Source organism: Eucalyptus grandis, chromosome 5 (assembly GCF_016545825.1).
Source record: "Eucalyptus grandis isolate ANBG69807.140 chromosome 5, ASM1654582v1, whole genome shotgun sequence".
NCBI lineage: Eukaryota > Viridiplantae > Streptophyta > Magnoliopsida > Myrtales > Myrtaceae > Eucalyptus > Eucalyptus grandis.
The window spans coordinates 46,082,431-46,154,519 of record NC_052616.1 but is presented as its reverse complement, the minus strand read 5'-3'; the positions used below and the strand labels follow the sequence as shown (position 1 = coordinate 46,154,519).

Below are 72,089 nucleotides of genomic sequence, written 5' to 3'. Positions count from 1 at the left end.
TGTAGGTACATGTCTTTCTGGCCAATTTCATTTATGCAGGTTAATTGTTATGTTTCCCTGCAAGCCATGCAGTTAGTCATAGCTTAAAGTATCATATTTCAATATGATTATAGCAATATTAGTCTCTGAAGATAAAATGCATAGCGATTTGTTGCTTGTTTGGCAATCCAGTGCATTAGGCATCGAAACCATCTGCACAAAAGTCTGTCTCTACTTGTAGCAGGATTCATTTTATTTTGTTGGTCATACATATTATCAGAAAAGGAGATAATGGAGGAAAGAACGTAAGTCTTTTCATGTTGATTCGTGGCCTATGTGCAGGATTGATAGCATGAAATTTATTATGAAGCAAGGAGTTACAAGAACCACCTCTCAAACATGAATTTCTAATTATGGCCATCTCTCATTGTTTTATCTTGTTATCACCAAGAGAAACCTTAGCGCTTGATTGAATTATGCATTAATAAGGTCCAGTCAGTGCTATGCCTTATGTCCCTTAGCTCCACTTCAATCTGTACTTGTGCCCCTAAGGGGACTTTTTTCCTAAATTCCTGCTATGTCTCTGCTTTCAAAATCTGTACTGGGTGTCTGGCTACTATTTAAAGCAGTTGCTTCTTGTCTGAAGAAAAAACTGAAGGGTTCTTCTGGCTCTTAGATACAATTTGAATGAAATGAAATATCAGATGGTGGGGGGGGAGCTGAATGGGACGACTTGGGAAGGATGGGACAACTTAAAGAGGCCAACTTGAACGGGAAAAAAAGTACTTTCAAATGGAATAGGCCATTAATATAACATTGTTATATCTACCGCTGATAATGTTTCATATCCTTTTTACTAAGATAAAGAATGCTTGATGTAGTCAGTGGAATTTTTCTGTGGAAGTGCAACAATGTGAGCCCCAATCTTTTGAGAGATAGACTTACCTTTATTCTGAACAAGCTCTTCCCTGCCTGCACTTCCTTTTGACGAGGTTAAAGAAATGTAACTTGAGCCTCTGTTGTAATCTAAAATATGCATTTTCGTAGTAGTTGTTTGAACGACAGTTTAATATTTGTAGTGTACACTTTAAGAAAACAAAAACTATTGTCTATGTATAGTCAAGTTGGATGAATCCATATATCTTGACTTTGACTTATTCAACATAGTTTACAATGTTACTCTAATAAGTAGAGATGAAATTTGGCAAGAAGTTCCTTAACCAAAAAAAAAAAATTTGGCAAGAAGAACCTTACCAAAAAAAAAATTGGCAAGAAGAGCTTCGGATGATTTTCTTGGGAGCTTGGAATGAAATAATTTCAGAATAGTTTTTCCATGGACCAGGGAGTTATTGCATCCACAACCTGTCTCTAGTAATGGAATAGGAAATCAGGATGTGCCCTTTGTTAAATTGTTTTTTCAGCTTAAAGATTTTTCTTTTTAAGTTTGTTTAGCAATTTTTACAGCTTTAAAGTGCCAGTTAAAGAAAGCCACACATATGAAGAAATTCAAGCACGGTCGAATCAGGGGAAACATCAGATACTTGTATTGTGCTTTGTTTGAGCTGTTTTATTGTGTCACTCAAAAGTTTGAGCTAGCTTGTGGATGAATTCCAGTACAGAAACTTTAGAACTGGTTTCTTGATGAATTCTGATGGAATCTCAGTTTCGTAGTTTTCCAAGCTTTTAACTCTAGTTTTTGTCAATTAGATATTATGTTCAACTTGGAATATATTTTAGCTGATGCTAACTTAATCATCCTTCTGCATACTAGTTAGGGCTTTACGGACACTAAAGACTTCACTAGCACTCCCCCGTCGATTTGGGTGGAATGGTGACCCGTGTATCCCTCAACAACATCCATGGAGTGGAGCTGATTGCCAATTTAATCAGACGACAGGCAAATGGGTCATTGATGGACTGTAATGCTCTAATCATTTTTTCCCCTTTGCATGCGAAAATTACTCCTGCTGCAGCTGTACTTTAGTTTTTGCACAGTAATAATTGCATTTGATGTTCGAACAGTCTGACTTAGTTTCATAAAATGTCTATTAAAAAGCTTAGTGAGTCATGAATTTATTTAAATCTGTAAGTCGGAGAGGCTTTCGGTTAATACTCATAGTCCCTATGAATGGTGACAAGGACATCGTGTTCACAGTTATTCCCTTTGAACAGTAATGCTATATTTCAATTTATCTGAATCCCGTTAATGGATGTGCACAAAGAATCCATGTGGAATTCCAAACATTTTTAACTGATCAGCACTCAGATAGTGGCCTTGCTTTCATTTAAATGTGATGATGTGGCCATTGTCATGCCGGGGCTAAAAAAGCTTCAACCTTCAAATCTTATAACTTCTTGCTGACTGTTCAGCGAAGTCCACAAGTTTACTACAGGTTTCTTCGCTGCTGTCTGTGGATATGTTGCCTTCTTGTATCTTCCCTCTATCTTGGGATGAATCGTGTCCCCATCCTGGCTATAAATGTTCTCCTCAGTTCATACCTTCCCTTGCCAACCCTTTGATCTTCTCCAGGCCCCTCATTGTCCTCAGTCACTGTTACTGTAGCAAGAATTTTATGTCACTTTGGAAGTGGTGAACAGCTTCACTGTCTTGCCATTTCATATTCTGGCTGTTGACTATAGTAACTCAAAAAATGTGTTAGTGTAATCACATTCTCTTTATGATTCGCCTATCATATAGTGGGGTACTTTATCCCCTTCCATCTAATTGATTGCAAAATCATAGTCATTTCCATCTCCTTCAAAAACTGTCTTTGTAAATCCTGGACTAGGGTTTGCAGACAATCAAGTCATAAGCTTGACTTTGAGAAGGTTAATGGGACTCTCATGGGATCTAGCTCTCTGAAAATCGTCAGATACTTTATAAGCCAAAGTGCACAGCATTTAGGCTTTCTATAGGCGATGGAGAATGTTGAATTGGCATTTTCCTTGTTATGGTGAAAAGTGAGTATAAACTTCAACCTTTGAAAATGCTCATACATGCAATCCATCTGTTTTGAGGAAAAAAGGGACCACAAGTCAGTCTCCCTTCAGTTTACTATTTGATGGGCAGTGACACTCTGTGGGATACTAACGAAAAAAGATAAGTGAACGAGGGAGGATTTGGAGTATGATGAAGGATAATTTTTTAAGAGAATTGAGCCTTGTCCAACACATTATGCAAAAAAGAAAAAAAAATGGGATAAGTTCATCTATGCCAGAAGCATTTTAATTGTTTTTTCAGATATTTCAGAGGGCTTTCATGCTTCATTATGGTAAACTAATTTAAGGTTGGAAAACCCTATTTCTAGTTTCGTATTAATCAAATTTCAAGCAATTTGGAGTCTTCTAGGGGAAGTTCTGCCCCAATACCAACAGCTGGTCAGGAAATCCGAGAATGAGTCTTTTAGGATTTCTGTGTGTTTATTCAGTATTATGCATTGTATTCGTTTCTAGAGTCATTTGAGTCGGGTCATTAATCTTATTTGTATATTGTCTAGGGATTAGTGGTCTTTGCCTTGGTAAAATAAGGCTACTGTCTTGGAATTTGCCTATACTTGGAAGGTTGTTCCAAGCCGTGTCTATATAAACCCCTCTAAGGTCTTGATGAATTGTTGGAATCGAACTCTTGGATTAGAGTTTAACCTCTACTCTGCATCTCTCTGGTGAGCATCTAGTTTAGCTTATGGCCTGCCCCATATGGCATCCTTCAGTGCTGAGCATTTTCTCCTTGCACTAATGTTACATTCTAAATCTCCGACCCTTCCAGTATCAGAGTCACTTGGAAAGTTAGTGATTGTGGATATCAGCTCTAATTGTCTAATTATACACTTTCATGTAGTTAGATGATTTTTCTTCTACTGTACAGCAATGGCCATGAGATTAGTATAACCGTGATGCAATTGTTGATTCACCTCCTGCATTTTCAGTGGTCTTGACAACCAGGGTCTTAGGGGATTCTTGCCAAAAGAGATATCTAAACTGACTCATCTGCAAAGCATGTAAGTTTTGACAAACTGTCTTTAAGAGTTCCTTTTCAGCATATTCAGCAGCTAGATTGTGTTGTAAATAACTTAATTCTTTTCTTTTTGCGGTCATTTCTTTTTCTTTTCTTTCAATCAGAAACTTGAGCGGAAACAGCATTCGGGGGCATATACCATCCTCTCTAGGGACCATATCTGGCTTGCAAAGTCTGTAAGTAATAAGTGCTATCATGTTTGCCTTGTCTCTACTTCTGAATGTTCTTCTGAAGGACACAGACAATTCCAGAGTCCTTGTGTCCATTTCTTGTGCAACTAATTCTTCCCAAGCCATAGGCGCTTATCCTTATATTTGCTTTGCACCATTTTATTTATCCAAAATGAGAAAAAATGATACCTCTCGACCATTCAGTTGCTGTGCCACTTACAGATGTTAATTTTCAGGTTTACTACAATATCTGTGTCTCCTTAGATCTTTATGTATGCTCTTCTTTGGTGCTGCGATAAGTTTGCTTTGGTCCAAATTGGTCATTTTGCTTTTTAACCATGTGGGAAGATATAATGCTTATTTCTGCTAGTCAAGCTCATTACCCGCGATGCCAACCTTGTCCAGATAAGTTTTAAGAGACTGCAGATACAATTTTGAGTCTTTGAAAATGCTGAGAGCCCTAATTTCCTTCTTCTCTTTTATTTTATCTTTTCCTTGGGTATGTGTAGGGGTATTGGGGGCTTATCACATTGTAATACAACTTATATGCTGAGTCAAATATTTTTCAGACAAGGAAATTTGTTCTCCTTAAAATGAGCTCATTTGGTCCTTAACCACTTGATCAACGTCGAGAGTGTGACCAAGTGCGTCTAAGTGTTGTCAACCAAAGGAGCCACTGATATAATGTTTAGGACACCGCAATAAATAGATTAAGAAGGTGATGCTGCCTCGTCATGCTTTTTATCCTTGATGTTCTTGGGCCTCATGTAGCACTAACAAAATTTCTTATAGATTGATTGTGGATTTGGTGAATCCGTTAATTAATCAATTTGATAGAAAAAGAAGTTCAATCTGTCATCTTTTGATTGAAACTCCTCACAGTCGATGCTGAAATCACAGTTATTGAGTTTATTTGTTTAACTCTTGATGGAGAAACACCATCTTTGCTCCCGATCTATTGATTTGTAATCCATCCATGGTAGTGTATTATCCTAGTATGCTATAGTGTTTTATTGCAGTGATTCATATGCAAAACAGTAGTAATCACAGTTTGAAGACTCTTAGGAAGCCAAAGTTCCTGGAAAACTCTCAATATTTTATACTCAACAGCAATAGCAAGCCAAGCGCAGTGTACGAACAAATTTAACTAAGAATAGTTCAAAGTAATTCTTAAAAATACATTGTAATTGATATTATCTATTTGTGCATAATTGAACACTCTGTATGTGTGATTGCAAAGTCTCAAATAAAATGTTATTAGCCTTCTGAGGTTGAACAAATAGCAAAAATGCAGGTCCACTCAATTGATGTCACTTCAATAGCCCGAGATTTTTAAATGGCTATTTTGTGAAATGCATCAATGGACGTCCAACCGCCATTTCTTGATAGTGAAGTATATTGAGATTTAGTACATATGTTAAGGCCCAAAAAGAGGAAAGTCTAAATGATTGCCATGGGAGGACTGCTCTTCCAAAACAATACATTAGCTTGACCACTTTTTGCTAAACTCCCCGCTATTGAGTTTTCCAATATGACTATATTATTCAGAGGATATTGTCCACATTGCTAAAGACCCTGCCAGAATAGTTGGGAAATCAACATCCAACATCGTACTAAAATTTGAAAGAAAATATTTACAGGTCTTAGTTTGTTTATGCTCGTAGGTTTCTTTCCTTTCCTTTACATTTATCAGTTGTGTGAATAAAATATGAAAGAAGAAAAGACATTTATATGTTGTATAATCATGAGAGTGGCAAACACTGAGATTAATGTTTTTGTATATTCATGCTCCCACAACTGGAGACTATGATTTTCTGAAGTATGAAAGTATGTACTCGTGTTCTACTCTTTTGCCACATCCTCCACATGATTTGTGTTTCCATCTGGTTGCAGCTCGTCTTCCATGTCGTCTTGACCTCTATTTTCTTTCCGCCTCTCATCTTATGAGGTCTTGACTTCAGGAGTATTATCATGTTTCTATGTTAATGGTGGTACCCCTCCAAAGTGTTCTGCCTATAATCTTCTCATCCTCTCTATCCAAGAAAATAGTTAAAATATTCAAACTGTTGCATCTGTTGCCATGTCTAACTACTGGGTTTGTTAGTATGGCCTCTTCAATATATCCATTTGAAAGTTGATAATTTAAGCAGTAGAATGATTTATATTAGTTATTGAATGGTTTGGAAAAGCACGACAAACTCTTTTAGGCACACATGGCGTTACCAAGGAAGCTGAAATATGTGTTGGTGCCATCAAATTTACAATGAGATAATCAATTGCTAAGTTATGCACTGGAATTTGTCTTATGTAGTGGACTGTGTGACATCCATGCAATTCTTGTCTGGAAAGTTTACTGAGAAAGGGATGTAAAGAACAAAGGATCCTGTGACCTGATTAGTCTTTACAAATGATGACTTTGATGATGAGACACTTTAAAGTTCACAAATTGTAAAAGACATGCCTATGGAATTTTGTTCTATCCGGTAAAATGAAGGAACTAGTCAACAAAACACTCAAACTGGTCCTAATAGTAAAGATCCATGGTCTTGGACTATGAAGGCAGTAACACAATATGCAGAATAATGGATAACCGTTTTTTCACCCAAAATTGCTGGTGGATATATTTATTAAATTATTTCTCCTTGTTTGACAAGGTGTGGCTGTTTTGTATGAGTGATTTTCTCTGATGAATCACTTCAAAATTTGTGAATTTGACTTTTGGACTGTATTTCTAATCTATGGGCATATAGTCTCAAAGGTTCCTACTTCCCATTTCTTTTATGATGAGTGGTCTTTAGCCTTTTGTTTTAGGATCATAGTTATGTTTTGGGTGTAATGCTAAGAGATCCTGCTTCATTGCAGGGACCTCTCTTACAATTTTCTCAATGGATCAATTCCTGAGAGCCTGGGGCAGTTGACATCGTTAAGAAGACTGTAAGATCATTTAAACATTTGAACACTATGAATTCGAGGATACAACAAGACAAGGGTTTTAATTGACATCTGCATCTCACAGGAATCTCAATGGAAACAAATTATCTGGAACAGTCCCAGCAGCTTTAGGGGGGAGGCTTCTGCATAGGGCCAGTTTCAAGTATGTAATGAATGGCACTGCTCAGAGTTTGCAGGAGGTTTCAAATATCTCTTGCTTTTGTTAATCGCAATGTTATAACCTGTTTCGTGATGGATGCATGCAGCTTTACAGATAATGCTGGCCTTTGCGGTATACCTGGACTTCCTGCATGCGGGCCTCATCTTACAGCTGGTGGCAAGGTTGGAATTGCCGTGGGCGCCCTGCTGGCATTGTTTCTTCTTGTCATGTTGTTGATAATCTGTTGGAAAAGGCGGCAAAATATTATTCGTGCACAGCAGATTGCAGGTAACACCATTGCAAAGCCATATTAATCTAAGAACTGAACCCATTTCTATTCCAACTCAGCGTGTCATATGGCATAGTCTTTTCACATGGAAAGGAAATTTTGGGATGAAGAAGAAACTTTTTTAGTAGCTCCTCTTCATGATAGTGAGTTGAGTGGAAAACAGCAAAACATCACATTGACCTACCAATTTAGAAAGTTATCAACTCATAATTGCTAAATTTCTGTAATTTGCACAGCAAGAGAAGCTCCCTACGCGAAAGCAAGAACCCAGTTTACTCGCGACATCCAATTGTCCAGGCACAATAGCCTAGGCCAAGCCCGGCTTGCTGCTGAGAACGGGCCTAGCTTGCTCTCATGACACGACCAACATCTCTTATCAGGTTTTCCCCTTTCCCCTTTCCGGCTTCTTTCGAAATGCCTTACAAATGTCATAGAAAGATCGAATGTCTACGTCGCTGTTGATATCGTGTTGTAACGAACTGACTGTATATTATTACCGCTGTCTCTGTAACTTAACATACTTTCGAAAGCAGGGTTCCAAAGGTGTTCAGTAATTCAAGGGTTAAGTCATAAGGATTTGGCACAGTTCATTTAGGGTTTCCTTTAAGTTATTGCGTGTGACATGTATGCATGTAATACTAGAAACGAGATATAATTGAACTGCTTGCCAGACCTTGAAATCTAGCAGTACTTGCTGAAGGATTCTAGACCTGCATAGTCATGCTACTTTTAGTTATATTCTTGATTAGATACAGACCCGACGCCTAGATACAATTATTAGAAAAAAAAAAAAAATTTATTGTATCCAACATTTATGTCGTGATCCTCTAGCCAGAATATACCCAGATTAGTTCGGATTAGATTCCTCCTCGAGACCATCCTTGTCCGAAGGAGTGGAGAAGTCAAGGGAAGAGACCGGCGTCGACGGCGATCATCCGAATCTGAGGATAGTGACCATTACACCACGGTCGGTAGCCAGATTCGAGGACCATCGGCATGGTGGTGGTCTAGATGGTCACCACTCCGGTCAAAGGGTAGCAATCGCCATGTTGTGGTCGCCGTCTTGATCTCGCGATCGTGCTCTTCACAATCCTAAACATCTTTTTAGGGTTCTTCTAAAAAGGAGCTATCGAATGTTGCTTTCGAACCTTTTTCAATCGAGGCATGCTAAACACTTGATAGGATTGGTTACGTACTTTTCTCGAGTCATTTTCCAAGAAAAATATGACATTACAATAAATTTCGAGAATATTTCCTATCATATCCTCTCCTATATGCTCTACAAACACTGACAGGAATTTAAGAAGGATAGCTGAGGCTATGACAATCTCAACAGCTATATATCCACCAAAGATTGGTATTAATGGCGTCATAAACTTTCCTTTTATGTCGTGCTTTCAGCGCGCGTGAGCAATTCTCGGGGGGAAGGCTACTACCATGATTTTGGGGTTCGATTCTGTCGTGTTTTTTTTTTTTTTGGGATTTTATGGGTTTTTTTTTTCCTGCCATAACTGTAGCTTTTATTTCATTGCTTTCCGTGCTCTTTGCCCATTTCTCAGTATTTACTATGCTTGATGGCAACTGCACGAAATAATGCGATGGCCAGGCATTATTTGATGGCCCCCTGCCCATTTATGCGTCCGAGTAATTTTTTTTATCATATCTAATTGTAAATATAGTAATTTAATTTATTTTAAAGACGTTACTCTTTCGGACAATATATATATATATATATATAGCATATGAATTTCATAGACAAGCGATGTAAGACATTTTAACACCGCCTCTTATATGTAACGAAAACATGTATATCGAAGAAAAGTCGAGAATGACCCCTCAGGGGTTTATTTTTCGAGTTGCTTGTTTTCATTTAAGCTTCAAAACAATGATGAGTCTTTGACCTATTGCTCTTTGATTGGTGTAACTGAATCTTCCGAGGTTAAGATGCAATCGAATTGGTCGGATTAGGAAATTTCGCGCTTCAAACCCCAAACTTAATAATCGACCCATTGGCATTCCAAGTCCAAGTGGCAAATATCAGGAGTAGACTCAATCGAGCCGCCGGATCCGAGATCTGCTCGCCGGGACATTCATTCGACACGCTCGACATTCAAATTACATTTCCGAAACACAGACATAGGAATTGCTCTTAAAAAATTTGCAGGGGGGGCACCAATCATGCTCACAAATCAGACATTGCCCTAATAAAAGGGCGGGGGGGGTCCTCTATTTCCCCAGTTCTAGTCTCGAAGAAAGTCAAAAGAAGGAAAAATGAAAAAGAACCGAATAAAATATTCCTTCACGTGAACATCAACATTGGAGGAAAAGGAGGGGTCTGCCTGCCGTCCTCCCCCACCGTCTCACTTTCTCCTTTACACCCGCTCAGCTCATCCACCACCACACTCCACCAGAGAAAAGAAGTCAGAACCAATCTGTACCATCTCTCTCCCTTCATCTCTCCCTCCTCCTTTATTGAAAATGCCACAAAATGCCCCATACTAATCATGACGCATCTACCCCAAAGGACCCAGAAATCCCGAAAGCCAACATCCGGCGGAAAGAATCTAGGCTGACGAAGTTAGCCACCACACTCATACCGGCGGTTAAGTCACAAAGTAACGTCACCGGGATTCGAACTTGACACCTTTCGTGGGAGGCACAAAGCTCAAGCCAACTACGTCGCCGCAGTGGGTGGTTACCCCAAACTTCCTTTTATAATACCAAAAACTCCAAGTTTATACTCATATGGCATATTTACTTCAAAACTTTTTCTTTATGCGACATCAAAAATAGGGATTTTTTTTTTTTGTGTCATTTAGATTTTTTTATCTTGTACCCTTTATATCCTTTTTGCCTTTCTTTCTTGCTTTCTTCTTTCTTCCACTCGTGGACCACTTCTCTCTCTCTATCTCTGTTGCCTTTTTCTGGTTCTGATCAAACTCAGTCAAACACGCCAGCCTTTTAATTTTCCCTTGACCCCCAACGTCTCTGCAATGCGGCCAAGGGAGTATAGATCAATGCCTGTCTTTGCCTTTGTTTGCACACCTCAGTTCAGTTCCAGTCTGCAGATTGTTCTTTAATGTGCGCGTGAATGCAAGCATGCCAAGAATCTAAATTTGTGTTTCTTTCCTTTCCTTTTCTCTCTCTCTCTTGAGAAAAGACGGCTTATTTAGGAAGATGGATTCGAATGAATATGATAATGACGACATGATTGTGAAAGAGCTCGACACGTCGATGTATTCAATTGAACCCGCCTTCGTTTTAGAGTTTAATCCATCGAGACATGAGTTGATTAGGATACAGAACACTCCATGTCACACTACACGTCTCCGATGTGGGACATATTTAGCCAGTACCCTCATGCGTGTACTTTAACAAATCTCATGTGAATCGCTCATGTACTCCCTCAAATCCCAATACCTTTTTGTACTAATATTATCTCGACTCGAGAATCTTCACCTTGGCCCTAGCCACCGACATCTAGTCTTTGAAATTTATCCGATTGTCTTACCCCGGGCAAGCTTGGTGGAAGATCGAGCCACACCATCCGTCATCTCAAGCAAGGAGTTACTTACAGGATTTTCTTTCTTTGAGATATTTGCCAAAAACAAATCCACATTGAGAGAGGGCTGCCAATTTAACCCGGCTCCGATTTTACACATTGCAATAGTGTAGCATAAGCTCAGTACCTTCAATAGACAGGTCACCAAAAATGAGCTCAAATTCAAGCTTATTACACATCAAATTATACTTGCATTCACTAAAAACTTTGAACTAATGAATTATAGGTTAATTTGGATATATTGAATAGTCTACATTTAATCATATTCCTAACATGGCGTCTCATCCAATATCTTTTTCTTTTTTTTGGTCGGTCTCATCCAATATCAATCTCTTATACACCTTTATAAAATCGAATTTATATGTCTAAGATTATCCTGCCTAAATAAAAGAATTATCCCTTATCTACGAAGCTTCAATGCGTGACTAATAATTTAATATCGAATCGACCACACAGCTCCCGGGGAGCGTTTTGCATCCGTGACTTGTTTTCGAAACCCAGGCCGGACATCGAACCGTTTTGACTAATCGGTTCTCGAGCCAGCAAATGAATTTGAGTCAGGATTGATTGATGTGGTCGTATAATTCATTTAAGAAATCGTGGAAAATTGAAGGGGAAAAAGTTCAACGCAAATCCCAAAATTTTAGGAAACCCGGTATTCAATGGTGCTCTCATTTCCCAATAAAATATTATTATTGGTACAAGTCAAGGGTAGAAGGTTATCTAGATGTCAACATAGGTTTAGTATCTGTTAAATCGAATGTAACGTTGTACGGACATGTCATATTGAAAAAATCTCGAACGCGGCCATAATTTTGGGGTTAATCCAACGGAAAAATCTAGATTAAAACTCCTAATTGATGTACTTGTGATACATTTATTTTTATTAATTTTCATTAAATTTTCTTATTAAATTATTAAGTTTGAAGACACGTAATAGTTAATAGATATAACAATTTGAGGTTTTTCCCTTCATTTATCATACTAATTTAAGATTTTTCACGATATTAAATAAATTAATGAAAACCGACAAATAATAAATTTATCATAAATATATTAATATTAAGTTTTTTTTGTGGTCAAAATTTTAATTTAGGGTAAAGTTATCACGAACGTATTAATTTGAGATTTTTTGTGATAAAAAACTAATTTTTAATAAAAATGTCACATGTGTACCGATTTAGATTTTTTATAATCTTTACCTTAATGCATAAGAAGAATTGGATACCAATTGACTTACAAAAGAAAAAAAATACATAACAAGGAATAAATTTAGGTTTTAAGGTTTGGGTTCTAGATGAATCGAGTTCCATCCTCTCTTTCAATTTGCTTTACTTGCATGTAAAGGATGCTACTCCATGATTTGGAGTGTATTATTATTCAATCATTATAGGGAAGTGGACATTGGCCAGATTAATAATTACTTGGATCGTAAATTTTTCAATTTGGACATTACTCTTTAGATGAATAATGTAAAGGGTTAACAACAGAACAACCAACCTTCAAAAGGTTGCTCGAGCAATAAGCATTTTCGTCCACCTCACTCGAGGTCTAGATTCAAATGATCATACTCGCGAGCACTAACCCATATATTTTAGTAATTACTAGACGTGTGCCAAATGGAAATATCGTCATTACCCAATGAAAATTAGTTAGATGTCATATCCCGTCGATGGAGAGAAACTATTTGAACAAACCGAATTTTAATAGGATATACTGGGTTTGATCAAACTTTCACCAAAATAAGTTTGGTGTTCTGATCGAATCTGATAAATGTCATGTTATTGATTTAACTGGCTAGTTCAATAGTAATCTGAAAATATTTGTAAATTTTCATAAGGATCGACAAGGATGCTCGCCATTAAATCGAACCGAACCGCCAACACCTTTATTAAGCCATGTTGAAATAAATAAAAAAAAGGGTAAAAAAAAAAAAGAACAAGAACAAGAAAGCCAGTAATGAGTGATTAGAGGGAAAAGAGAAAAAAAAAAACTCAATTCAAGATGGAAAGGAAAGAAAAATGCAAAAACCAAAATAAGTGGGGGGAAAAACGAGAGAGAAAATAAAATAAAATAAGAAAGGGAGGCAGGAGTTGAAGCTGTCTCCTGCGGGCGAGACACCCGGCGTGGGGCCCGCTCCACCTGGGGGGGGAGGTAAACCTCTGCAGTCAATATTTCCCCATTTTCCCACGAAACTTTTTTATTTTCTCCATTAAAATAAATCATGAAAAAGGCAAAAAGCGATCTCCAGCCAATCCCAACTCGACACGCCTCTGTCCCACCACCTGCAATTTCAGTCCCTTCTTCCAGTCAGCAATCACCCCCGCCCACTCTCAGATTCCCCCCCACCCTTTTTTCTTTATTTTACTGATTCACTTTATTATTATTAAATTTAAAACATTTTGATTTTTTTTTTTGGTGGGTAAAAAATTTTGATTGAAAATATTCAAATTTGTGCTCTCTTATTGCCCCGTGGGGATTTTAAAAGACTTACCACATATCTTATTTCCTTTAGAGTTAATATCATAAAAAAACTAAACTAATACGTTCATGACAAGTTTATCCTACGTTAATTTTCGTTAATTGAACTAGTATCGTAAAAAACACAAACTTATGAAGTTATGATAAGTGAAAAGTAAAATCCTAAATCGATATATTTGTCAACCATCCACATAAAATCTAATTTAGCAACTTAATTATAAAATTTAACATAAATTAATGAAATGAAAATTTATTATCAGTGTATCAATTTGAGATTTATCAGTTTAGGGTTTTCGCTTTACTTTATTAAATTAAGTTAGCATTTTCGCCAAAAGAAAAACATAATTCCAAAATTACCCTCCTTGCATTTTTAAATAGCAAAAAAAAAAGACAATTGCCTAATATCAATGATAACGACGTAGATATTATAATATAAGAACGAGTTACAGTGTCCGATTTTATATAAAACTAAGCCGACAATCAATGCAATGAACGCGAGTCAATTAGAGCGTACAGAGACCGGTATAATTAAATCGACACGTAACGAACGGATTTTTAATCACGGATAATTTGATATCAGTAAATACATCTATATAATAGCCGAAAAGGAAATTATAATCAGCCCCAGATATTAATTATCGCGGCATCACCTGTCTCAACATGGTTATTTATTTTATTATTTTTATTAATAATATATATATTTTTTGGGGTTTTTGATGGAGAAAATATAAAGTTAAAAAAAAAGGAGGGTCTGGGAAAAGAGCTGGACGCCGCTCACCAGCGCCGTACAAACGCTGAAAGCGGGAGGAGGGAGGAGGGGTGGGGGGGAATAGGGCTGACGTCATCCCTCCTCTGCGCGGGGCGTGGAGCAGTCACATGACCTCCTCCGCCCTCACGTCTAATCAGGCGGCGGCTTCCACGTGCGCTGCTCTGTCCGCATCGCGGCCGTTCGTTTCCCGCGCCGTGCTGCTGCTGCTAGCTGCGTGGATCGGACGGCGGATCGGCGCGTTCGTGGCTTCGAAAATTGCAGTCCGACAGCAAAACGAGTAAAATAAAAAAGGGGCTGGGGGGGCAAAACAGAATTCACCTCTGATTACTCTGGTTTTTGGTACTACCGTTTTGAAACGTTCCACCAATTATTATTATTATTATTATTATTATTATTATTATTTTATCTTTGGCTAATTTTCATTTTGATTTCTCGATTTTTTCTTGAGAGCAAATTTATGTTTTGCAAAGAACGTCCCGCATCACAATTACTTTATAATGTAACCGACCAATCATCCTTCTCACTAAGGCTAAGTATGGTTCTAAAATAGGGAATTGACAACTAAAGACTGATTCTAAAAAATTAGAATCATAAACCACCACTTGATTTCATGAATTCACTTGAAAATTAGACCGTCGACCCGATCCAATTTCCGAGCGAGGTCCATAAAGCTAGTCTCGCCAAACTTCACGTGTTGGCATTATAATATGCAACAAAAAATTATATGACGGAATTACCGCATCAAAGATACTCTCAATTAGAGCTAATAAACCAATAATACTAATACGTGGGGAAGTGTGTAAGCAATAGAGCACACTAAAAAAAAAAAAACTTGTTATAAACGGACAAAAATAAGCTAGCTAATAGCCTAGAAATATAGGATTTTTTTATTTTTTAAAATTAAAAATTAAATATATATGTCTGGTCGAGCACAAGTGGGTGATTCCATACTTGAAACTGAAAATGGAATTAACGCCCACCTATTCCAATAAATTGGAACTAGGGTCTAAGAACCAATGATTCTTGGGCGATCTAATCCAACTCCTGGTGATTCTTTTGCATACCCTTATTTGTTACATATGGCGAGTCTTGTTGTGCTCAAAATCACGCGTATATGAATCTAGCTTTTGATTGGTTAGTCATATCGTATGCCATTGTCATGTAATATACTCATTGAGGTGGGGGCAGGGTGGGGCCAGCTTAGCTATAAGTAAGCGTAAGCAATATGAACCAACCCAACTAGAAACAACCTAGATTTGACGGACCGAATTGGCCAGTTGAATTCGGTTATCAAGAGTGCTAGTCTGAACCTCGATTCCTAATAATAAAATTGGTCTCTTGGCTATTCAGTTTTTGATTCCACTAGATTGCTCGAGAACTGAATCGAGCTGATCGCCAATCTCGATTGGACCGAATCGGGAACCGGTCGCCTGTCGCTATAGGTCGCCGGAGCAGTTAGCAAAGCGGAGCGCGGTGGAAATGGCGAGCGGAACGGGATTCCGGGGGGCATGCCTTTTGAGGATGTTTCGTGCGATGAAACGAGGCTGATTTGCCGTCCCCAGCCGACGATTACGGGTGTGCGGAACTGCACGTGGGCCCCACCCCCTCCCCCCCCTTTTATACGCCCCCACACTCTCCCCTTCCTTCTCTCCCCCACTATTTTTCTCCTCTTCTCCCTCCCACTTCCTCTCTCTCTCTCTCTCTCTCTCTCTCTCTACCCACCGATCGCTGCTGCAGTTCTCCCTCCACCCGCCGCCGCCGCCGCCGCCATGTCGCCGCCGTCGCCGTCGTCGGCGCCCCGGGAGGGCCACTACAGGGGCGTCCGGAAGAGGCCGTGGGGGCGCTACGCGGCGGAGATACGCGACCCCTGGAAGAAGACCCGGGTGTGGCTCGGCACCTTCGACACCCCGGAGGAGGCCGCCCTCGCCTACGACGGCGCCGCCCGCAGCCTCCGCGGCACCAAGGCCAAGACCAACTTCCCAGCTCCTCCCGCCCCGCCTCCCCCTCCGGCCTCCTCCGCCGCCGCCGCCGCCTCCGCCCTCTCCCTCGACCTCAACCTCCCCTCCGACCACTTCCCCACCACCACCCCCGGTGGCCCCCGCCTCGCCCCACCACCACCACCACCACCACCACCACCATCAACACCCCCACCCCCACCCCCACCCCCGCCGGTTCGTCTTCAACGATCTCCTCCCCACCGCGGTCCTGAGCTGCGGCGACGGCGTCAAGCGCGAGGTCACGGTGGTCGGCGGCGGCGGAGCTGGAGGCGTAGGAGTCCCGGTGATCGCGGCCGAAGGCCCCGTCGGAGCGTCGTTCCTGGGGATGCCCACGCGCGGACTGCCCATCGACCTGAACGAGCCGCCTCCCCTATGGCTGTGACGTCACTATCATGTCCCCCTTCCCCCTCCATTTTTCCTTACTCTCATCCTTCTGTAGAGAGCGAAAGAGACAGAGAGAGAGAGAGAGATAGAGAGAGGATGGGCCAAAAAAGAAAATTCGGATGAAATGAAGCCCGTTTCTGTAAATACAATGTTCTCTCTTTTTTTGGAGGTCTCTCTCTTCTCTTCCACGTGGAAAAACGATCGGCGATTTGATTTTTCTTCCTTACTCGTTCCGCTCCGCTACGCTTCGCTTTGCTTACTCAGCTGGAAATCATCTCGCCGCCCCGTCCGGGCGGCGGCCGGCCGGTCGATCGGCGACGCCGGCCGCCGCTCCCAGCAAGCGTGTGCGCTCTTTTTTATAAAATAAAAATTAACATTTAGAAAAAAAAATAATTTTCAGCGAATGGATAGATAGATAGATAGACGGACAGACAGATCTATGGATCCAGCTTCCATGTTTTCTATTTTTTTTTCCATTTTTTTATTATTATTTGTTCCGGCAGTTCGTGTGGTTGGATGTGGGCAGCGCGTGGGGGCCACGCTCGGGCGCAGCGCGTCGTCGCACGTTCCGCGTGATTTGATCTAAATTTCGATTTAATTCCTCGGCGTGACGTCATCGGGCCGGGGCCCGGGGGTGGGCGTGACGCGATGGGAGATAAAAGCGGCTTTAATCGATTTAATTTAATTTAATTCCATTTGTTGATTTAATTAATTAATTGAAAAGAAAAGACGGGGGAGGGGCGCGTTTTGTCAAGGAAATGGGGCGCCGCTGCTCGTGCTGCCGGCTCCGGGTCGCTGTCTCGCGCTCCGCTTTTTCCGCTTTGGAATCCCGGGGCACCGGTTTTCACGTTCGCCCCCTCGAATTTATTGCCACCCACCAAATTTTTTCATAAAAAAAAAAAAAAAAAATAAAAATTTATGAATTTATGAAAAATCTTTTCCAAGCAATCCACCGTCAAATTAAGACAGGACTGATCGCGAGTGACTTCTAATTTTATTTTGTTCAATTAGATCCGTGAACTTTTTTATTTGGTTGACTTGGTCATCGCGCCATCAGCCTCCTCTTCTTGTCCTATATTAACTTTCGAGCCTAAAAGCATATAGAAAATGATTGATGTGGCAATCCATGTCGTCACTAACTCAACACCACTTACGGGAAATCAAAAGAATGGCAGAAGAGACCGTCCTTCAATGACGGAGGTCTGATTGAATATTTGACAGAGGTTAATGGATTGTCGATGCCTCTATCCCAAAATGGTTTTGATGAGTTCAGTCGACAAGGATGATCTCACTGCTTTTAAAGAAAACCCATGAGAAATCAAGCCGAGCCGAGCCAAACCGAACCGAACCAGTCGGGCCACCCCAAATTCGACCCAGCAAGTCCTGATAAGATGGGGCCTTGGAAATCCCTAAATTGAGGGAAGATCGTCAATCTTTCTTCACTTTCTATGATCCTCTCTTCCTCCAACAACCTTTCCAAACTCTAATCACCAATTAAATAACAATAATAATTGCCTCCTCTTAATCACTTGAGACGTGTTCAAACTACCCGCCACAAGCAACAAAGGAGGATCTTGTCCTTTCGCATGACCCAATCTCAGTCCAGTCTAGGCCATCACCCAATCAAAAACTAAATAAATATTTAAAAAAATAAAATAATCTCGGAATATCCTCGCTAATTATTGATCAACGCCAGCCGGTCATGGTATGTTTGGACGGCAGTGGGAATGGAGAAAGGTGGGTCATTTTTTATTCCGTCAATTCCTTTCTTAATCTCTCGGAATATATTTATTAAAAAAATTAGGGGGGAAAACGCCCCTTTTTTTTTTCTTTTTTCTTTTTTTAACTTTTGGCGAGCAAGCAATTTAGTTAAAGAAAAGGACATTGATGGAGATTGTTAGCACAAACCCTATCAAGGCGTAGACGAGTTGTCACCTTTTGGGTCAACAAGCCTCCCTTTTGGGCCTTCAATAATGTGGGGTGGCCCCTCTTTTTTTTTTTTCCGTGGACGGCTCGCTTTTTCCACATTTTTTAAAATGTTGCCCAAAAGAATTATCAAATCTAGTGCCTTAATTTGTATTGAATCTGGTGTTTGTCCCCCAAAATATTCGATCCTCCCCGGGCATAAAAATATTCTCTTAACGAGTAAGGGCAAGAGTAAACTCACACCGGTCAATTCTCACGTATGATCCACCTCAACAATTTAACAGAAGAAAATTAACCAAGGTCAATTCAAGGTTTTAGTGAAAAAAAAATTAATTTTAGATAAATTTATCATAAATATATCAGTTTTTAATTTTTTTGAGGTTTTAACTCTATAAAACAAAGAGTCATCTTACTATTCTATTTCTTTCTCTCCACCATATTTTCTAGATTGGTTACATGGGAATTGATAATTTCATCTTATCCCTCTCTTTTTTTTGTTGAAATCTCTCGCTAAATGTTCGATTTAAAAATTTTGAATCTTTTCTACCTTAGAAGCGAAGTTACCAAAAAAAATATAAAATTGACTAACGCAAAATCAGCTATTACTTTATGGAGAGAGGGGGGGGGAAATTCTAGAACAGAACGGAATGGAACGCCGGATGAGCGGGGGTGGGGCCCACGGGATTATAATGCCGTGGTCCCATTTATCATTATTTAATTCCAATATCTCTTCGCTCAAAAAAAATAAAATCGAATATCTCGTTTTGATTTAATTATTTATCGAACTAATTTATTTAATGCCCTTGAAATATGTCGGAGCATTGTACCAAGCGATAATAATAATAATAATAATAATAATAATAATAATAATAATATGAAAAGAAAAGACGCTGCATACGCCGAATAATAAAATGTAAGAAAATAAATTAATAAATAAATAGAAGAGAAAGAGAGAGAAGTGCACACGTAGCCGTCCACTTTCCCGCGATCGCGTACGAGATTCTTCGCCCGCGTCAGCGGGAAGACCGAGAGACGATCAGGGTCGTCCATCAGAAGACGCGGTAGCGGCTGAAATCAGACGGCCGTCAATTCCCGCGGGGTCACCGCCCACCGTTGATTTTGACCCCGTCGCTCGCTTTCCCTTGGGGACCCCACCGCCCGCCCGCCCGCCCGCCCCCCCCCTCTCCTTTGACTCGTCCACCATGCTTTTACTTTCCACATCTAAAATGGATTTGGAAAGAGATTTTTTCCCTTTAAAAAATAAAATATTAATGTCACCAAAAAAATTTTAATAAAAAAATCACAAAAACTCTAAATTAGTATACTTGAAACAAATTACCTCAAAATTAATTTTTTAACCCTTAAAAATCTTAAATTTGTATACAAATGATAAATTTATTTCAAACTAATTTATGTAAAAAGTAAATATTTTAATAAAAAAAAATCACTTTTAGTATACTTTGTTTTTTTCCTTTCTTAAATTGTAATCTTTTTATTTCTAATTATGGAAATTTTTCGGCTTTGCAGTGATAAATTTAGTGATCACCAAAAATCCTAAATCAGTACATCCATAATAAAATTATTCCAAATTAATTTATTGATCGTAAAAAACTTTAAATCGGTCCACTTGTTATAATTTGCTAAATTGCAATTGGATGACATGTTGGAGGGTATATCGGTTTAGGATTTTACCCTTCATTTAGTGTTGCAATTTTATGATTTTTTGTCGCATTAATTTAATTTAATGAAAATCAACATGGGATGGATTTGTCATCTATATATTAATTTGGGGTTTTGTGTATTTTAAATGTATAATCGAATTTAGTGACGCGATGATTTTTTTCTCAGTGGTTTTTTTTTTTTTTTATGACGTGACAATGGCGTCCATGAGAGAGAGAGAGAGAGAGAGAGAGAGAGTGGGGGAGAAGCAAAGTGCAGCCAAAGCATCGTCGTCCTCTCCTTCTCTGGCCCTATAAAAAAACATCCGAATCCCGCCGCGAAAAGTCGCGATGGCACACGGCCCGCCGAGGCCCCCGCTGTCCACGTGGCGGGAGCGCAGCGGCGCACGGTTCCCCTCTCTCACCTTCTTCCGAAAACGACAAGAGGAGCAGACAAAGGAAGGAGGTAGGGCCCCACCTTTTTTCTTTTTTGGGGAATTTATTTTTTATTCGGTTTTTTTGGGAAGGGGGAAAATTACGTGTCCGTGTTTTGTGGGGCGTTAGACCGCCGTGACGCCTCTGCTGCCGACAGATTCGGTCGTGCGGGGGTGGGCCCCGCCCGGGGGCACGCGGACTCCGTCCTACCGGCGGTGGCCCAGCAGTCTCCTCCGACTCATCACGCGCCCACACGCGCCCACGCGCGCGCGTGGAGCCGCGCGAGGCTTCGGGGGCGGCCGTCCCTGTCGTCCCGCGTCGACATCATGGCCCATCATCCATCATCATCGTTCGGGATCATGGACGGAACTCATGCCGTCATGCATGGGCATGACATGGAATATGGCACCTCATGGGATGCCGGGTCGGTCGTCATCAATCGCCATCGTCCCGCGCGGCGGTCGCAACGCATCGCGGCCGTCCGTTTCGCGGGCGCCGCTGCCGGGTCTTCGACGGCGACGGATGCGATTCGGGGCCCACGGAAGTTTGACCCGCTCTTGACCTTTCCTAAAGCGCGCTCCATTCGTTGTTATTATTATTATTAAAAGCTATTCCTGTTATTATATATAATTTAGGATAGGGACTCTAATACAAAATTTGAGTAAATATCTGGGTTAATATATAAAATGAAAAGTTCTTTAGGTCTTGCTGATTTTCTACACTTGCCAAAAGGCGTGAGTTGTTGTGAGAATTATAAGTAAATTATCTATGTTTCGGTTTGCTCAAATATCGTCAACAATGACGATTTGACGATCGGCCGAAGAGTATTGATTAAAAAAACTGGACCTATGATTGTTGAAGTCATGCTGCAGTCTTTGTACCTAATTTACGGACGATTGAAGAAAGGGACAAGAACTCGGCTTATTGGTCTACCCTTCGAGTCCGCGTGATATGCCGATTACTTAGGACAGTTCGATTATATCCGCAATCCGTATAATGTCAAATAGCAAACAACTATTGAAAAGATACTGATATCTCTATGTCTCGCTTTGATATTCTATACTTGTCAATAGGCACGATCATTGTGAGAGTTACAAGTAAATTATCTATGTTACGGTTTGCTCAGATATTGTCAACAATGACGATTTGACGATTGGCCGAAGAGTATTGATTAAAAAAGCTGGACTGATGATTGTTGAAGTCACGCTGCAATCTTGTACTTGATTTATGGACAAATGAAAGAAAGGGACAAGAACTCGGCTTATTGGTCTAGCTTTTGAGTCCGTGTGATATGCCGATTTCTTGGGACAATTCGATTATATCCGCAATCCGTATAATGTCAAACGGTGAACAACTATTGAAAAGATATTGATATCTCTACGTCTCGCTTTGATATTCTATACTTGTCTAGAGGCATGATCGTTGTGAGAATCACGAGTAAATTATTTATGTTTTGGTTCGCTGGAAGATCATCAATAGCGACTGTTGATCAAATAGTATTGATCAAAAACACCAGACCCGATGATAGTCGAAGTCACGCTGCAGTCCTTATACTTGATTCACGGACAATTAAAAAGCCAAGAAAGGAACAAGAACTTAGTTTATGTGACAGGTGGATTACTTGGGAGAGTTAAATTAGAAATGCAAACCATATAATATCGAACGGTGGATAGCGATTGAAAAGATATTATCGGCATCGTCACAATATACTTGAAATACATAAAAAAAAAAAGCTAACTGGGAAAAACGTACGCCAATGGCAATTTGTACAAAATAAAGGTAGCATCTATCATCGAATCTTAAGTATCGTATAAATTGTATTATCAACGACCATTTTAGGGACACTCGATAAACATACTTTATAAGAAAATTTTCAATATTCAAAACATCAATTGCACGTATAATAAGAAAGTCACCGTATTTGGAAAATTATAAAAACATTGTTTATTATTTTATTTTAAACTCTATTTTTTTAGCTGCTTAAAAAGTGCTGTCGAGGCTCTTATTATCACCAAATTCTTCGTATAGAATAGATGAGTTTTTAACCCAACAATCGATAATACCTTAAAAATTTGCGTGTGCATATATTTACATTGACTAAAGAAAATTCCTTGCATGCACCTTCGATTCCGAGAAGAATAACATATTCGGAAATTCGTACGAATTTGAATCATAAAAATTCGCCAGGCAAGGTGTCCTGTCGTGGGTGTTCCGCACCCATTATTATAAGAAAATCATTAATTAATGATTTATATATCACGTCTGCAAAAAAAAAAAATCATTTTAATACACCAAATTGATATCGACTGTTCTGTCCAGCCGTTCGCATTTAATTTAATTATAAAAAAATTGGAGGGCACTAAATTAAAAAAAAAAATAGAATAGTTGGTCGGATCTTATCGATTATATGCGTGGAGAGACTGCCTCTGGAAGAGCGGCCGTGTTGCTTCTGACGTTTCCCAACTTTATTTTTATTTTTTTAATTTGTACGCCAAAAAAGGAGAATTTTTTTATTTATTTATCGATTTAACGAAAAATTAAATTAATAAAAAATAGGAAATTGCGGCTTCTCAATGATTAAGGGGGCGTTCACATTCCCGTCGCCTCCCATGGTCACGATCTCCCATCTAGAAAAAGGCAAAACGTACTCGATTCATAGTCAATCAATAGGGCCAAAAAAGAAGAAGGGGAACATGGGTAATTCAAAAGGTTATGTCTAGAAGATTTTGGCATGGGACCGAATATTTTTTATTAGGACCGGACCGTCGTACTCTAGTGAAAACGGAGCTTTAACTGACCGGTTGCCGTCTAAATAATTTGTTTGGGAAGAATATATTAATTGGAATGAGGATTTTCACAGATTCGATTCGGGAACTGGACAAAACCTCGATCAATTTCAGATTGGTTCGTACTTTAACCGCTTTGGTTCTACGATAAAAGGGTTCAAGAATCGACTTTGTTCGGTTCGATTCCCATTTGGGTCGAATCTACTTGAGTTGAACCGATTTTGAATCAATTTATAATCGACCTGGAACTCTCATATTTAAAACACTTTTCACCTTTTTTGGTCTCGTATTTGTTTTTATGATGGAAAATTCTTACATGATGAATACAAATAAATATGCTTAATTTTCACAAGAAAAATTTAAAACAAAACAAAGGGTCAGCTGGTTCTTGGGTCAACCCAAGAGTTGGCTAGTTCGGCTTCGAGTTGGCTCCAGGGTCGATCGATTCAGTTCTCAATCCGAAAAAGCAAGGAACCGACTCTAATATGATAGGTTTTAGATCTCTAGTTTGGAATCAATCACCCTTATAAAATTATGTGCGGTCTCAGAGACCACATCACTGAGACAATTTTTTTGTTCACTTTTTGGGTCTTGTATTTATTTTTTATGGAATATTCTTGCATCATATGTACAAATAAATATGCTCAATTCACAAGAAAAAGAAAAAAAAAAGGTAATCGATTCGTGAGTATATCCTTTTCAAGGTTGATTGATTCGGTTCTCGATTTCAAAAACAGGGAATATGGAGAGTTTTATATCTTTGGTCTAGAATCGATCGCATCTTTAAATTACCCGTGATCTTGAAGGTCATTTAACTTGAAATAAGGTTTGAAATCAATGTAGCATGAATGGGTAATGTTGTTAGAAATATGAGAAGAATTTGATGATTAATGGGAAAAAAGGAGAGTTTTTCTTTATGCCTATTTTAATTTTTTTTTTTAATTTAAATTTTAAAGCTTGAAAGAGTATTAGAAAGACTTGGAGTAAAAGGGTGGCGTGCAAACAGCGGGCGCAACCAAGTCCACCAAACCACCTAAAAGACATGGTTCTCCAAAGTCTACGCACCAATTACATGCGCCCTACCTAACTCCCAAAAAAAAATAAAATAATAATAATAATAATTAACAAATTCAACATGCAGATGGCAAAAAGAGAATTTTCCATTTCCAATTATATCAATAATAATTATTATTAAAATGAGAAAGCGAAATCTGCTCCACGGGTTCGCCGACCAAGGACCGGGGCCCCACCAAAAGCGGCCGCCGCGCTTCCCCACTTCCACTTCCTCCGCCGTGGGCCCCACTCTTGTCTCTTCCCTTTTGCGCCCCCCGCCCCCACACGCCTTGGAAAAAAAAAAACTAATAAATTAAAAAAAGCCGTCTTACTTCCCCCACCCCTTTTTATGGTAGAAAAATGTTTTTTTTTTCTCCTTGACGGCTAAGTCTTAGCAACTGCAACTGGCAAAATAGCCCCTTCATTTCGCATATAAGAAATTAGATTTAATAAGATCAAATTTAGAAATTGGTACCTGCACCTTAGGCATCCATTTTTTTTCACGGAAAAAAACGAGTGATTTAAAAAACATTTCGTGAAAGATATCAATTTATGATTTTTCGTGATATTTAGCCAATAAATTTCCATGTCACTATGTGTCATCTAGGTAAGCAAATTAAACTATAAAATTTGACAAAACCTGATTAAGGGTAAATTTGCCACCGATGTATCAGCTTAAAATTTTTTTGTTGTAAAAAGAGTTAGTTTGAAGTAAATTTATTATAAATATACCGATTTAGAGTTTTTGATAGTTAAAAGATTAATTTCGGATAAATTTGTTTTAACATGTACGAATTTAGGATTTTTAGTGGTGAGAAAATTAATTTTAATAAATTTATTACAGATTTTTCAGTTAGAAGCTACAAGTCAACTATATAACTTGATACCGTAAATTTTAACGTAAAAAGTGCAAGTCTTACGCAACCGAATGAAGATTAAAAAAAAAAAGTAGAAGAAGAAAATCCCGCACTCCCCCATTACGTTCACATTTCCAAGTATCCAATTCGTACATGAAACGTGGAGTTCTCCCGTGCAAACAAATATAATTTAGGTCCATATCTCAGCCTTTTAAGAAAAGATATATTTTTTTTAATACAAATTGAACATAAAAAAAAATAATTGCACGACTCATCCCGCAATGGACAAGTTGGTTCGCACCTTGATCCTCAGCCTAAGAAGAGTAGAGGTTTGAAACTTCTCGCCCCATTGCGTGACTTACCTACAATGCCACGAGAGGTGGGTCCTCGGCGCCGTCCCTAGGTTTGCGTTGCTAGCTGCCGACTGTACGACGATTCCCAGATCACAAAAAAAAAAAAAATTGCGCGTGCATACAAGCTGAGTCATCCATTAACCCAAAACCAATAATTGTTAATCTACATTTTCATGAAATGACTTGTTTTCGTTTCTTTTCGTACATATCCAAAACCTCTCAACTTCACGCATGTTAGGGGTGATCGGCTCTCGGATTAGTCTAATTCCTAGATTGAATAAGCCGAGAATAGAGCATCGACAATTTCCTTTCCTTTAATCTTTTTAAAAAAAGAAGGACAAAATAAACTATTTCCATCTAATTAGTATAGGCAATTTGTTCTGTCGGAAGAGGGAATTCGATCCCCAGCCAATTATGTTCCCATGTACACTCCAAAGCGTGCGCTCTGACAATAGTTTAACTTATTAAAAATTTGGAGGTTTGATCCGATTCAGTTCCCATGTAAATCTTTTCTCATTGAAATACCATATTGGTAGTTTCAAAAAAAAAAAAAAAAAAAAAAAAAAAACCTCTAAAGCCCGCATCTCCTGATTTGTGCTATTTGAGACCCAATTTTGAATCTCATAGTGCCTATACGTTAAGTGCATTTATGTTGATGAGATCATATGAGAATCTATGATAAACAAAATGATTAATATCATGAAAAACTCCAAATTGGTATATCTTTGACAAATTCATCTCAATTTATATATTTATGACAAATTTACCTTCTATTAGTATCCATTAAATTTTACTATTAAATTATTAAGTTGAATGACATATGACAGTTGATTGGTGTATCAATTTGAGATTTTACTCTCAATTTGTCATAGTTGTACCAATTTTGTAATTTTTTGTGATATTAATTCAATTTAATAGAGGGTATATTTGTCACAAGTTTGGGATAAATTTGTCATAAATATACTAGTTTGGGATTTTTTATAGTCATTTGGGGTGTAAATTTAGCTCATATATACTGGTTTGAAATTTTTCGTGGTAATAACCCTAAACAAAATCAATGATAATTTTTATACTTATGGATGACTGGAGTTGTTTTGTCCTTAATTTGAGACTAGAAATAGATAGATACCATGGAATATAAAACCGACATAAAAGAATCAAGATAAAAGGGCAAAATAGCACCTTAATTTTGCATATAAGAAACTAAATCTAATAAAATCAAATTTTGAAATCAGTATCTGCACCTTAGGCTTCATTTATTTCATGGAAAACGAATGTTTTAGAAAATATTGTGGTTAGTATACCATTTTGAAGTTTTTCGTGATATTTATCTTATGAATTTCCACATGAATTTGCCACACGATACCACATCAGTATGTGTCATCCAGGTTAGCAAATTAAATGGAAAAAATTTGACGAAAGCTAACGGAGGGAGGTTAAAGTTATTACAGGTGAATCGGTTTGAGATTTTTTATAGTAAAAAATTTAGTTAAAGGCAAATATATCATATACATATCGGTTTCGGGTTTTTGGTGAAAGAAGATTAGTTTTGGGTAAATTTGCCTCAACGTGTATTAGTTTAGAGTTTTTCATGGTTAAAATATTAGTTTTGATAAATTTATTGTAGATGTTTCAATCGGAAATTTTTCGTAGGATTAACAATTCAATAAGTCCACTGTCCAACGTGGTACTGTGAATTTTATCCTAAGAGGTACAGTCGTACGCAACCCAATGAAGATTAAAAAAGAAAAAAAAGGAAGAAGAAGAAAACCCCGCCCGCCTCCATTACGTCCACATTCCCAAGTTTACAATTCGTTCATGAAACGTGGAGTTCTCCCATGCATACAAATAAAGTTTAGGTCTACATCTGAGCCTTCTAAAGAAATAATTTCTTTTTTCTTTACAAATTGCACATAAAAAAATAATTGCGCGTGCATGGAAGCTGAGTCAATATGACAACCCAAGACCAATCAGTTTTCATCCATCGTTTTCATGAAACCACTCATTTTCGTTTTCTCCTCCTAGATAACCTCTCAACTCCACGCATGTTAGGGGTGATCGACTTCCGGATTGGTCCAATTCCCAGATTGAACGAGTCGGGTTTAGAGCTTTGACCATTTCCTTTCCTTTAAATTTGTCGATCCGGTTCTCGTGTACACCCCTGACGTGCGTGCTCCGGCGCTAGCTTAACATATTCCAAATTATGAGGTTTGGTTGCTTGTCAATTTGGGAAATCTATTCGAGACCCCCGCGTCATGTCTCACGTTGCCTGTACATTGAGTGCGTTCTTGTTTGATGAGATGAAACGAAATCAATGACGATTTTCGTTTAGGATGATCGAATTTGTCCTCTTCTCAATTGGAGATTGGACAGAGATAGATAGATACCACCGAATATAGAACCTACAAGAAAGAATCGAGATCCAAAAAAGCACCTCTTGACCCCGACCTTGTAATAATTTATGTCTAAATATTTTCATGAATGATGAAAATATTTTTGGTTGATTCGTTTTAGTGATGAGAGATTGTTTCCAAAATCAAACATTCTCTGGAAAACAAATAAACCCTAAGAGGTTCTTTGGTTTTAGTTGAATAATAAATATGTCGAGGTCAGTGAACGCATAAAGATTTTGGTTCTGGTCTGATGCTCAAAGATTATCTCGAGTAGGGGATCGAATCTGGTAACTCACGCTAATCTAGACTTAACCATCAATAATACACCTTCTTTGGATACAAATTTAAAAAAGAAAAAGAAAAAGCAGGGTACTCAACACTTTATGTCTGCACTATTAGACTATATTTTTGGCTTTGTTTATTTGGCAGAAAAATGAATGACATATAAAATGTTTTTTTTTTAAAAATGATCATTTATATCACTTAAAATAGTTAGTCGATCGAAAATATTTTCATTATCGACAATAATTTAGATCTAAATATTTTCAGGGAACGATAACAATTTTTTTTGGTTCACTCATATTCATAAGCGATAAAAAGTTATAAAGAATTCTTTATAGGAAGATGCTTTGTCAAACTATTCATTTTTTACGAAATAAATGAAGCATCTACCAATAGTGAATGTTAGCAGGACTTATAACTTGGAAAAAGAAAATTGGCAATGAATTTGCGTGGAGGTTCGTCGGCTGAGTACCATTTTATGTGAATCCAAATCCATCAAGCGATGCACCAAAAATCAAATGAAGGGAGAGCTATGAATCCAACGCAAAAAAACAAAAAAAATATTTACAAAGTAAAAGAGGAAATTCGCGACGTAGGTATTGAAGAACCCTAATACAAGGCCACATGACAGCCACCTTAGGCTCCGTTTGTTTCACGGAAAACAACTTCCAGGAAAACGTTTTCTAGATTTTTCAGTATTCGTTTCACGGAAAATGAATTAGTCAAAGAAAATGTTTTTCATCATTGGAAAAATAACCTTTAAAAGTGAGGAAAATATTTTCCACTTTTCCATAATTTCTTCCACCTTACTTCTTTTTTTGGAAAATGACTTTCTAGAAAATATTTTCTAGAAACGCCACGTTTTTCGCAAAACGAACGGAGCCTCAATCTTCTCGAGGGAAGCCCCTGGGGCCGGCATCGGACGGCACACTACTGTGGAGGAAAACCGGGCAGGCGACAAACCGGCAGAGGACAATGGCCATGTTCATGTCCATGGCAAGATTGTGAAGGACAATGGCTATGTTCATGTCCTTGGCAAGATTGTGAAGGACAATGGCTATGTTCATGTCCTTGGCCGTATCCATGCCCTTGACTAGCGGAGGACGATGGTCGTGTCTGCGCCCGTGACAGCCGTTACGGCAACTCCCCTATCGCACTAACATCTGTAGAATAAGGCTTAGATGGAAGAAGCATTGAAGATAGCCCCATAGAAAGTCTCAAGCAGTGATTAGATCTATCGAAATGGGTTGTAAATCAATTTTTTAACTCATCTTTGACGGACTGAGTTATTACATGAGTTGGTATTGCTCAGTAAATGAGTTGTAAACTGGTAAAGTAAAAAATAATATGAGTGTTGATTTAGTTTATAACTTATTTAGATCCATCCTACTTTGATAACTCTCTTTTAACTATCTCTCGTCCTCACTAAATTTAGCGCTTGCTCACTCACACCCTCACTTCGGTTTGAATATAAGTTTTTCTAAATTGGATTAAATATAAAAGTGTTTTAACAATATGGGTTACGTCATTTTTGATATAATCCACTCATTTGATGAGTTTACCAATAAAAAAAGGCACCGCCACCTTTGTCCTTTTATGAAAAGGAAGCGAGTGGTCCATGAGAAAAGTCCACATTGGTGTGCAACTCTTGTCAATATTCAAATGGAGTTGGCAAGAGATCTAAGTTGGTTCATGTATCAATAAATAGATGGTAGTTGTTATTGTCTCGTGCGCCTAGGAGAGCCAATAGAGGGAAAGCCAGAAAGAAAAGCAAAAGAGGGCTTAGAAAGAGAGTGGTTAGTCCGTGAGGTGTGAGAGTATTGTAATTGCGAAAGTGAGCTTTGTGTTATATTCGTACCACGGTTCTCCAAACTCAACAATTGGTATCAAAGTAGGCAGAGATTGAATGATTTCAAAGATGTCATTCAACACAATATTTTGCCTCGTTTTTCTTGCGAATGACATTATTTTGGGTTGTACAGTTAGACGAAAATAGTTAAATGACATCATTTTGTGCTTTTTATGCTAATTTAGACCTCCGATAAGTCACATCAGCTAAATATATTAATAAAAAGGTCACGTTATATTTTCAACCAAATCAATCGGAGCTGACACTGAAAAGATTGTTTTTAAAAAAAATTGATACTTAAGTGATCCGGCGAAAATTCTTAACACTAAAGTGATCACTTAGTATTCTTCTCCCATCTCTATTCACTTTCTCTCACCCTCTCTAAATTGGGCACTCGCTCACTCCGCTCCCTCATTTTAGTTTGGATATAAGTTTTCTTAAATTGGATTAAATATGAAAGTATTGACAACGTGGGTTGGGTAAAGATCACTAGATTTGTATTGCATGAAATTTTTTAGAACAGGTTAAAATTATCAACTTGGATCGGATCATTTTTTATCCAACCTGCTCGTTCGATGGATCTATTATTAAGAAAAGGAACCGCCGCCTTAGTTCTTCTATAAAAAGGGAGCTAGTGCTCCATGAGAAATGTCGACATTGGCGTGCAACTCTTGTCCATATTCAAATGAAGTCGGCAAATTATCTCAGTCGGTTCATGCATCTATCTGTAGCTTGTTGTCGTTGTTATCTTGTGCGCCTTGGAGAGCCAATAGAGGGAAAGCCAGAAGAAAAGCGATACAGGGCTTCAGAAAGGGAGTGGTTAGTCCTGAGGTGTGAGAGAATATTGTAATTGCGAAAGTTAGCATTGTGTCATATTGGCACCACGCTTCTCTGCAAACTCAACAATTGGCATTAGAGCAGGTGGAGATTGAGCGATTTGGATAACATTTTCTAAAAATGATCTCTTGTGTCATTTACTAAAATGAATGAACGAAAAATATCTTTATTGTCTACAAAAATATTTAGATAGAAATTGTTGTCGATAATGAAAATATTTATTCAGATTAATTATTTCGAGTAATACAGACAATTACTTTTAGGTAAATATTCTTCAAATAGATTATTTTCTGCGAAACAAATGAAGCTTAACAAGTTCGAACCACCCCTAAAAAAGACAAAAAGATGGAGCCATAGAAGTAGTAATTGTGAATTAAAGAAACTGAATTCACCCCTTAAATAACTATTATAACCTTTTGATAAATTAACAAGATGACGAGAGGAAGCTTTCACAAAATTCGAATTTTTGTGGAGCAGACATTAACGTCGCGAGAATTCTTAATTCATGAGTTGTCACCAGGGGCGGGGGAAGGGGTTACGTCATTGCATATGGAGACTAAAAGCAAGTGTTACATTCAAAGCCAATATTGTGTTGGGGGAGGGGGTGTTACGTCATTGCATAAGGAGACTAAAGCAAGTGTTACATTCAAAGCCAATGTTGAAGATTATAAACCGATTTATTATATTCCCAGATTATGAAACCAAAGATTCCAATATCTTGGCAGCCCTCCCAACGAAGCAAGGGCTGCACTATTATAAAATGAAAAAACCCAAATTGACAAGGAGGGATTTACATCACCCATACAAAGACTAAAGCGAGTATTAAGTTCAAAGACAATGTTAAAGATTAGAAACCGATTTATTATACTCCCAAAGCAAGTGTTACATTCAAAGCCAACGTTAAAGATTGTAAATTGATTTATCATTTCCCAAATTGTGAAACCAACAATTCCAATATCTTGGCAACTCTCCCAATGAAACAAGGGCTACAATATTATAAAGCGAAAAATTTTAAACTAATAAGGGGGGACTTACATCACTGCATACGGAGACTAAAGCAAGTGTTATATTCAAAGCCAATGTCAAAGATTATAAACCGATTTATTATACTCCCAAATTATGAAACCAAAGATTCCAGTATCTTGGCAACCTTCCCAACGAAGCAAGGGCTACGGTATTATAGAACGAAAAACCCTAAGCTGATAAGGGGGGATTTACATCACCGCATACGGAGACTAAATCAAGTGTTATATTCAAAGCCAATGTTGAAGATTATAAATTGATTTATTATACTCCCAAATTATGAAATCAAAGATTCCAGTATCTTGGTAGCCCTCCCAACGAAGCAAGGGTTGTGGTATTATAAAACGAAAAACCCCAAACTGATAAGCGGGGACTTACATCACTGCATACGGAGACTAAAGCAAGTGCTGGATTCAAAGCCAACGTTAAAGATTATTAACCGATTTATTACACTCCCAAAACAAGTGTTATAGTCAAAGCCAATATTAAAGATTGTAAACTGATTTATTATATTCCCAAATTGTGAAACCAACAATTCCAATATCTTGGAAGCCCTCCCAACGAAGCAAGGGCCGTGGTATTGTAAAACGAAAAAACCCAAACCAACAAGGAGGGACTTACATCATCGCCCATACGGATACTAAAGCAAGTGTTAAGTTCAAAGCCAATGTTAAAGATTATAAACCGATTTATTATACTCCCAAAGCAAGTGTTATATTCAAAGCCAATGTTAAAGAGTGTAAATCGTTTTATTATACTTCCAAATTGTGAAACCAACGATTCCAATATCTTGGCAGCCCTCCCAACAAAGCAAGGGTTACGGTATTATAAAACGAAAATCCCTAAACTGATAAGGGGGGGACTTACATCATTGCATATGGAGACTAAAGCAAGTATTCGATTCAAAGCCAATGTTGAAAATTATAAACCAATTTATTGTACTCTCAAATTGTGAAACCAACAATTCCGATATATTGGCAGCCCTCCCAACGAGGCAGGGGTTGCGGTATTTAAAAACAAAAAACCTAACACTGAGATATTTGTGATAAATTTACTTTTCACTAATTTTTGTTAAATTAAATTAACACTATGAAAAATATATGTCTGTGACAAACGAAGAGTAAAACCTTAACTAAACAATTCAATGGTAAAATTTATCGAAAACTAAAAAGGATAGGTAAATCTATCACGGGCATACCAGGTTCGGTAAATTAGTTTAGAAATAAATCTGGTCATAAGCCTATCAATTTGATATTATTCGTGATATTAATCTTTAAAAATACATATCCTAGGTGATCGGATTCCTTCACAAATCAAGTGTGCCTATGAAGATGAGGGTAACAAGAGAATTTACCATGAACATAATCATTTTGTTCCGGTCCTGAAATTCCAGATTAGACAAAAAGATACCACCGAATATAAAACCCACGTAAAGGATCGCGGCCCCCGGGCCCCACCACCACCCCCAAAAGAAAAAAAAAATCTGGACGGCGATGCGACACGTGCCGCCCTTCCAGGACGTCCCGCGACTTTTCGCGGTCAACGCGGGAAATTGACCGGTCCCCCACCCCACCCCCCACCTCTTGTCCCTTGAAATCCAAAAGGCCGCTCGCCGTCGATGTCGTGCCCCCACGCGCACGCGCTTTCGAGGGGCGCCTCACGCGCGTGCCTTTCCTTTTCCCCCACGTGATGGATTGGCGCCCAAGGTTCAATGATTGTTGTTATTTTTGGCAGATGATGTTAGTGGAGAGGAAAATTTGTAGTGATTGGAGAGGATAAGTTGTAGTGAAGATTTAGAAATTGCAATCAGGCTTTAAGGAGAGAGTTATATGGAATTCGAAAAGATTAGGGAAGTTTTTCCTGGTCTGGGGCGAGAAATTTCGCACGACGAGGTGCCCCGACGTGTGTAGGGAAAAAATAAAATAAAAGGAGTAGAGGAACGGTTAAATGGGTTAATAGGAGACCCCTATTTATTTTGAGAATGTTAGGGTGATTGAAATGGAATATAAGGCGAAAGAAAACTTGTTCGAGATTTACTACCTAATCCTTCTCAATAGACATTGGTGTCGGTTCATGTTCTTCTGACACGTGACGATCAATCAGTGGCTGCACTCCTATGGCTCAAGGGGAAGGGGACCATTCGCCATCGTTGTTGACTCCCTGTATTATGATTGCCACGCGGCATGATGTGATCTACTGAACGTTTTGTTTCTCTCGCTATGATAACCCTTCGTTTTACTCGTTTTGTGTGGACTTTCGGACTTGGTAACATCTAGACCTCAGTGACAAGACGAAAAAAGACATAATCTGGACTTTAGTGGAATTATTGATTTTGGACAGACTTTTCCAAGACATGCTCCCACCAGCTCGACGCTCCTCGCCTACTTCTCTTCACACCCTCTACACTTCGTCTTGTTTATGGGATTACTCCTTGGCAATGCTAACCAATCCGCAAGGCGAAGAGACCTCGTGATCGAACCTCCTTAACACTTATTTGACATTAGTTACGAGATATTGCTCCAAGCCATGACTAGTCCAAGTAAAGATGCTTACGGAGTAGGTGAGGATGGTTGATCCGGTCTCAAGGTGAGCTAGATGAGCCACGCGCCCATATCCTCAACCCAATACACTCTCTAGACAAGATAGACACTTAAATTAGGTTTCCGAACCCATCAAAGGACAATTTTGATCACCTACCTTAAATCGAAAAATCCGCTCGCCCCGCCTAGCTAACCAAATGGCACAACATAGTCACAAGATAGATAAGTATCAAGACCGCAAGCACGTTCACGTGAGGAATTCATCTCGAGAGTTCAAATCGACGTTGCCACATTCAGAGCATCCAATTCCAGCACGGCTCGTCAAATGTACCGTCGAACGTCCGGAGCAATTAATCGAGATCCCTCCACGATTATTACGTCACCTGCCCGTGCTTTTATGACGTCACGAATCACGTGTAATCCACGATCGAATGTGCCCCCACCCTTCCGCAATCACTACTCGCCAGCAGGCTGCGCGAATAATAGCCCCAGGCTAGCCAATCTGGACCACTGCCATATCTACATTCAATTTTTTGACCTTTTTGGTCCTTTGTGTAGGTCGAATTTTCACTGGAGGAAAGGGATTTTTATTTATTTTTTATTTATTTTTTTTGCGCTGCAAAGAGCATTGACGTTGGGTAGGTAAAATAATGGGAGGCATTCATAGAAACTAGGTGAAAGTTGCTAATTACTCTCTAGTCAAAGAACCCACATGAAAAATTAAATTCCCAATTCCCAATTTCCAAATTTAACAGGAGTGGGGAAAAGAGTACAGGTGGGGGAGGGTTTTTTTTTTTTTTTTTAAAATTTTTGAAGAAATGAGATCCGGCCTTGAAGAAATGATCGATTCTCTGGCCTTTGAAAGTACCGCCTGATCGATTCACTGAATGACTCGAAACAATATTCTTTTTTCCTTTGATAGAGTCTGGACAATCTAGAGTTTGAAAAACCGAAGTTGCAAGAACATTAATGCGATAGCAGCTTGCCCTTCTCAAATAGGAGATTGTGCGATTACAGAAAGTCAGTAACAATCCAATAACAATCCGATTAAATTGCATTTAATTAGGAAAGTTATGTGACCAATCTTATCCCATCCTCCCTCGAATTAATCCCCTTTCATAGTGATACCCTTTTTTGAATTAGCACAAATTTGTGCAGACAAACTTTAGATTAATCTAAAGATCGATAACTTGAGGTCTTGAATTCTAGATTCGACCCACAAAGTTTCACAAAGTATGGAGAGCTCGTCCCTAATAGGGGAAGGGCATCGTCGTCAATTCATATTTTCCATGTTTGGAAATGGATTAGGATTGTTGACACCCCTTTGGATGCTGATTAGGGAAGAGAAACAAGGCATGGGGTTGCGCAGATCTTGTCCTTAAACTTGGCCGGCGTTGGCCGGTGATGGCTCTCTAGCAAGATGCGGACCCATCGAACGTTGAAAACTCATGATCGACAAGGTGAAATCAAATTGAGCCATCGGATCGAACAAGAGAGGAAGTTGCAATGAAAATTGTTATTGCAATTAGAGTTACAGAACGACGATGAGATGATCCACCGTCGCAAAAAAAGCATATGTTGATATGATCTTCCTCTATTCACATCAAGATCGATCCGAGATCAACGACACCAAACAACAGATCAATCGAACCTTTTTTCCGATCTAATCTTTCGCCTAATTTCCTTCTCTCTATATTTTTTGGTTTTTTGCCTTCTTGTCTAATTTCTTCTAAAATTAAAATCGACAAAAAGCGAAACGATCGAGGCCTAGATTCTATCCCTCGAGGACCCGCCGCCCCCCCGCCGCCGCCGCCCCCCCGCCGCCCATCATCATCATCATCGTCGTCAGGCGGACTCCGGCGGCGGCGGCTCGTTGAGGTCGAGATCCAGCACCCTGGCGGCGGGCTTCTGGCCGCGGTCGCTCGCGTCCACGACGACGGAGCACGAGTCGGAGTCGCTCCGGGATCCGTCCGCCGCCCGCCGGTCGAAGATGATCCGCTGGTAGAGCTGGTTGTTCATCGCCCCCGCCCGCGCCGCCATCGCCTCCATGTAGAAGGGCCCGTACGGCCCGGCCGCCGCGACCTGGTGCGGGAACCGGAACCCGACAGCGCCGCCTGCTCCCGCTCCCGCGCCTGCGCCGCCGCCGCCGCCGCCGTGGTGGTAGGCGAGGTTGAGATCCAGCTGCGCGGAGAAGTCCACCATCGGCGCCGCAGCCGCCGCCGCCGCCGGGTCGTGGCCGGAGGACTCGACCGTGCTGCTCTGGCTGGGGCTGCGGCTGTTGCAGCCCTTGCCACCGCCGCCGGCTCTGGCTCCGGCTCCTCCTCCGGCGGCTCCGGCGAGGAGGAGGACGGGGCGCTCCGAGGGGAGGGGAAGTTGGTCTTGGCCTTGGAGCCGCGGAAGTCGCGGGCGGCGGAGTCGTAGGCGCGGGCGGCCTCCTCGGCGGTGTCGAAGGTGCCGAGCCACACCCGGCTCTTCTTCTTCGGGTCCCTGATCTCCGCCGCGTACCGCCCCCACGGCCTCTTCCTCACCCCCGGTAGTGCGCCTCCCTCACCGCCAGCCTGGCGCCGCCGCCCGAACCCGCCTTCTCCTTCATCGCCATAAATTCTAGAGAGAGAAGGGCAGAGAGAGAAGGGTAGAGAGAGAGTTTTTGGTGGTGGTGGTGGTGGTAATGGAGAGTTCTGACAAGGAGGGGAAGAAAGGGAGGAAGGAAGGCGGCGTTTTATAGCGGGGGGAAGGGGGAGGAGGTGGGGTCAACGAGGAATTTGACCGGGGCGGCTGCTTGCTGGGTGGTTACGTGGCACGACGACCGTGTGTCACCGATCGTGAGGGTATCGTTATCACCATCCGACGGCTCCTCCTGCTCCTCCTGCTCTCTCTCCTCCCGCCGCTAGTGGAACCCTGACGATCCCTTTCTATTTTATTTATCTTTTTTTTTTTTTTTTTTTAAAATTTTCGTTACGTTTGTTTGGTTTCTAGAGAGGGGCAGCTGCAGCGGCGATGGGATTGCGTGCGGGGGGCGTGGGATGCCCCGACCCTCCTCTTCCTCCACGCGCGCTCCCTCCTCGGTCGGCGCGCGTGCCCCGCACCGCCTCCAGATTTTCCTCGATCGCGGCTCGTTGTGGTCCTTGATTCTCGTGTTTCCTTTTTTTTTTTTTGTCGGATCCGACTGTCCGGAATTTTCCAGGAAAATGCCCCCGCGCCCTCTCTCAAATTGAGGAGAAAATCTTCCGATTTTTTGTTTTTTTTTTTTTTTAATACTTTTTCTTTCAACAAGCAAATACAACGAAAAACTCTAATCTATATTATCACTCCCACACAAAATGCCATAATTTTTTTTTGTCCATAATTTTTTTTTTGTCGAGAAAATACTCAAATTTATACATGTGTACTGAGGTTATATTTGTTATTCTAGCATAAGTTTGGACTTTTTGTGGTATGAAATTTTTTAGGTATTTGTGTCCTAATGAGTAAGTTTATGATGATTTATAACACACAAAAAAGCTCTTCGTACATTCAGATTTTTTTCACCCTTTTTAAAAATTTTATTACTAAATTTGAAACATCGGATACTCCATTTCCTCCTTAGTATGAGTTTATTCTGGTTTTTATCCTATTCATCTAACACGTTATTAACATGCCTAAATGAATTACTTCATGTTCTAAACCTAACATTCGAAGCTTCTGGAGTAGAGCATGTAAGTCCAATGTCCATATTTGGTGTCCACACCTGGTGAATTGAATATAACCGATCTGTCAGATCGGAATCTCTATTTCTGTCTAGATCCGTTTAACCAATTCTTTTTACAGAAATAAATTCTTTGATAGATATGAAACGGTATCACGAGAGGAAAGCAACTCGCAATTGACACGGCAGTGACGCGGATATTTGCACTGCTCTTGTGATAAGCATCTCAATCAATTTCTTTTGACCTCGAACTCTCCAAGATCTCTTTTCGTTTTGTTGTCAATATTGCGTGGTCGAGTAGAGCATGTAAGTCCAATTTCCATACTTAGTGTTCGCGCTTGATGAGTTGAATATAACTGATTTATCAAGTCGGAATCTCAGTTTCTGTCTAAATTCGTTTAACCAATCCTTTTCACAGAAATATATTCTTTGATAGATATGAAACGACATCATGAGTAAAGCGCAACTCGCAATCAACACGACAATGACCCCGATGTGCACACTATTCTTGTGACATTTCATCCGGATCAATTTTTTTTGACCTCCAATTTTCCAAGACCACCTTTTTGTTTTGTCGTCAATATCTGCGGGGTCGATATTCCGCACGTGTAACACGTTGCGTGATCTCCGCACAAAAACACGATCTCCTCCCAAAACCCGCCTTTCCAATCAATTTACTCAGGTGGGGCCCCGGCGCGTGGGGGAGCGGAGCGCGTGGCTGAGCATTTGGCGGGCGAGGTGGAGGTGGTGGTGGGGAGGAGAACCGGCAACAGGATATTGCCGGTGGAATCGCGCGTGGGGTGCGGCGTACACGTAACCGAGCGCATCGCGGGGAGCCGGCTCTGCTTTTCGGCTCTTCCTTTCTCTCGGGGCCACTTATTTATTTATTTATTTTTTTTTTTTATTCTTTTTTCTTTTTTAATTCGATGCGCCGAGCTCTCATTTTCACGCGCTTTGTAAGCGGATGCCGTGGGGACAAGAGCCTGCCTGTCCCTCACCGCGTGCGATTACCGCACGTGCCCGAGAGGGAATTCGAGGATATGACCGTATTGCCCTTCCTAACCCCCGCCCCCGGGGGGGCGGGGACCGCTCCGTCCCCGCTGCGGTCGGAGCGGCCCCCCCCTCCCGGGAGGAGACAGAGAACAGGTCTGACATTAAGCTTGGGATGGGATGGGGTGTGCCCACATAGCTCGAAGGCATGTCTCGACGGACTGGATAAGGGCATAGAGCCAATCAAGTTGTTGTTCGATTGGACTCGAGTGGGCGCTCGTGGAATTCATGTTGACATAATTTTTACGGGCGGTGCTAGGGAGTGTTATCGGTTCGGTTCATTCATTGATCACCTCTATTTGTGATCCTGCCCGTATGTTGTTTCTACAGTTGTTATTACTTTTCTTCATATAGGCATATTTTCAAAGTTTTGTGATATGTAGTGTTAGTATATTATATATACAAAATATTTTAATTCATTGGAAGTGCGAGATTTTGTGGGATTATCATCAACTGTTCCAAAAGTTTAAGTTATCAGATTAATGTGTGATTTATTATTTAAATATTTTCGCCACTCCTTCTAACACTTAGTTTGGTTTTTTTTTTGCTTAGTTATAAGTGTGAAAATTTTAATAGGTAGGCAAGTGAAGTTTGAAAAGATTCAAATTCAAAACCTTCATCTTTGATATAATGTAAGATTTTGTGAGGCCACTATCAACTTTATTATTATAGGGAGATTACCTAGAATCAATTTTTATATACGTAATTTCAATATTTTATAGGGAGATAACCTAGAATCAAATTTTTTTTTTCATATACATATATTCTCGTGGCGAAATGAGGCATAAGTTTGAGGAACAAAGTGAGGCCAGTAGGGACTCAGCTGCAAGTCTCCCCTCCTCACCATCCCTTATTTTGATATCCCTCGAAAGACCTCGATAACTCGTTACGTGCATGCATATATTTATTGTATCGAGTATATAATCCAAATAACTTTATCGAGAATTTTTTTTTTCTTGGCATGTGTGAATACATTGTTTTGGCCCTTTTTCACATCAATTATGTTAGTAGTCTATGTACAATGGATCCCCATGTATATTCTCAGTCTCTTATAAAATGGTTCGCATTTTAATGTGTTTACCATAAACAAATGTAATCCACCCGATAATTTTAATCCTTAGGATGACGTCATACTCCAAAAGTATCTCAAGAAAAATGTATAAAGGAATGAAAGCGACATAGATTTGTTACTGATGTAGAAAAAATTGCAGTATTTTTATATAAAATATACGTATAATATATGCACATGATTTCAATGAAACTTCCATCTCTTAGATATTTTTGATGAACTTACGCAGTAAATAAATTAAAGACGTATAAAAAACACGCGGTACTGTACTTTGGTGAAATTATCTGAATTTTTAACCTGTCTTATATCTTTTCATCAGCCAATTAATTATGGAATATGTAAATTCTCACATATAGGTGAAATATGTAATTACATAACATCACATTCATGCAATTAAATATACCATTCTTTTGATTTATCTTCGGATGTCATAAACACACATATGTAAGAGATGGTAAGTAACTTATAAAAATATTAGAATTAAAAAGGCATATTTTCATACAAAAATTTTCCAATAGTAATATATGCCGTAGACCTAAGATATTTATAATATTGTTTTCAGATTCTATAAAAACACCATTTGATTTATTTTAAGGAAAATGAAGCAAATGTCCCTAAACTTTAGTTCAATATGCAATGTGGTCCCTTAAGTATAACCCAATGCTTAATGTAGTATATGAACTTTTGATTTACTTAATGTGGTTTTGAACTTTTGGTACATATTTAATATTGTCTATAAAATTTATGAAAATATTCAATGTTGTCCCTTAATTTGAATTAATGGAAGGACAACATTAAACATTTTAGTATAGTTGAATATGTATCAAAATAAAAAAAAATCACATTGCACATTTAGTCAAAATTTAAAACTATTTGTATCATTTTCTCCTTTTCTTTTATGTACTTTTAAAGAAAATAGCCGTCCATATCCTAAACTGTATGATTGTCATCTGCATTAACCGACTGAGTTGGAGACGGCTGACCCCGTCCCAAATCCATCCTAAAAACTCTCGATTGTGTCCAAACTCGATGGACGGTTTTGATACGATATATCAAACCAAATTCACAAAGGCAATCGAGCATCGATCGAGTGCCCCACATCCCACCATAGATATTTATTAAGCAAATTATAGAGTAGACTTCTGACCAAAAAAATAAAAATATATAAATGAAAGAATCGACAACTTTAAATTTCCGACCATAACCATATTTTCAAAGCCATTGTATATCTTCAAGAAGAAAATCTGCACAGTTGCAAAGCACATGAGATCAATTTGAAGTCAAACAATCATTAAAATTAAAGACCTAGGGATCCTAAAATTAGAAGCTTCGATTGAAGGGGTAGCTGTTTGCAGGGAAAAGAAATGCCAGAAACAACTGATCTTTGCTTTTAGGCTTACAAAATTACATGAGTAAATCTTAAGTTTTCGGGAAAATAATAAGGGGTAGTTTTGTATGGCGTATCGAGCTTGGGTTCCGACTATCCGACAAGTACACCAAAGTCGTTGCAAATAAATTGGTTTTTTAAATGGAATTCCGGACCCGTCAGCTGTCACACAACCTGATTGTCAATACCCATCTTAGATCTATTAGGCTCCGGGCAGGACGAGAACCTGCTTAATGCCAAGCATGCTTCCTGGAATCATCATACGGATTACACTAAAGTCCCCTACTTTTCATTGATTTATCACTTTGAGTCTCAAGAACTTTAAAATTGGTGTTGAAATATCTTCGGCAATTTATCTTGTTGGAGCACTTGGCATTTTGGGGGATCGATTCAATGTCTCCTGAAATTGAGAATTTGTTTGCAAGTTCATTCATAAGCAAGCACAATCCCATGTTGTTCTGTCCGAATCTCTTCCAATCAACATGTGTCAAGGGCGGCTCGCACCTTTGACATCACTCCTGATCAAACTTAATCGAACTTCTACGATGCTCATACGGCGAACATTCTCAGTCACTCGGGATCGAGCTCAACCATCCGGAAGCAGGGAAGCTTTGGATCTCTGGAAGGACTCAATTCAAACCCTAGTTTAGCTATGGTCCCCACGATCTTGATCGCTCCGTCCATCGCAGTCCTCTGTTCTGGCGTGTCGCAGGTGCGAACGGTGATGCCAAGAACGGCTGCTCTGCTACGCGGCCTGATGAGAAGTCAAAGGACGCGAAACAGCACGAGAGTCACGGACTCTCTCGCTCCTCTCTCTCTCTCTCTCTCTCTCTCTGCGTGTGTTGACCTTGACCTTCAACGTCGCCACGTTCAACTTTTCCCTACCTCTCTTTCTTCTTTTTCCCCTTTTCCCTTTTGGTTGGACTCGGTTTGGAACGTCGGACTGACGAAACTTCAGACGGGGACACGGGCTTCGAGAGGATGGTACCAGTAGAGCCGTCTTTCGTGGAAACCCTAGAATGAATTCTTGCGTATGCTTTGACCGGTGGGAAGATCTTGCAGCAAAATGGACTTTCTCGGTACCGTCTTTGCTTTTGTCTTGTTTGATCTTCTAGGGATATGGTGCTAAGCCCGACTTAGAAGTGGGTCTCCAGTTGGTTTTCTACTAGTCTGGTTGGTCAGGAAGCATGGCAAGAAGAGCAGCTTTCCTTTCGGGCAAAAAAGAAAGTATCTGCCTACATATGTACGCATAGTACGAGTTTGGGGAAAAGTGTCAAAAAAAAAAAAGTCCTAAACCTTTTGTTTTTATGCCGATTTAGTCCTAATCATTTTTATGTTGTGTTGAAATTAGCTGACTGGACGCCGGCCGACTGATGTGGGCGATCGGCGCGTGTGCACAACTTTTAATAATATTTTAATATTTTTGAATTTATTATTTATTTTTATTTTTATTTTTTTCTTCTCCTCTTTTTCCTCCCGCCAACTCGGCGCGAGGTCGCCCTCGGGGCCATTGGTGAGGTCGACCTTGACCTCGCTGGCCGTTGCCTCTGGCCGGTCGCCGAGGTCTAGCGATCGGCTGGAGGAAGAAGATGAGAAGAAAAAAAAAAAAAAAAGAAAAAAAAATCAAAAATTCAAAAAAATTAAAATATTATTAAAAATTGTTAACGTCAGGCGTCAATTAGGCCACGTCAACCAATCGACATCTAGTTAGTAAAATCCAGCTAAAATTGGTTGGAAATGACTGAATTGGTACAACGTAAAATGTTTAGGACTAAATCAACACTAAAAAAAAAGGTTTATGACTAAATTAGCATAAAGACAAAAAGTTTAGGACTTTTTTAGCACTTTTCCCTACAAGTTTATAATAACTCCATATATATTCCTTTCTCCTTTATTTATAAGGTTAAGTAAAGATGTACATGGAAGTACCCTGTGAGATAGAGAATCTATATATCTCCACTCAATGTGTGTAGAGATGCTCTTATATAAATCCTCGTGATATCTTGACATGGGTGAAATAACATAATTACGAAGTCCCGAATTTTAACATGTGACAGGAGATTAGAAAGAAAAGCATAGCCTGATAGAACCGTAGAGGCAACATGCATCTTTGAGTAATACATAAAGTTGACTGTCAAGATATTGACACTGTTAGTTCCCTTGAGAAAATCTAAATTTACTTAAGAAAGTAAGCGATTGTTAGGTATTGCTCGAACACAATGTCTTATTGATACAAATTGGTCATCAAATGTCAAGCATGACAAAGTTTCTTGGTTTCTTTAAAATGGTAGTACTGTGTGCAATTTAATTGATTTAGGTGTGTGAGAAGGTCTCGTTCTAAAAAGAACTTTAAAAATCTCTCTAAGAGGGCAATCTTAAAAATCACCGTTAGATTTGGATAGGTTCCAAACGAAACATATGCTGAATTTTGAACCATCTCTTCCCTTCTGAAAGGACTAAGTAGACATATTTACATATTCTTTTGTGGGATGGGCTTCAAAGGTCGAGCCACCTGAAAGCCTTAAAATACCTTACAAGTAGTCTTATAAATTGGTTAAACTGAGTCTTTTGGTCCGTGCAAGTGGCATGGACACAGATCATTTTACACAATTTTTGGAATCTTACGGGATGACCTCCATTATCTCAGCTGACTACATCGACCACAAGGATGTGGATAATATATACCAAACTTTCAACTTGCTTCTTCTGTTTATCCGTAAAATATCTTCACCTCATAATTCCGATATATAAAATCTATCAAGAAAGTGTTAAGATTCAGACTCTATTTGTCACACCGAACTTGTTACATTTTGAAAATTATTTTTTAGCAAGTAATTTTGTTTAGGAAGATGACAATATTTTCTAGTGTTTAGCAGAAATATGAAAAAGAAGTAGAAAAGGTTTTTCGTTGTTTGGAAATGAAAATTTGATGTGATTTTCCTAAATAGACATACACCACTCGAGCACTAGTAACTTGTGCACTAACAATCGTGGAATTAGTGCTCGGCATTGTGCACTGAGGTTTAGGTTTGGCCTTGATCGATCTTGACTCGGGTGTTGGGGACCTAGGGTTGGGCATTTGGGTCTTGAACATGAGCAAGGGTATCATCTCAAGTCAATAGAAGTCGGGCCCAAGAACACGATGTCTGTCCTTGGCTTCCTGAGGCCTCAATTGACATAATTAAAATATTTATGATTAAATTGATAATAATGTACTAAGTTTAGGACTTTTTTGACAATATTCCATGTTTCTTAGTTTAATACTGTCTACTTTGTTATTTTCTAGTCTTTGTCCCTTTATGAATAGGACGTGAGGATGAACATTTCCAAGGGAACTATTTTGGAGTGGGTAAGTTTATCTGAAAGTTGGAATCTACCCAACCAAGGTCGACTCTCGGTTTGTAGAACTGGAAACAATTAAGAACCGATCCTGTAGACCTAGAACTTCTCAAATGTTTTTTCTATCTCCTCTCTCTCACTCACACTCAACAATGAATTTTCTTTATCTTCATCTCTTCGCTCATCGCAAAACTCAGTAACATTGAACTTTCATTAATTAAACATGCCAAAACATGTTTTTGCTTCTGCTTCTACAGTCGCTGGAAGCTCAAATTCATGCCACTAGGACAGATTCAACCGGACATCACTCGTGAGATCGTACCTGAACCCGATCACCGACACTGCCTTCTCGTTGGCCGATTGCGGGTCCATTCCCCAAACCATCAAAACCCAAAAAGGAAAGAAAGCTCTTCTTCCCTTTAGTAAAGGGTCTCTAACGTCAGCTCAACAAAGTATTCCTCTTCAATTCATCTTTCCAAGTTTCTCAGAAGAAACCTTCAAAAAATAATTAAAGAAGAAGAAGAAGAAGAAGAAGAAGAAGAAGAAGAAGAAGAAGAAGAAGAAGAAGAAGAAGAAGAAGAAGAAGAAGAAGATCCTCATTTTATAATTCCAATGACAGCGACTCCTTTGGAATCTCAGACCATTTCCACTGATTATTTGACAGAGACGGGAAGTTCTAACGTTTTACTGTTTCCCTTCTGGTGATTTACACGAACGAAATGAGAATGACCGCAGGAGCAGGGCGGCGGCTCACGGTGAGAAGTTTGCCTTTTTGGTTCCTTGGCATGTTCGGTCAACGGCAAGCGTCCCGCGATCCGGTTCATGCGATGCGAAAGTTCATTGAGAAGGGCCAAGAAAATAAAATAGAGATCGACTGCCAGGTGGTTTTGGCCCGATTGGGACAGATCTTAGCTGCTATTTGAACAACATTTGATTGGCTATTTGAGGGAGATTAGATGATGTGCTTATTATTAAATCTGGTTGACTTACGCTTAATCTCGAATCCCACTTTGCAAATCCGTGCATATCAATTGTAAATCTTGCAGACGCGAAATTTGAGCATGCTCCTAACCTAATTTGATAAATGTCGAAAGATTTAAGGGCTTGTTCAATCGAATTGAATAATAAGTGTTGAAAACTTAGGTACCGAACATTACATGCTGAAGGCCTAAGTAGTAATGAAAATGGATGAAAATTGGGTAATAAAAAGTTTCTGATAATGGATGAAAATTGAATAATCATTTTTCACTGGTTTCTTCCAAACATAAATGGTGACATTATCGGAAGTTTCAACCATATGATTAGCAAGATTTTAATTTCGATTGAATATTTTATTGCTTAACCAAGTAAGCACTTGTTTAGTGATTTTTGCCTTAAAACAATGAATTAACTAGATGTAGTTAGATGCTATCACATGCGCTTAATAACGTTAAGTGTTGAAAAGTTTAATTCTTGACATAGTTACCTATCACATCCTAATTTTAATTGATTATTAGCTTTAAGAGTTATTAAAGGAAACTAATTCCGGAATTCTGAACTCGAACTAGCGAGTAACATCAAACCCCATACAAAAAAGGGGTCTAGAAATACCTTGTATCACTAATCGGAAGTACATCATGCAACAGAACATACCTTATTTTAAACGGATTAAATGCACCTATTGCAACGTTGTGAGAGAGATCGAGTGGAAATAATTTTCTTCATGAGAAAAGGGTCTTCTCTTTTAAAGAAGTAACCCTCAAAGTAATTGCATTAGCAGTTATTTTCTTTGAATCGTGGGCTATGGGCCCTTTCGAATTATTTAAATTGCGCTTGCACATAGGAGCCCTAACGTAGTTTCCGAGCCCTCGGCAACAGAACCGAATCTAGAGGCTAGGGCCAAGTCTGTCGGAATCTATACGAGGAAGAGGTCAAGTCTAAAAAGGCCAAGCCTTGAACCTTGGTGCTTGAGCCCAACCTCTTGGACCTAGGCTTGAGCACTAGCACCCATGCCTAAGTCCATAAAGGCTGAGCCTAGGACATCATACCTTTATCTGACTCCACATTGTCCCAACCCAAGTCCACGGAGGCTAGGCCCAAAACCCAGATACCCATGCCTAAATCTCCATCATTGGCGCCTGGGTCCATTAACGCTATGTGACATCCAAAATTTTCATACTTCTCCATACGGACATTGGTAATTGTCACATGATTCTCTTTGTCTTTGATAATCATAATTTATTAGCCACTTTTCAATAGTTTAATTGCCACATTTCTTAGTTTATCACCTAGTTTCTTATCTACAAATGACATCATTCCTTACATCACTTCTTTTAAATCTATCCCATTAGTGCTCTATAAGCTTGCAAGCCAAGAGTCCTTATTCATTTTCCACACCTTCCTCATTTTCAACCATAAGTTTAACCTATAATTTACATCATGCATGACCTCACCCTTTTACTTAAATAATTACAGATTAAATAATGATTCTTAGTTAACTAAAAGGTATTATTTTAATATCATGAGATACATGAGTCAAGGTCTTCTCTATCTCTCGTTAATGCTTGAAATGATTACAACACAAATAATGTTTCCTCATGCACTTTACTTGACAAGTTCTCAAAATATCTACTTTAAAACCATAGAGTTAAGCCATTTGTGACCTTCTAAATTGAAAACTCTCATTCAATCTCAACCTAGTGTTTGTAACCCAATGTTATCATTACCTTTAACCTTGGTTAAAAGATCTTATCGTTTCATAACTAATGAAGATCTTCTAGGTACGTTCTCCTTGGTCATGTGCTTTCATTCCTAAGTACTTGAAGTCATCACTAGTTTATTTAACCTTGGAACAAATCTTTATCCTTTTTATATCTTGTAAAGTTCTCTAGTACATCTCCCTTCTTTGGTGGCAAGAGCTACTTCAATTATTCAAGATAACTTCAACTTCTTCTTAGAAGGGGGGAAAAAGGAGCTCCATGTCTCTTTCCTTTCCCTTCATCTCACCCTCATTTAGAAAAATAAATGACTCACTTTAGTATTTCTAAAGTTTCTAATTTCACCGTTTCAAGTGTGTACAAGGTGGTTAAATCTTTGAGTTGTCCAAGTTTTATTTAGGACAAGTGAAAACTATGAGGACTAAGTTCGATTGATGTACTTAGTACTTTTGATTTGGTTTGTTGATGTTTGTTAGCTTAGTTTAAATTTGATCTTAAGTGCAAATAGGTTCCAAGACTGGCATATAGAGTTATGGTGAATCCTTGCCTAAATTGAAAATTTTAATACATGTCTAGAAGGTGTTTGAAAGAAAACCCAAATGGTTTTGTTGCACCTTAGATGAGAAAGAATGGGAAAATGGTAAACTAGGCATAAAAAGGGGTATCTTAGTAATTTTTTACATGGTTAGGGACAATTTTGAAATTCACAAAAATGAGAGTGTGCTGTTAATAGGGTTATTTTGTGGGGTTAAACGTTAATTAGTGAGTTATTAGTGAGGGACAAATATGCAAAAACTGAAAGTTCTGAGGGGTTGTTTACAGCATGAGGAAGTTTATTTTTATAGGTGGTTAAGTTCTTTCGAGAGATGATTTCTTAATCTAGACAATACGTGGAACTATGCAAAATTGGTCCTAACTATGTAATTAATTTGGAAGTAGGCTATTTGGGTAATTTTATAAAATATATGGCATGTCCATAGTGTAAACAAAATATCGTATATTTTGGATGACAAATAAGTGACCCTCCTCTCCTTTGTTTTTTTTTTTTTTTTCTATTAAAACTAGCTGGCAAGGGCTAGCGACCTCACCTACCCACCCTAGGAGACATTAACTAAGAAAACATTAAATTAGAAAACCACTCAAATGAAGAAACCAATTTGAATGATGAAACCTACTCACTTTAGGAAACAATCCTCCGGCCATTGACTTAGCTGAATGAGCCTCGGTTTCTTAACTATTAGAATCTTCATCTTGGACGACTTCTCCTCGTTAGACCCATTGGATCATATTGTGGCCGGAATTTCCCTTTACTTGCATAAACATCAAATGGGCTTAGTTGATAAATGAAGCTTGAGTTGGACTTGGGAGTTGTTTGTCTTTAAAGTAAGTTCCAAGCTTTGGTGAATTTCCGATCTCACATGCTCTCGCATCATACTCCCAAAGTCAATGGAGACTTGACCTCTAATTTGATTGAGCTTGGCACCCGAAACGTCATAATCACCACCAACATTGTTATGTTATTGTTCTCATACAAATTTAGAATGCTAATTATATTTATTAAATATAAAATTGTCCAAAAGCCTATTGCATAGCTCAATTAGTTTTAAATTTTTAAATTTTGTCAATTAAGTACTAAACAGCATTTTAGTTGAGTCAATCCAATTAAATTTGGTTGGAAATTACTGACGTAAATGCCGGTTATCCTATATGACTATGCGGCACGACCAATATTAATATGGATAAGTTTTAATAATATTTAATTCTTTCCATTTTTATTTTTAATTAATTAATTTATCTACTTTTAACCTTAGGTTGACAAAGTCGTTGGCTGGACATTGCCCTTTGGCTAGCGAGGGTTGTTGCCCTCACTTGTGGCTAGTAAGGGTTGGTCAACAACCTCACTAGCCTAGAGTTAGGAAAAAAAAAAAAAAAAGAAAAGAAAATTCAAAAAAATATTGAAATATTATTAAAAAATGTCTATATTGGTGTTAGCCCGTGCCACGTAGGACGTCTGGTGTTCACATTAGTGATTTTTGGCCAAAATTGTTGGATGAACTTAATAAGTAAAACGTGAAAATGTTTAGAACTTAATTGGCAAAATTAAAAGGTTTGGAGTTGAATTGGCAAAAGTGTAATATGTTTAAAACTTTTTGAACAATTTTTCATATATTATTCAAGGGTTCCACTTCTAACAGCCCAAAAACATATTCCATGGCATCTATAAACAAAAATATGTTCCCCGCCGGTGACAAGGGTGATTAAATTCTTCTATAATCCGTTTAAAATTCCCTAAGACATAATTCCGAGCTTATTTTAAAGAAGCTCAACCTCTTTGGCCAAAAAAAAGGGGACTCCCAACCTTCAATGACTGAAATACTTTGAAGTTTAGAAGAAAATGATCTTACACGTTTGCGGCTGAAACTGAGTCAAGTACGGCTGAAATTGAGTCAAGCTACTTGCGTGAAACTTTCTCTCGGATCAGCGATTCCTCACGATCCAACTTAAACGACCTTGATTGGCTCTTCGCGCGCAAGACCATTTCAAAAGGAGGAAGCTTTGGATATTTGGAAGGACCACAGCTCAATCTGCCAAATGACAATCCATATTCAAACCTCAGCTTGGCGAATCCACACGCTCTATTACACTGCTATTGAAATTACAGATGGGCCTCGAGCCCGTTCGATTCGATCTGGCGTGTGGCAGGTGTGAACGGAACGCCGTGAATGGCTGCGCCCGCACGCGGCCTGGTGCAGTCAGGGGACGCGAAACAGCACGAGAGTCACGGGACTCTCTCCTTCTCTCTCTCTGCGTGTGTTGACCAATTTACCTTTGGGATCATCGTATTCAACGATTCCTTCTCTCTCTCTGCGTGTTTTGACCCTTTGCTTGGACTCGGTTTGGAACGTCAGACTAACGGAATTTCAGAAGGGGACGAGGGTTTCAAGAGCATGGTATGATTAGAGCCTTCCTTCGTGGAAACCCTAGAATGATTCTTGCGTATTCTTTGACTGGCGGTAAATCCTGCAGCTAAATGGGCTTTGGGCCCGTTTGGTTCAGCTTTGAGGAAATACCCTTGAGAGAATGCAAATACCTTTGAGGTAAATGGGTTTTTCAAAATGTTACATCGTTTGGAAATTGTAATTTCAAATAGCATTCAAAGATAACATTTCGGATTTGTCTGTACAATCTTAGCTTTTGTCTTTTTTGATCTTTAGGGACCTCAGGTTGGTCTTGAAGCATAGCAAGAGCAGCTTTCTTTTCATGTTTTCGATAATTACGACATGTGTGAGACGTTAAAATTGTCACATATTATAGCGATTAGTGGTATGCTAAAAAATTATGAACGCTTTATTATGAGCCAAAAAAGAAAAGGATAAAATAAAATGGTAAATATATATGTATATACATCAAGGTCCATTTGGTTCACTAAAAACTTCTTGTTGCTTGGAAAATATTTTCATAAGATTCAATTTTAGAGAAACAATTTTTGTTTTTGTTTTTGTGTGTTTGTTGGTGCTGAAAACAAATTAGAAAATTTGATTTTATGGTGTTTGATAATACGTGCATTCACTAAAGGTATCTTGGATCGTTAAAAATGCAATGTGATAACTGACAAAGCAGAATCAACATCTTCTTTCTTTATTCTGGAATTCATTAAAATAACAAAAATTACAGATACATTGGGAAAGAATTAGGAAATCGTATTTGTAAATACTGAATATGATTTTTTTTTTTTTTGGAAATGGAGAAGAACATGAACATTAATGACGTATATTGAGGAGATCGTAGACAAGATTTATAAAAAAAAAATGGAAAAAAGGTAACAAATTGATGAAGAATGAACATAGACATAAATAGGCCGATCATTTTTGTTAAATTAATATTTCGAGTTTGAATTCGAATATCGATTTGTTAAATCGAATTTTGTTAAGGAAAATTTTTCTAAGAAGATTATAAATCGGTTGACGAAGTCTTTCTTTTTATTGGACTTTCTTTCGTACGTGCAAAATAAGCAAGGAAACAAAACAAGGAAGTTAACTTATTACTACAAGACAATATAAGAAATAAAATAAAAGATTAAGTAAGGATTTCTTTCTTCCGCAGAATCCTTGATCACGTTGAAGGCTAAAGTTGGTGGGCCCAGGTCAAATTGTTGACCTTGGGCGCGCGCACACGTATAAAAAGCGGAAAAGAAGAGGAGTCGGAGAAACCCTACAAGAGAAAAACCTAAAAAAGGAGCCGTGCGTCCACACGTCCAGATGCTGCCCAAGCCTTGAAGAGATAGAGAACGTGAAGCTACAGGTACGTGGAGAAGAGATAGATATACTCAGTTCTTGTTTTGGCGTTCACGTGAAGCTATAAGTACGTGGAGAAGAGATAGATACTCAGTTCTAGTTTTGGCGTAAGCTTGAATGCACAGTAATTTTGTGCCATGAGTTTATGTTCAAGTGGATTATTTATTTATAACACTTTAAATTTGAGATTAAATCTAGATGTGAGAAACACTCGAGTGTGTGAGTGATTGTAAACTTTGAATCTCCAATTATAGTAAATTATTTACTACTGGCTCTTCCCATGAACGTAGGTATCGATACTCGGACAAAACCATGTAAAATTCTAATGTCCTTATTATTTCTCGTTTATTTCTCTTGTGATTTTGTGTTGATGTAAATTATAAGATCCTATCGTTTTCGCGTATTATAATCCAACACTTCTCACTTAGATGCACAATAAAAACACGGGGAAATAATTTCCTTTTTGTTCAAAGGAGAATTTGTTTTTCCCAATCTAAACTTGTTGCTTTAAGTCTATATAAAACATTTTTATTGCTTTAAGTCTATATAAAACATTTTCATTGATTGACTTATTTTCCATGAACCATGAACCAAATTGTGGAAAGCCCAAAAATAATTTTCGAAAAATGGTTTTTCATCAAACAAATTGACCCATAATACAAATTTGTAATAATTCCAGGCGATCCTCTCTCCTCTACATGGTTAAGATAAGTTAAAATATCCATGGAAATGCCCCATGTGATAGAGAATTAGATGTGGCAAAATGGGTCTTAGACCCATATATGATCCATTTAAATCATAAATGGGTAATATATGGGTCACTTATTTTTTGAAGAAATTAATTAAATGGGTTTAACAATTAAAAAATTAAGATAGGTGGGTCTTAAATGGGTTGGATTTAGAACTCATTTTCAACCAAAACCTCACAATTTCTCTCTTTCTCCTTTAACTTTACAATATATATTCATTTAAATCAAAATTATAATTATTTATTTTATTATTATTATTATTATTATTATTATTTTATTATTTTATTTTTTCTTTTTTTTTCTCTTTCTTCTTCCTCCTTCCGGTGGTTGGCACGATGATGGCTAGCATTGGCCATGCGAGCCTCGAGCTCACCGAATCTGGCAAGGCAGAGGCCTTTTTGACATCTAGCAAAGCTCAAGCCTCGCCGATGTTGGGTGAGGGCAGAGGCTTGAGCCTTACCAATCTAGCGAGCCTTGAGCTCCCCAATGTTGGTGAGCCGGGCGAGCTCGAGGCTCGCTTGTAGCCGATCGCCATTTGTCGTCGTGCTCGGCAGCTAGGGGTGTGCAAAAGAATCAAGACCCGCCCGACCGCTCGGAATCGGATTGGAATCGCTCGGAACCGGTGGTTCTTGAGAGAGTCGGTCCGATTCTCGATTCTAATTTATGAGAACTAGTGGGTACCGGTTCAATTTCCGATTCCATGGGCAAATCTGCTCACCCGCCCACCTGGACCGGGACAAATTATATTAAAATAAGATATTAATTTTTAATATTAAAAAAATGATTACAAATTCACAAACCCAAATCAAATAATTAAAAAAATTAATTAAAGTGGGAAAAAAGTCCAAAGTGCACCAAATGGAGAGGTGCCGATCTCTAGTCAAACCAAATGGAGAGACACTGAAGCTAAAAAGTCAAAAGTGGACCTTGACAAAACGTCAAGCAATTGGTGGGCAAAAGCAAGCACGTGAAGAAGCAGGGCTGTAAGAGGAGAAGAAGAATAGGTCAAGCGGTAAAGAACCAGCAATTTTGGTTGAAAACTAAAGTTGTTTTCTATCAAGATCGAAGCTTTTGAGAAAATGATATTATTATTATTATTATTGCGAGACCGATTCCATGGATCCACATAGGAATTGGACTAGATCGGCGGTCCGATTCCTAGGTGGATTCATGCAACTAACGGGTGGATCTCAATTTTAATTTTTCGGAATCGATCCTTAGCGGGCGGTTCCTGGTTCTAGGTTGAGAACCGCTTGCTCGGATCATACACATCTCTACTGGTGGCCGGCAAAGAAGAATAAGAACAAAAAAGAAAAAAAAAAAAAAAAAAAGAAAAAGAAAATTAAAAAAAAAAAAATTAAAAAATTAAAAATTATAGGTCCATTAAATTTGTGTTGTATAAAACTTTTTAGCAATACCATTTTTAATATCGGGTCTTAGGTTTAGTTAAATTTTTTGATCATTAGCAATAAATTTTGGTCATAAATGGATTAAATGGGTTGATTTGAGTCAGACCATTTATGATTCGACCCAAATCGACCCGTTTAACGGGTTTATAGAGAATTCGTATCCCGTTTATTGTATTTAGAGATTTTCTGAGAAAATTATCAAAAAAGTTTTATGTATTTTTGTTAATTCTATTATAAGCCATTAATTGAGTCAATCGCCAATTTTGACCAGATATTGCTGACGTGAACATTAGCCATCTTACGTGGCATGATCAACTTTGACATGGATATTTTTAAAAATATTTTGAAAATTTTATGATTTTTATATATTTTTTCTTTAGTTTTTGAAGTGAGGATTAGTGATCCTTGTCGGTATTGGGTGAGGGCACCATCGCCCTTACTAGCTCTAAGCTTGGGCTTGGCCCTTGCCAACCAAAGTGAGGGCATCATAGCTCTCGTTGGCCATAGTGAGGGCATAGCGAGGGCCGCGATGCTCTTGTTCAGAGTTTGGTGAGGGTTGTTGGCTCTTACTTAAAAAATAATAAAAACTTAAGAAAAGGAGAGAAAGGAAAAAAAAAAAACCATAAAAAACAAGTCTCATCCATCGTTAACTGTCCAGCATTATGAAATTTTTCAGTTTATTTTAAAATGTTAATACCATGTGCAACTAATTGATAGGGGTGTATGTCAACTTCCAAGATAACTTTAGAAATCTCTTTAAAAAGGCTGCAGCTGGTGGGATTGGGAGGTGTATATTTTAGCTGAAAATATATACCTCAACAGCTGAAAATCCTCCAACACTCTAGAAGCTACATCAACCATGACGGTGTTGATTGTATACGCTCCAAGACGTATATATTTTACCAAGTCATTTATCTGTTCTAATCGTTTATCTCTTTTATATGTGAGTTAATACCATGAAAATTTCAAATGGGTATACTTATGATAAGTTTACCTTAAATTAACTTTTTGACCACAAAAATTCATAAACTGGTATACAAATGACAAATTTACCATTTGTTAGTTTCGGTAATATTTCACTGTCAAATTGTTGAGGTGAATGACACGTGGAATTTGACAAATATACTGATTTAGGATTTTCTAGTTTATATTTATTTGTGGTATCTATTTAATTTAATGAAAATTAACTGATGATAAATTTGTTATAGACGTATCAATTTGAGATTTTTGGTAGTCAAAAAATCAGTTTAGGGTAAATTTGTCACAAATGTATTAGTTTGGGCTTTTTTTGGCATTAACCTTTATATCTTCAACATCTTTTGTGTCATACTTTAGACATATTAAATCCGCAAAGAAAGTTGTAAAATTAAATATATTCAAGAAAAAATCAAAACCTTTTTGTCTACATAACTTTAACAAAGAAATTCTCTTCCATTTCTTAAAATATTTGGTTCTCTAAATAATCAAATTCTATATTTCTTTAACCACTCTTAAAGCTAAAAATCAAGTAAAAATTAGGATGTGCTTGATAACCATGCTAAAAATTAAACTTTTGAGTGGGTTTAGTTCAAATTTGCAATTAGGCTTTGCTTATAATGCAAATGCTGAAGGCCAAAACCTTTTGGGAAAATGCAAATTGTGTTTGGTAAAAAAATTTTGCAAAGGAACTTTAGGTTCAAGTAGTAGTTGGCAAAAAACTTTTGCAATGGGCTTTGATGTATTTTTTTCATTAAAGAAGAACTCAAACCCTTGGCCAGAGGCCATTGATCGAGGTCACATGATTTTCACTTGCACTTTGTTGGCCACTCACTAGCCTTTCACTAGCCAGATTTGGCCTTGCCGACTGCCCTTGCAAGAAAAAGATGAATAGTTACAAGGAAGGTGCAAAACTGGAAAGCTAAATAATTGGTGAGAGTACTTGCGGAAGGAAATATTATTTTAATCATAATTTTAGCATTTTGCAAATTTTACTTTAGAAGTTTGGGTGGGAATAGTATTGGGTTTTAGTATTCCCTAAATTAGCATTTGCCAAAAGTTATTTCAAAATGCTTGTCAAATACTTCAACATTTCCCTAAAGAGCTTTGGTCCAAAGCCTCTTTGGTAAGTTGAACTAAACGCCTTGCATTTGACAATTTCTACAACATCTACTTAAGTGATTGTTTTAAGTAAAAAACTACCGCATTCGATTTATAAGGAAGTGACTAATTAATTGGCTAAGTAATAGAATATTCAATTGAAATCAAAATTTTGCCAATTATATTATCGAAACTTCCGATGATGCTCTCCATTTCATGTTGGGAAGAAACCAATAAACGTTTATTAATTAATTTTCATCTATTATCACAAACATTTTATTTTCCTATTCACTCCTTAAGGCCTTCAGCAAGTAATGCTCAGTACTTATATTTACCACACGTATTTTTCAGCTCAACCAAACAAGCCCTTAGTATTTTAACATTAATAAATTGAGTTATGAGTATGCTCAATTTTGTGTTTGCATGATTTACGATGATATATTGACAATTATCAAATAATATGCACAAACAGCAGGCCAAATTCGAGCTTAAGCCTAAGTTAACCGGATTTAATAATAACCAAATAGCGATCTAAGTCCATTTTTGACCGTGAAGAGCTAGGAGTAGTGATCGTGTTTGGATTGCTCAAACTCGAAACCTTTTCCAAGTTGCATAAACTGAAGAAAGAAAAGTCTTGAACAGTACAGAATCTAGAAGCTCATCTTCCTTATCCATTAGGATGAAGACTAGCTCTTGTCTTGGCGGCAACCAATCACTTATTTTTTTTTTCTTCTTTTTCTTTTTGGTAAGCAATAAGTTAGGTGCAAAAAACACCCGGAGTCATCGATGAGACGGAACTTACAGGCTTGAGGACAAAGGCGACGTGCATGTAGAGGCTCGAGGCGCGTCGAAAGGCGTGGTCCAGGCGGCTGCCTCATCTTCTGGGAAAACCCAAATCATATGCGTATCATTCCCGTTCCACAAACGAGTGAGTTTCGTCTCCCCGATAACTTTGCCCTCCTGCCTAATTTTTCTCTTGTCAAAAAAGAGGAAAAGGGAAAGGGAGAGAGAGAGAGAGAGAGAGAGGGAAAAGGTATGTGTGGACAAAGGAAGAAAACATGGAAAGAGAGATGAAAGGTATATACGGACAAGGGGAAGAAACCACTGATAGAGATAGAGATAAGAGATAGAAAAGGTAGGAGAGGTCTTCGAAGAGAGAATATTTTCCTATCCAAATTGTCTAATTAGAAAACGCGTGAGTAACCGAAAGCACAAGGAAAAATGACGAAAAGTGATTAATGGGGAAAATTAATAAGATTGACAAAATTATGACGACGATTAGACTAATAAACAATTGCCGTGTGAAAATTAATAAGATGACAAAATTATGACGATGATTAGACTAATAAACAATCGCCACGTATCGAGTTAGCAGCCAATTAGTTGTTGCTCTGATGGCAAGTAAACTCTATCCTACCATCTTAGCCTAAGGTCACTTTAATTAAAGCAAACTTGATCCTCATAGCCAAAAAAAAAAAAAAAAGAGAAAAGAAACCATAAGAAAAAGGCACTCATCATCCCAAGTTATGCTTAATACATATGTTTACTCTAAATTCTTAATCCCAAATTTGTATATCTAAAATATTTTCCTTTCATTAAGATTTTCTCAATGAATATCGTTATAAATCTATCTACATGGATGTTGAAATGCAAATGGTGTGACATGGCATTTATGTGACTTAAGTGAAATCTAAACGATTAAAAATTCATCTGATAAAATCTTGATAGATGGTAAATATACTGTATATATACAAAAATTTAAGGTAAGTGAGTTATAATACGGATTTTTTGGTCATTTTTATCAAAAAAAAGTAATTGCAAATAGTCTCTCTTGCGGGCAAGCTGTTCTTTGTCATTGGCCTTTAACGAACTCTTGTCGACCAAACGTGCCACGGAAACAAAAGAGGCAAACTTTTCACCGCGGCCCGCCACGTGGCGGCGGAAAGACGACAGCCGCCAGCCGCCTACGTGGTCTTGTCCGAACTTTATCATCATTTTTTATTATTATTTTATTATGATTATCCTCGTTTCGTCGTTAAAAAATCACCCGTGGGCAAAAAAGAACACGTTAAAGCCTTCGCCGTGGTTGAACAGCAGCAGCAATTGGAAAATGTCAAACCGATTGGAACTTAATAAATCTTTGGAGTATGAACTACTCTTACATCTGTCCCCTCCTTCCTGAGGACCTTTGAACTAAGAAAATTCGAGGAACTTCGGCGTTTCTTGGTTGTCGGGTCCTTCTGGGAAAGTCTTGAAAAAGCTGTGGATTGAATCTTCCCCCACGGGCGTAGCATAGATCACACGCTACGGAAGACTCTTGCACAAAATTCTCTGACTGACTGCCTGGCCGTGCCTGTCTGTCTCAATCCCTGTCTGGATTCTTGAGTCAAGACCCAGGAACACTTCATTGGGAAGGCGTTCAAAAAGGCAAGCTGGGAATGACACGGGACTGAAGAGAAGGGAAACGGAGAAGGAAAGGGAAAGGAGGAGGCTTTGTTCTTTTCTCTTTTTCTTTTTGCTTTTTTTGTTTGGTGGGTTTTCGATGGCTCCGATGATGGACCCGCAATCGGCCGCCGAGGTGGCGGTGTCGGTGATCGGGTTCGGGTACGACCTCACGAGCGACGTCCGGCTGAAGTCCTGCAAGTCGGGCAGTGCGGGGTCGAGGCTGATCGAGCTCGAGGCGAGGGAGGCGAGGGACCTCGTGTTCCCTGGTGGGGTGATCGTCAGGGACGTGCCCGGCTGCATCAAGTGCGACAAGGGCGAGCGCACCAGGTTCCGCTCCGACGTTCTCTCGTTCAATCAGGTGAAGGAAAATGGAGTCTTTGCCTTTTCTTTTCTCTTTATTTTTCTTGTTCTTCAAGACTTTGTTGTTGAAGTGATGAATTTTGAGTTCCAGTGAAGATTTAAGTTTGTTGGGTTCTTGATCTTTCGAGAGAAGTGCATATACAGTTCCATCTGCTTGAATTTTGTCGTGTCGAGGAATCATGATTGGGGTGGCCGGCCTTTGACCGGAGCGCAAACTTGATTCACGAACGTTGACCGGGGTCAGCGCGTGTTGAAATGAGGATTGATATTTAGGGTGCGTATGAATCAAGTGGAATTAGGTTTTTTCAGTTGGGGCAGGTCATCCTGTTGATCATCTGACCATTTCCGAGACTTCTAGCTTTCTAAATTAACGATGATGCAAGAGCATTCTCTCGAAAGAAATGGGATTAAGCATTCTGGTCCTGCCATGGAGTTTCAATTGGCCTGGAAAGAAGGAGAATTTTGCCAGCCTTCATGTCATTTCCAGGACTGTGACTGCCATTAAATCTGGTTTTCACAAGAGGGTGCCTATTAATCTTGAGGGGTTGCAATTGATTGTGAATAAAGTATGCTTGGAGAACTAGAAATAACCAAGAAATGAATTTCTGGGATAAATGTTGACAACTGTCATAGGCCACCTAATTGACTCACCCTGCGAATCACTAAATATATGTCCTGCCTGAGGTCATTGCTTAACGTTCTGATGGTGCAATTCTCTTTATGTTACTTACTTATACTGTGAAGCTTGCTGTCTGGAATCTCCTAGTGAGCACCATTAAGAATAATGACCTTTTTATTGACTTATCGTTTTGCATTTTGGTTACTCTAGTGGTCCAAAAATATAGCAAGGGTAATGCAGTCCTGGAGGAAACTGATTTTAGCATCACTACAATTGAAGCATGAGCAGTATTTCACTTTCATGTTGATTTCTGACCTCGCTATGCTGTTGCATCAAGGTAGTGCCCCTAGGTTGGCTGTTGCATTCTGTTTCCTAAGCAGTTCGCCTTCTCTATAATTGCAGATGTCAGAGCATTTCAATCAGGAACTTTCTTTATCTGGTAAAATACCATCAGGCATGTTCAATACCATGTTCGACTTTAAGGGCTGCTGGCAGAAGGATGCATCTGCTGTAAAAAGCCTCGCTTTTGATGGTTGGTTCATGACCCTCTACAGCATCGAGTTGGATAGATCTCAGTTAACGCTTTCTGAGCAAGTTAAACAAGATGTGCCCAATTTGTGGGACCCCTTCGCCCTCGCCGAGTAAGTTCTAAACAGCATGAGATTGCTTTGTTGACCTTTAAGTCAAAAGTATCAAAAGACGTGATGATACTTTTCATCTCATGGATATTGCCGGTGTTTGACGACACTATTTCCAGGTTTATTGAGAAATACGGTACTCATATCGTGGTCGGGGTAAAGATGGGAGGTAAAGATGTAGTTCATGTGAAGCAGTTGCAGAACTCACATCTTCAGCCCACTGACGTTCAGAACCATCTGAAACAATTAGCTGATGAGAGATTTTCTGAAGATACTAATAAAACTTTGTCACCAGATCTGTCTCAATTCTCAGCCAAATTGAAGGTACGCAGAAGCTTTGAATCAACATGTCTGTCTTTAAGTATTTCCATTATGAAGTTATGTTAAATGCATCTCCTGGAAAGCACCAGAAGGATGCAACTGCTTTCATATGAATGTTGGCCCTCTGTGGGAAATCGACCAATATTGTATCATTGAACGTCTTTGTTTTGGGACTATAATGTTGTTTTTCATTTGTTGAAGTGTATGCATGTGAAGAAGGACATTTGTGAGCAAGTTGTTGCTTATACATTGAGTTGCTTTGATATCAGGCTTACTTGTTTTCTTTAATTTCCTCTGAATTTGATTGCATTGAGGCAGTGCAGTACAAGACACAATCACCGCCTAACTTCTCTGGACCTATAGTGCTCTCTTAAATCATATTGATTGATCTGGCAAGTTGTGGTTACTTATATGTGATATGTGTCATTGACCTCGTTTTGTTGCTAAAAGGTTCATTGGAATGCTTTGTGCCATATCATGGTTTGCTATTTTGATTTCTTGACATATCTCTTCAGGAAGAGGGCTGGTCAGAGAGAAATTCTAGGTGGTAATCCAACCGTAAAATAGTTTAATGTTCATGTATGTTTTTGCAGGGTGAAACCCTCATGACTGGGAATTTCCATGGAGTAAATTTTAGGCCACCTACTCCCTCAAAAAACAAGGTAATCATTTCTGTACTTCTGTTGAAGATCGTGTCTTGAGCTGCACTCACTCAACAGTTTTCCTTATAAAGAATAAGGTTCTGCTGTTCTCCTGTTCATTAACATCTCTAATTCTCATGTAGGATCTTGAGAGTATACCTGTTAGGAAGGGCGGAATTGATGTGGGTCAAAGTCATAACCATTGGCTCTCAACAATATCTCAGTCTCCCAATGTTATATCAATGTCCTTCGTGCCCATAACTTTGCTGCTGAGTGGTGTACGGGGAAATGGATTTCTAGGCCATGCAGTCAATCTGTACCTGCGATGTGTGTATACTTCTCCTTATGCTTGCCCTATCACTATATCTTTTATAGAGTAATGGACCCATGTTTGGTCATGTCCTTGACCTAGTGGCAGTTAGCTGCTGAACTTTTCAAATGATTTTGAGCTGAATTACAGTATTGCTCATCTGCTGCCATTCATTGTGTTTGGTTTCATCCTATTCACTTCTATTGTGGCTTCATCAAGCTTATTATGGTCTTTCAGAAGGTCGTATTTACTTGAAATTTTTAATTGTATGCCTGAGAAAGTCTTTCGCATGCTACATCATCTACCACCAATGTTGCTCGGCAGTGCTTCTGGTCAGTATCAACTGAATCCTTATTTTACTTTTGCTAAACTGTTCAGACAAGCCGCCCATAGAGGAGCTCCATCAATTTCTAGAGTTCCAGTTGCCTCGGCAATGGGCCCCTGTATATGCTGATCTTCCCCTTGGACCAAGAAGGAGAAAGCACCCATCTCCAACACTTCAGTTCACTTTTATGGGTCCTAAGCTCTATGTTAATACCTTTCAGGTAATTCATTCTGCAAAAAAGTACACAAATGTGGCGCTTGCCTAGATTCCAAGAATTGGAGTTTCATGCATGCAGGATGCCTCTACGTAGTAGAAGCATACATTGTGAGAGGCTGAGGGTAGAGACTAGTTAAGTCTGTATGATGACATAGCATCGTGAGATATCATGTGTTGCTTTGTGCCTCCTTTTATGGATATTTAATTTAGTTTCCTTAAATTTTTTTATTTTGGTTTATTGCATGTAAGTCTTGATGAGAAGCCTGATGAAGATGTCGCTTTTTATTCCTTCTCCAACTCGAGCTTCTTGAAACAATGAATCACTTTACAGTGTCCTGATGTTCGTCTGCCGACCTTGCTTTCAGTTTATGTTGAGGCGAGTTCTTTAGGTAGTGCTTTTGATTATGTTTATACTCATGAAGGTTGTAAAGCTGAGCCGATTTGGATTTCACATACTTGAATCATCATTGGCATCACTTTACACCTTTGCAAAAGGAGGATCCTAGTATAGCAGTACCAGTTCAGCATCTTGATTTTGAATCTGCTTACTTTGAGACTGCAAATTTTAACAATCCCATCTATATTATTGACTTTTACGATTGAACGATATGGCCACTGATCCAGTGGTGTGGACAAATTGTCTATCATGGAAAATAATTTGGATTAGTCCTGCTAGTAATTTAGGTGATTACACGTAGTGAATATTGTATTTGTAATTTCAAATAAATACAAGCAACAGTAAACTACTACGTTTGCTCAATGGTGTCTGTAACTTGCAACTTGCAGGTGGACACCGGAAACCGACCAGTGACAGGTATTCGCCTGTACCTGGAAGGGAAGAAAAGCGACCATCTAGCCATCCATCTCCAACACCTGACGCATCTCCCCGACACCCTTGAGATCTCGGAAGACCACACTTATGAGCCTAGCCACGCTCCGGACGAACGAGCCTACTTTGAACCTGTCAAGTGGAGCATCTTCTCGCATGTGTGCACAGCTGCTGTGCAATACGATGGCTCGCGGATTGATGATTCAGCCTCCATCGTGACGAAGGCCTGGTTCGAAGTTAAGGTCTTAGGCATGAAGAAGGTTCTGTTCCTAAGGTTAGGATTCTCTATGGTAGCATCTGCAAAGATCCGGAGATCTGAATGGGATGGACCATCGAATATATCTCGTAAATCGGGGGTATTTTCGTCGTTCATCAGCACGAGGTTTAGCGGGGGGCTGTATCCGATCCCACCAGAGAGGCCAGCGAAGGTGGATTTGAACTCGGCGGTTTATCCTGGGGGCCCGCCATTGCCGCAGAAGATGCCAAGAATGACGAATTTTGTCGACACGAAAGAAATGGTCAGGGGCCCGGAGGACCCTCCTGGATATTGGGTGGTGACCGGAGCCAAGCTGTGTACAGAAGGTGGAAGGATTTCGGTTAAGGTCAAGTATTCTTTGTTGACGATAATGTCAGAAGAGGCGATGATGCTAATGTGATTAAAACAGAGGGAACAAAATACCATTCTTTTCATACCTATTGTAAATTTGTTGAATGTACTTCATACATAAGATGTGCTGCAAGAGAAGCGGTCTGGCATGAAGTCGACCTTTTAGCACAATCAGAATTTTGTTGTTTCAAGAAGATTTGTTGTTCCGAATTTGATGATTTACGCAATCTCATGATTAGCAGCAACCGTCACTTAGCTTTTTACCCATAGAAGCAGCAGAGGCAAACCTAAAAAGAATCTGCCATTAGCTTTCGGCTTCAGCTTATGATTCAATGGGAACATAAGAACACAATAATGATGCCTGCCCGGAAAACATGGAGAAGCATGTCTCGAGATTTTAGTTTCACCAATAATCTCCACATGAACAAGAACCGTTCCTGAAATGGTGGAATCGATTGGTGTCCCTTATGATAATCTCCCTCGAGACTATTTTACATATGAACTTAAAAGCGTTATGGCAGTCGATGCAGATGCGGAGGTTTTTCTTCACCCTGATAGGAGATCCAGGAGGAGAAGCAATCAAAGCAAAAGCCACGGCTAGTTTCTCGCTATGGTGGTTAAGAAGCTTCTCCTTCTCGCCTCTTTCTACATCATGGAGATCTATCTCCACCATAGGCACGTACCCGGCTCTGCTCATAAGCTCACTCAGTTCATCAAGCTTTGCATATATCTCCCCCGTCCTAGGATGGCTTGTATCTCCTACTATAAAGGTGTAGACCTTGTCCTTCAACTCGACCCAGCTCGTTCCTGGTTCCTTCTTCACCTTACTGTGTTTCATGAGTCGCCTCACTTCAGCAACTTTTCCCCACATGCCAGCGGATGCATATATATTTGAGAGAAGAACATGGGTCCCTGAGTTCTCTGGCTCAAGAAAAAATAACATCTCTGCTGCCCGTTTGCCAAGCTCGACATTCTTATGGATTCTCGCAGCACCAAGAATTGCCCCCCAAACATGGCCATTAGCTTGAAATGGCATTGTTTCAATGAGATCCACCGCTTCCTCTAATTTACCTGCTCGGCCCAGGATATCAATCATGCAAGCATAATGTTCTTGCGTAGGTCTGATAGCGAACAACTCTTCCATGGATTTGAAATAGTGTTCCGCTTTATCTACCAGGCCTGCGTGATTGCATGCACAGAGGACACTAAGCAAAGTAATATGATTGGGTGTGATGCCATCTTCCAGCATTTGATCAAAGAATCGCAAGGCCTCTTTTCCATGTCCATGCTGGGCGAATCCTCCAATCATAGCCGACCAAGAAACTATTCCTCTGTCGGGTATCTCATCAAAAGCACAAATGGCATCATCTATGCTGCCACATTTTGCATACATGTTAACCAGAGAGTTCCCTGCAAAAACGTCTGACATGAACCCGAACTTCAGGACATGAACATGTGCCTGCTTCCCCTGCTCATATGCTGATAAATTTGCGCATGCATTTAAAAGAGAGCTGCAAACAAACGGATCTGGCTTGAGGCCTCTGCGTTGAACTTCTAGGTATAGCTTTACAGCTTCTTCGCCTTGTCCACATTGTGCATAAGCAGCAATCATAGACGTGAGAGCCACTAAATCTCCAGCTGCACAAATCTCAAAAGCTGTTGCTGCTTCTTCTATGTTCCCACACTTACTGTATGCATCGATGAGGCTTGTTGCCACCTGACTGTCATTATCAAAACCCAATTTTAAAGAAACAGCATGAACCTGCATAGAAACATCAATAGCCTGCATGCCGGTGGCTGACTTAAGAATGACCGATAGAGTCGTTTGGTTAAAACCTATCTCACTTTTGTATGTCTCAGCAAAGAGGGACACAGCTTGCACATCCTCTCCGTTTTGTGAATATCCAGAAATTAGAGCATTCAATGCAATTAGGTCCTTCTGTGCCATCAAATCGAAGGCCATTCTTGCTTCTTCCATTAAACTACATTTGGAATACATATCAACAAGTCCAGCCCTGACAAAACTATCTGCCTTCGTGTCGTGCTTTATCACAATGGAGTGCAACTGTCTGGCCAAATAATTTAGCTCCATACTGGCACAAGCTTTAAGAGCACTTGACAAGGTGAACAAGTTTGGAAATATTCCTGATCTATTCATCTGCGTATATAATTTCAAAGCCTGATGGTTTTGTTCATGGAGGACACATCCAGCAATTATTGCATTCCAAGAGACAATATCAGGCTGCAATATCTCCTCGAAGGCAGTTATTGCATCTTCAAGATCCCCTGCTTTTGCGTACATATCAACAAGAGCATTTTGCGAGAACTGGTCTGATTCATATCCGAGCTTTATCAAATATCCATGCGCTTTCCTTCCTTGAATACAATCCCCCAAACCTGCACACGCATTTAATATGGTAGACAGACTAAACTCGCTTGGTCTTATTCCACTTAGAATCATCTCGTCAAACATCTCCTTTGCCTCCCGGAGAAAGTCACTCTTCACGTAAGAGGAGATCAAGCCATTCCACGAAACAACATTCTTCACGTGGATCGAGCAGAAAACCCTTCTTGAATCCCCAAACTCTCCACATTTCGCATACATGACAATCAAGCCATTTGCAACAAACTCATCCGAGTCATATCCAGTCACCACCACAACCCCATGTACCTGCTTCCCCATCACCAAATCCCCTCTGATGGAGCAAGATTTCAGAACGGTAGGGAAAGTGAACTCATTACCCTTAACACCCATCCCGTGCATTTCGCGATAGGCCGAGATGGCCTCTAGCCCATGCTCATTTTGAGCGTACCCAGATATCAGAGCAGACCAAGAAACCAAATCTGGTTCCGGACTTTCGTCGACCAGCTTCCGGGCATACCCGAAATCCCGGCATTTCGAGTACAAGGTGATCAGATGGATGCGGAGCTTCGGGTCCTCGGACAGACCGAGTTTGGTCAACTGGGTATGAGCCAACTTGCCCTGAACTAGAGATTTGGACGCGCAACATTGCGACAGCAGCTTGGAGTAGTACGAGGAGGCGGGTAGGACACTGCCCTCGTTTTGCAGGTCCTGGATGAATCCGGTGTATGTACGAAGGGGTTTGGAGAAGTTCAGGAAACGGTTTGACAGAGCAGTGGATTCAAATGGCAGGTAAAGTCGTTGAGAGAGAATCCATCTGGTCATTCGTCCGGGGCAAGCGCACGGGTTTGAAGTGGACGGTTTGACGTGATGTCCGTCCGGACGGTCGGTCTAGGATGATTCGAAATTCAAGAAAGCTTTTTTTGAATGGGCTCCGAAAGATTGAAGCCCAGGAGCGGCCGCCCTAGAAGACGGCCTTGGGAACAGGTTTCGAACTCGAAAGGTCCCGTGGTGATCTCTCTGAGGACGAGCGCTTCCATACGCCGTGATTCAAGCTAATTTTCCTGGCAATTTTTCACAGAATTAATGTTACATGATAAATTTATCTAAAATTAACTTTTTGACCATCAGAAAATTTACCTATTATGTAAGTAAGAGAAAACGAAAATACAATTTGTGGCAAATATGCCATCCTACACGCACAATCCTTTCTTGGCCTTAGAATAGAGACTGCATGTTAGTCATATCAAATTCCTTTTCGATTTTTGATTAATGTCATAGAAAATTCTAGGGTAGAGTATACTATTAGGATTGATAAGAATATTCCTAGTTTTAAAGAATCATACCAAGCAAAAATAAAAAAGAGAGAAGTTTTAGGGATTCATAATAAATTACACAATATTATTTCTAGAGAAGATACATTCTGCCCTTAACATTTACAAGCATTGCCTTATATGCATTTGCTGTAAATTTGCCCACCATTAGTTTTTGTTAAATTTGATTAATTTTACGAAAAACCACAAATTGGTATTTTTATGATGAACATAGGGTACAACTCCAAATTAGTACACTCGTCAACTGTTACATATTATTCAACTCGGTAATTTGATAGTAAAATTTATTAGAAACTAATGGAGGATAAATTTATTATAGGTGTAAAAGTTTTGGAATTTTTGTGATAAAAAAAATTAGTTTGTAATAAATTCGTCATAGTATCAGTTTAAATTTTTTTGTGATATTAATCCTATTCCATACAAAACATGTGTTATAATAGATTTTTAGGCCCTCCTTAAATCAATCATCAGTTTTAAAGATTAAGGTTAGTTGTCGAAATGCAATAGAAGAACCTCTTTGTAAACAAAGATTGTATGTATGGAGCTATCACATCACAAGATGCAAATTTATAAATGAAGAATGAAATGAACGACTTCCAAACTTTGACTTAATGTATAATATTTTCTACAGATTTTTAATGCCCTGCGCTATTTTCACCACTTGACAACCCCTTATCACAGTGGATTGCCTACATTATCCCTTGTGGATCCTACTTTTGATTTAATATAATTTTTTTTTAACTTTTCTCCTCATTTTTTCTAATTTCGCTAAAAGAAAAACTTACCAACATCACTTCCCAATAATTTTATTTCATCCTAGCTGTTTCTTCCACACATTATATTTTAATGTACCCTTCATGTTTGTTCTGAACTTATCTCCCATTATTATAATCTAAGCAAACACTAATCATATATCAGAGTAAAGAAATGTTAATTTTATATGCATATTGTTCACTTTATTTTCATAGATTATCCTCGTGATTGTGAATTTTTTGACTTCTATTTTTTGTACACATTTACTTTGAAAAAACGAATATTGTAGTAGATGTATGCATTATATTACAATTCACTCAAAGATCATCCTCTTAGTTGTGCTTAAGATATTTTTTAAATAATAGTTTCCTAGTACAAAAAAAGAAATATACAATTCATTAAGAAATATTTAATTTATTGTTTGTTGGAAACACGGGAATTAGTTTACAATCTACCAAATATACTATATTTTTTTTTCTAAAAAGCAGGACACCAATCCTCGTGATTGTGAATTTTTTGACTTCGATTTTTTGTACACATTTACTTTGAAAAAACGAATATTGTAGTAGATGTATGCATTATATTACAATTCACTCAAAGATCATCCTCTTAGTTGTGCTTAAGATATTTTTTAAATAATAGTTTCCTAGTACAAAAAAAAAGAAATATACAATTCATTAAGAAATATTTAATTTATTGTTTGTTGGAAACACGGTAATTAGTTTACAATCTACCAAATATACTATATTTTTTTTTTCTAAAAAGCAGGACACCAATCCTCGTGATTGTGAATTTTTGACTTCGATTTTTGTACACATTTACTTTGAAAAAACGAATATTGTAGTAGATGTATGCATTATATTACAATTCACTCAAAGATCATCCTCTTAGTTGTGCTTAAGATATTTTTTAAATAATAGTTTCCTAGTACAAAAAAAAGAAATATACAATTCATTAAGAAATATTTAATTTATTGTTTGTTGGAAACACGGTAATTAGTTTACAATCTACCAAATATACTATTTTTTTTTTCTAAAAAGCAGGACACCAATTTCGTTCCAAATGGAGAAAAAACGGAAAAAAAAAAGGGCCAACATTAGAGTGGCCTCGCATTTAACCTTAATAAATGTTGTTTGAGAGGACGTCTCTAATAAAGTTGAAACAAAAAGAAGAAAAAAAGAAAAATAATTTTAAACTTAAAATAATTTTAGACAAAGGGTAAGATTCATAAAAGATAATATAGTCAACTTAATATAAAAGAGCGCGTCATGAGCCAATAAGTGGATGGAAATGGCACGGACCATTATTTATGGCCAGAATATGTGTAATTCTCAAACTTGTTATCAAAATATGTTTAAGAAATATAGATGATTAGAGATTTGCTAAAGTACCGATAAAAATAAATAAATTATTGAGTGCAACTCGCACGTGAGCATGAAACGTGGCTCAATAAAGAACGCTAGCCCCATGCGATGTCACCACACAACTAGCTTGAAAGGAGCATAATAAAGAACACTAGCCCCCATTAACCAAGGTGGTTGCTTCATCTTGAGTAAACCCCAGATCTTCAAAACATCAACGAGAATGAATTAACGCCTTAACATTGAGTGCCCTCCATTCTTCAAATCAAGCAAAATAGGAAAATCTTCAAATCAGGACAAGATCATCCCAATCACTGTCCTTGGACATATAAAACTCCAGCATAATCACCTGAGGGCATAATTGCTAGGGTATGCAGCTGCTTTATATTTTGGCATGATCAAAGGGACTTGAAGAAGTATTGTTGTGCAATTTATACGTCAAACGGCCCCGAACTTGAGGAGATGGAGGAGGAGCATTTACTGAATTCAGCGTGCATCAGCTCAAGAACATGAAGATCAATAACCCAAATTTTTTTAAAGACAACCCCCTCCGTTCCTGAATTGACAAGAAAATACCCCTAAGCTTGAAATGGAAGAGTAAGTTGTGATAAAATGATATTATTTCATGATAGAAAAACGATGTCCTCCTCTTTTATGATATCATTTTACCCATCAATTCATTAAATGTAGGTCCATCCAAACATAAAAATGGAAGAATAAGTCTTCGGCGTGAACTCTTAAAACTATGAAATTTGAGGAATACCCAACAGAAGATGCTTTATCTAGGGAGGGCAGTTCGTAGATGCCCGAATAAACAACAAGTCTTGCTGTAATTACTTACTGGACCAACAGCTGGGATCAGCATCCACGTAGAGAACAAAAGATCTAAGTCACGTGTAATTTATTTCATTGTTCTTTTTAAATAATAAGAGATTTCACCCAAAAATAAGTCAACGGGAATGAGAAAAGGAGTTCGATATAGCCTCGTTAAGAAAGTATAATTGAATTCATACGTTGATTTCAGAGAAAAAAAGCCGGATGAAAGTGATACAAGACGTGAATTCTTTGCTAAACACGGGAGTTGGACAGAAAGTGGCGTTTAGTAGATTGCATGACAAATTTGATCCTCAGCCAATCAAGTCAGATGAAACATGAGTAAAAATGAATAGATTCTCTCTTAATTTAGTGGTATAAGCACCGAGACCCGTCACTTAGAAATGCATGAAACACATGCAAGTCTCAAGAGCTGGTTAAGTCTTAAGTCTTTACCTATGCAGGTGGTCTTCATTGTAAAGCAATTTGCACACTATTAGTAAGAGATGAACGAGTTGTGAGAGTTTTTCTCATATGAGTTATATTAATTGAAATTGATATTTATCATTTTATAGAATTTATTTAATAAGATGAGATATAAAAATTCTTAATTAGTTTAATATGTGCGATAAAAAAAATTAATCTAATATATGGCTGGTTAGTGTGGGTTGAATAAAGCTCAGCTTGTGGTGAAAGGTCCTATGGCTCGAAATCTCTCCTTTAACCCTAATTAACAAAGATCCTCACGTAAGAATCGTATACTCAATGTTGAGGGTGATGTGTTTTGCTTTGAAAGGGTTCTGTCGTGTCAGACTGTGCTTCACAATGCTAAGTAGAGATATGAGATCCAAATTGCTACGAACTTCCCCATGTTCTCCTTTAGATGAATTTCCAGCACATGGCCATTGAAAAGAGCACAGAAAATAATCCCATCCTAGAAAGGACGAAGGGCAAGGCTCAATTCTTGCACGTTGACGTGAGTAATAATGGCGAAAACAGCTAAGGAGACCGTCGGTCGCTTTTCCAAAAGGTAATTGGGACATGCTGACCGCACATATCAATTGTGGAATTTTGGCAACAGGAATTTAACACTTTCAAAATGTAATTGCCAAAAATGACCTTTATACTGTTAACTGTGAGAAACTAGACCCATCAAAGAAAAAGTAAATGTAATTTACATTTAGCACATCACTAAATATCCCTTGCTTAAGATTTGTCAGATTAGGATTTCCAAGATTTATGTCTTTTTCGGTGATATTACTAAATCATCTTAATATGTAAAACTATCGTCATTATGTCCCCATTAGAGCTTGTCACTAGCGCAGAATTATTTACCTTGTCATGACCATCGACACCGACATAGATTTAAAATACATGTTACTAGTTTGATGTTTTGGTGTGATTAGGGCTACCAAAGCAAAACTCAAACACGAGCAACATGAAATCGGAGAGAAGATGAGAAACCGAAACATATATTATTCCCTGCAATACATAACTTTCGCTTGAATAAATTTTATCTTCCGCTAAGTTTTGTCGAATTTTCCCATATTTCACTCTAGAAACTAATATTTACGGAATGTTTTGTCTCACTTTTTATGCTGTGATTTTTCATTTGCCATCGTGAAGTGTGCCATCCCTATACTTTTGAAGTCATTACTTAGCTAGCATTAG

The 72,089-nt window shown here is 38.8% G+C and overlaps 5 protein-coding genes across 5 annotated transcripts in view; 3 read left to right on the top strand and 2 right to left on the bottom strand.

The window, feature by feature from the left end:
* The window catches only part of LOC104445250 (receptor-like protein 4), a 10,802-nt gene extending 2,559 nt beyond the window's left edge, over nt 1–8,243 (top strand). Inside the window, exons 3-9 of the mRNA XM_010059073.3 lie at nt 1,751–1,898; nt 3,906–3,977; nt 4,099–4,170; nt 7,027–7,098; nt 7,181–7,258; nt 7,362–7,543; nt 7,781–8,243. Of these exons, the coding sequence (XP_010057375.2) occupies nt 1,751–1,898; nt 3,906–3,977; nt 4,099–4,170; nt 7,027–7,098; nt 7,181–7,258; nt 7,362–7,543; nt 7,781–7,902 (746 nt within the window). The 3' untranslated portion in view covers nt 7,903–8,243. The remainder of the gene's footprint in view (nt 1–1,750; nt 1,899–3,905; nt 3,978–4,098; nt 4,171–7,026; nt 7,099–7,180; nt 7,259–7,361; nt 7,544–7,780) is intronic.
* A 7,779-nt stretch (nt 8,244–16,022) lies between these two features.
* LOC120293551 (ethylene-responsive transcription factor ABI4) lies at nt 16,023–16,959 on the top strand. The gene has a single exon (XM_039313220.1). It carries the CDS (start codon nt 16,126–16,128, stop codon nt 16,858–16,860), a length of 735 nt encoding a protein of 244 aa, XP_039169154.1. The 5' UTR covers nt 16,023–16,125; the 3' UTR covers nt 16,861–16,959.
* Nucleotides 16,960–36,224: 19,265 nt separating this feature from the next.
* Nucleotides 36,225–47,386, bottom strand: LOC104445249 (motor neuron and pancreas homeobox protein 1). The gene is made up of 2 exons (XM_010059072.3): nt 47,287–47,386; nt 36,225–37,278 (listed from the first exon to the last, which is right to left on the bottom strand). Exons 1-2 carry the CDS (start codon nt 47,384–47,386, stop codon nt 36,575–36,577), a joined length of 804 nt encoding a protein of 267 aa, XP_010057374.2. The 3' UTR covers nt 36,225–36,574.
* Nucleotides 47,387–58,566: 11,180 nt separating this feature from the next.
* LOC104445248 (MACPF domain-containing protein NSL1) lies at nt 58,567–63,989 on the top strand. The gene is made up of 7 exons (XM_010059071.3): nt 58,567–59,287; nt 60,311–60,549; nt 60,666–60,870; nt 61,461–61,529; nt 61,652–61,835; nt 62,197–62,363; nt 63,146–63,989. The coding sequence occupies exons 1-7, from the start codon at nt 59,027–59,029 to the stop codon at nt 63,842–63,844; spliced, it is 1,824 nt and encodes a 607-aa protein (XP_010057373.2). The 5' UTR covers nt 58,567–59,026; the 3' UTR covers nt 63,845–63,989.
* Nucleotides 63,990–64,083: 94 nt separating this feature from the next.
* Nucleotides 64,084–67,210, bottom strand: LOC104430375 (pentatricopeptide repeat-containing protein At5g04780, mitochondrial). The gene has a single exon (XM_010043110.3). The coding sequence runs from the start codon at nt 66,980–66,982 to the stop codon at nt 64,199–64,201; it is 2,784 nt and encodes a 927-aa protein (XP_010041412.2). The 5' UTR covers nt 66,983–67,210; the 3' UTR covers nt 64,084–64,198.
* Between the last annotated feature and the right edge of the window lie 4,879 nt (nt 67,211–72,089).

Excerpts from the sequence above, each read along its gene's own strand:
- LOC120293551 (XM_039313220.1), top strand. The coding sequence starts at position 16,126 with ATGTCGCCGCCGTCGCCGTCGTCGGCGCCCCGGGAGGGCCACTACAGG.
- LOC104445248 (XM_010059071.3), top strand. The coding sequence starts at position 59,027 with ATGGCTCCGATGATGGACCCGCAATCGGCCGCCGAGGTGGCGGTGTCG. Across the intron at positions 60,871-61,460 it reads AATTCTCAGCCAAATTGAAG|GGTGAAACCCTCATGACTGG; the intron begins GTACGCAGAAGC and ends ATGTTTTTGCAG. Across the intron at positions 61,530-61,651 it reads CTACTCCCTCAAAAAACAAG|GATCTTGAGAGTATACCTGT; the intron begins GTAATCATTTCT and ends ATTCTCATGTAG.
- LOC104445249 (XM_010059072.3), bottom strand. The coding sequence starts at position 47,386 with ATGGACCCAGGCGCCAATGATGGAGATTTAGGCATGGGTATCTGGGTT. Across the intron at positions 37,279-47,286 it reads CAATGTGGAGTCAGATAAAG|GAGGGAGGCGCACTACCGGG; the intron begins GTATGATGTCCT and ends CAGGCTGGCGGT.
- LOC104430375 (XM_010043110.3), bottom strand. The coding sequence starts at position 66,982 with ATGACCAGATGGATTCTCTCTCAACGACTTTACCTGCCATTTGAATCC.